Consider the following 70891-nt stretch of genomic DNA (forward strand, 5'->3'; position numbering starts at 1 on the left):
ATGTAGGAATAAGGGATGATTAGATTGTTGAAAAGGCTTGAAACTAAGTTTCTTAGACTTCTTCCTCTTGCCAAGACAGAGCATCTGCAGCTAGGTTAGTCTTGCCGAACCTATACACTACTTTGAAGTTATACCCTAATAACTTGGTGAGGTAAACTTGCTGATCAGGGATTAATACCACTTGGGTCATTAACTCACGCAAGCCTTGATGATCTGTCTTGATGCAAAAGCGGCGCCCAAGCAAGTGATGCCTCCATTTAGCTATTACTTATGTAATTGGATATAATTCACGGACATAGGCTGAAGCAACCTTTAATCTACTATTGAGCTTTTTGCTAAAATAAGCAATGGGATGTCCTTGCTGGGAGAGGACTGCACCAATGCCATGAGCCGATGCATCAGTTTCAACAACGAAGAGTTGCATAAAATCCAGTAATGTCAATACTAGAGTATGTGTGAGAGCCAATTTCAGTTTTTCAAACGCAACATCAACATGAGGGTCAAAATGAAAGTTATTGCATTTGAGCAATTCAGTTAGCGGGCCACAATGTGAACATATTTGGCCACAAATCTTCGATAGTACCTAGTAAGACTCAGAAAGCCATGCAATTGCTTTAGATTGGTGGGTTTAGGCCACTCAATAATGGAATTAATCTTGGAATTGTCAACATGGACCCTTGCTTTACTCACTACATGGTCAAGATATTCCACCTATTCTTGGCAATAGGTACAATTCGATAACTTAGCAACGAAATGTTGCTTTTGCAGCACGGCCAAAGCAGTTCTCAAGTGGGTAAGATGTTCCTCGCGGAACCAACTATAGATGAGGATATCATCGAAGAAGACGGCAATAAACTTCCGCAAATGAGGACCAAACACCTTATTCATCATGGCTTGGAAGGTAGATGGAGCATTAGTAAGGCTAAAGGGCATGACCATAAACTCATAATGCCCCAACTGAGTATGGAAAGATGTCTTGAAAATGTCAGCATCCCGCACCAAAATTCGATGGTAATCTGAGCGTAAGTCAATTTTTTAGAAATAGGCTGGACCATATAACTCATCTAAGATTTCATCAATGGTAGAAATGGGGAATTTATCTTTAACTATGATGGCATTCAAGGTGCAATAGTCGATGCAAAATCGCCAGCTGCCGTCTTTTTTCCGAACCAATAGTACCGGGCTTGAAAGGAGAGTGTGACTTTTCCTAATCACCCCTGAGTGCAGCATTTCGGCTACTAACTTTTCTATCTTCTCTTTTTGATAATGTGGATACCGGTAGGGTCTGACATTTATGGGCACAACCTTGGGATGTAATTGGATTTCATGCTCAATCTCTCGTGTGGGTGGTAAGTTCTCGAGCTCTTTAAACACTATCTCATACTCTTGGAGCAACAATTGTACTTTTTTGTCTTATTTTGGGTTTGCTGATTCAGGTGCTAATTTAATCATCCGCAAGTTTAGAAACGAGGCAACAACATCTGCTGATACTATCTTATTCAAGGCGGGGTTCTCAATAGCACTCGATTGGAACAAGTGTTCCCCCTGCAATTTCACTATAACGTCCTTACTTTAAACTCCATAGTTAGGTGCAAATAGTTCATGGTCACATCCCCTGGTTGCATTAACCATTGTGCCCCCAACACTATGTCTGCACCCATGATATCCAAGATAAAAGTTTCTAAATAGAACACATAACCCTACATGTGTAGAAGAACAACACTGCATTTGGAGGCACACCCAATATACTCTCTATTCCCAACATAGACATTCAATTGTTGCACCTGTGTAAAAGGCATATTCAGCTTCTTTACAGTGGTCTCCTTCATGAAATTGTGGGTAATGCTCCCATCCACCAACACGATGACTAGCTTCCCTTCGCATGTCCCTACAATACGGATAGTTTTGGATGGTAACCACCTACCATTACAATGAAGATAATCTCCACCACATCGCTACCAGCCACTAAGGTAGCAGTGTCGAAGAGTGCAACATTAGAATTGGAGAACTCATCTGGTCTTTTCCAGGACAGTTCCTCGAGCTCCTCACCCCCTACCAGCAACAAGTAAGTGGACTTACACTTGTGACCCGTGGAATATCTCTCATCAAATAATAGCATAATCCCTTGTCTCTCCTCAATTTAATTTTTGCCACAGATAAACGCATATGCGTCGAGCTCACTGCGGTGGTGGAAGTGCTCTTCTCAATGGTAGGAATCCCTCCGGGTGCTGGTGACATTACTGTCGGCATTTGCAAGAGTGGTGTCTTTGTCATTGTAACCTGCGTCGGGGTTGCAAGAGCTCGATTTCCATGAGGTTGCAAGTTCAATGATCCGCTTGGTTCTTCTATTCCTAGAGCTTGGCTAAGGAAACTGCCTTTACGTACGATTGTAGTTTTTCCAGAATTAACTCGTATTTTAGAGTATTGGTCAACATAGCAACGGACAAAGAAATCACCCATTCCTTGCTCAACATGGTGACTTGATTGGAGAGCTCCTCGAATTGGTGTTGATAAGCGGCCACGGTTGTGAGTTGTTTGAGTTCCTTCAATGCGGCTTTTGGATCGTGAAAGATATTACAGCCGAAGCGAAAGCAGAAGGCCTCTAAGAAATTTTTTCAAGTGTGATTGATGGCGTCATTCACATGCCATCGGTATCATGCATAAGATGACCCTGTCAAATGGAAGGAGAGCATGCACACTCGCCAGGCCTCCGGAACGGCATAAAGCTCGAAGTATTCGCGCGCTCCGAACATCCATTCCTCTACTCCTTCCCCATCGAACATGGTAACTCTGTCTTCACACCTTTAGGCCAACAAAATTATTGCGACTTGCTCACGTTTTTGGAAAAGACGCTGGGTGTTCCATGTTTAGGGATCCCTTGCTTCATCTTCAAGGTTTCGTGAAGCATTCTCTCGATGTTCTTCATAGAGGATTCTACAGAACCGATCCTCTCTTGAGTACTTGTGATCTATGACATCGTCTCAATTTGACTACGTTACACCAGAGCAATTTTTGAGCGATTCTGGGTGCATACCTCTTCTAGCTGAGACATTCGAATTCCTGAATTCATGGTTGAATTTCTCTCAACAAGAGTATCAAAATGTTACTTGAACAGAAAAATAGAAGAAGAAATTGAGAAGTAGTAATTGAATTAAGGTAAATGAAGAAATGGATAAAGTATGGTTTTATTGAATTTGAAATAACAAAAAACTTCTAACCATTTTTCTTCCTTCGAATCCAGGGAGTGAACTCAACTCATAACAACCAAAATGATTCTTATCCCCTCTCTTTCCCTTCCTTTTTCATATATCCTTTATAGATCTTAACTAACTCTCTTCTTCTTTATTATTGTGCACCCACACTTACTTAGTCATCAGGTAGTCCTTAGTCCAATATGGGACTTAGGAGTGTGCATGGCCCGGCCGGCCCGACCCGAAAATCTGGCCTGGTCCCGAATACTTTAGAGGCTAATTTGGCGTGATTTCACCGGGTCTAGGGCTGGGTAAGGGTCTCAAAAATAGATCCTGTCATTATTTCTGGTTGGGTGCGGGTCAAGTCGAACCTGGCTTCACCCGATCCGTGTGCACCCTAAGGGAACTAAAAAAAATATATGTTTTAAATTTATTTCAATATTATGTTATATTAATTATAAGCTTATTGTTTTATTTTTAATTACACTTGTTGAATTAGAAAATAGATCAAAGAAGCATCAAATTAGAATTTTTGGACAAATTCAAGTTCAAATATGGATATCAACCTTTCGATAACAAGTTTCTTATTTATAAATAAGTGCATCATAAATAAGTTTCTTTATAAATAAATTTTTTTATAAATTATTATTAAAGTTTTAAAGATCCGCTTTTCACCCGGTTTGGACCTGGTATAGTTGTGGCCCGAAAATATTTAGATTTCATCAGGTCTAGGATTGAGTTAGAGTCTAAAAAATAAACCCGATATATATTTAGAGTCGAGTCTGGATCAAGACAAATCCGATTTTACCTGGCTCATGCCCACCACTAATGGAACTCTTCTTTCTCTCTTTTCTCTAGTCATTGGGCCTATCTCCCCATTTGTTTTTCTTCCAATTCAGCTGTGCTTTCTTGAGTTGGGCCTAGGATCATAGTGACTGCATCAGAAATCAGAGGTGATGACTGATGAATGCCTTGTCCGTGCAGAAAGAGAAATCCATCAATAGATTATAGTGGTTTATGACAACATTCCCTTCGCTTATCTTAAATATAATTTTTGGTCCGTAATTTAGTTATTTATTTCGGTGAGTATATAGTAAAATTTCTCATCTAAGAAAGTTAATATAAATATCTAAAATTTCTTATATTTATATTCATATAATTCTGTATATGTGTCTAAAACATATGTTCAACATTTCTCTTAAAACAAAAAAATTGATATTTTTCCCTCTTATGGCTGCAAATGCACTAGTTTCAAACCAGAACGATCCGGTTCATAAATCATTTATTTATTTCAACTATTTTGGTTAGTAAACAATTAAGATTTTCCTGAGTATATTTTTACTGTCTGCATTCAGTTACTCGGCTGAAACACAAGAAGCCGAATGCCAAAGAATATCCAATATCAAGAAGATTACATTATATTACAATTTACAACAGAGACATCATATCTGAAGCTCGTTTCCGAGTCCATAACATCATATATGACATCATATCTGGATATCATCCAGTGAGAGTTCATGTGTGGTCATCATCTTCAGTTTCTGCAGAAACCAAAGTATCAAACATATAGTAAGCAAGGGTCATAGAAAAAAATTGCATTGCAAAGGATCAAAACTTTAATACCGTAATAAATTGGGCAGGATCATCAAGACTTGATGAACCTAGAATAATTTCCCTCTTCAGCTTTCCAGTAAGTTTATGACAAGCCCTAAGCTGAGGATTAAAAACATCAAATCAGACCAGAAAATCTTTTAATAGAATAAATATTATAACCTTATTTTATTAAAAATTAATATTGAAAATTTAAAAAAAAAAAAAAAAAAAAAACACCTCCGATCTGGTAGCTCCACCAACAATGAATACAAAAATTCGTCGCCCCATCTTCTTGAAATCACTAGATGCATGTCTTAGCACCGAATCACTACAAGCCAGCAGGAAAGCATAAAAATTGCATGTTAACTTTCGGCATAGAGGGAAGATTACCGAGTATACTACTTTATTCTCTAGTCACGCTGGAAGAAAGAATACGAAACCTTGAATATCCATCATCGGAGCCACGTGGTCGAGCCCAAGTTGGTGTTCGTCTTGATCTCATTGACTGAGGTGGAGGAACTGGGTTTGCAGCCCCAGCAAATGGTGAACCATGGAATGTTGGACTTGGATCATTCAGACATGGATAATCTTCCTTTGACAAATCATTCTTCGCAAGTTTTTCAATAAGTTCCTAAAGAATCATCCACTTATCAGATACGAGGATAAGAACTTACGTTGAAGCTAAATCATAAAAATGCATTTGATTGGATCAGCGTAATGAATATTATTCCCCCATATGAAACTCTCTCTTTATTCTCATTATATTACGATGATATCAAAAGGTAGATATCACAATTCAGAAACAAGATGAAACTAAACTATCATGCGAAGTCCATAGGCTCAACAATAGCCTACCTATGGTGTTCTTTTAGGATGTGCGAACAAGTAGGTTAAGAGGAAGGAAATAAGAATCTTTTACAAACTCTCAAAAATCTTCTTATAGTTTTAAGAGCAAATAGAAGTTTTAAAAAATATGATTAATTACTCTCTTAATTCCTATAATTTCAAAAAATTTTCAACTATGTCCCTATATTTTTTTTTTTCAATTGGGTCATTACACTACTTTTAATTTTGTAATTAGGCCTTTTGCATATAAAAAAAGTTAAAATTAATAGAATATTTCTCCCAAAATACATGCGGTCAAAGATCTAGTTAGGTTTTTAATTATGAATATCTTCAATTTGCAAAGAAATATTCAATTAACTCTAACATTTTTTACACTAAGAATGACTTAATTATAAAATTAAAAACAGTGTAAGAACCCAATTGAAAGGGAAAAAAAATATAGGAACATAATTGAAAATTTGATAAAATTATAGGAACCAACAGAATTAAACCTTAAAATATTATGATAAAAGTAAAACACATTTAGTTATTTTAATAGACAACAAAATTATAATGGGATAGTAAATCCCGATCCTTCAATTTCGTCACCCTTATTTATTTTAAACTCTTAAACAAAGTTAAGTTTAAACCTTCTCCCAATCTTCTTATACCCTTTTGCCACCCCTTTGCTTTCCTTCATGCCTTGCCTCCCAACCGAGCACACAATTCTCAGTTGAATTTTCATAAATAAATGCATATTTTTATGTTGGAAAATCAAATTAGTAATGTACTTTTTACCTCTATTATGGGATAAAAGCGAGATAGTTGCCATGTCTCGTCTTCACCAGCACGGTCTTTCCTTGCAGCACGCTTCTTCTGAACTTAAAATAACAATTTTCAGATGGAATACAATTTTATAATATTCGAAAATCATGGATTTAAACTCGAAGCTAGAAACAACCTTATGGATATCAAATTTAAGACCACCGAAAGCAGCAGTCAAACTTTTCTTGGTATCTGGCTGTCCCCCAAGCATTCTCAAATTATTCACAGCGGTTATATCGTCATCTGTCAACCGTGCTACCTGAAAGGAATTTCAAAGGATAAAATTGGATAACAGTAACACCATGGCAGGAGCTAGGACATGTATGATGTATCATTTAAGATTAAGAATATACTAATTCTTTGTAATATAAAATGAACAGCAAGTGAAAATTAAAATGACAACCATTAAAAAAGCATCCTTACCCTCATCAAATTTCTACCCTTTTCTCCCTCGAATTTCTCGGGATAAACAGCTGCAAGAATCATTATCAAGCGCAATTTATTTTCACGAGTAGCGTCCTGCATAAAACAATATCTCTATCCAATTTAACAGACGAGCAGCAGTGAAAAAGTGTCTATACTGCATTAAAATTTTCTCATGTGCATTGTTGACTAATATAAGGGATATCAAATTCCTTTTACGAATTTCTTACTTCTTTAGTAGTAAAAAATTTGATGACATCTTTCATTCCTGCATCTCCGAAAACAATATCTTGCTCCAGCTGCCCAAGTTCCCGCAGTCCTGTCTCCCTAATGATGCTATTAATTTTTCCTGCAATCTGGACAAAGAAGCACCTCATTTACAAAGCTGAGAAAATCATAGTTGGATACACTATCATTATTAAATGTTTTGATCAATAGGCTGCTGTTATTGTTTAAAAATCATAAATGAGCTCCAATAGGTTGCACCTAAATAATATATACCATAAATTACTGATAAATTGCCAAAAGGTGGTACAAGATTGCAAAAGAACCAACCTCTACATGGAGAGAGAGTTTGTCAATTTGTTCACTGTATTGTGGTAGTGCTTGGACCATCTTTTGCAAGTCCCTTGTTGACATTTCTTTACTATCTCTAAACATAAATTGCAATTTTATTATTTAGTAAAATATATCAAGTCAGGAAGTAGATGAATAAATAGTCATTTCTAGCAAGCTCCACATATAGAATTAGCCAAATTGAGAAGCTAACTTTCCAGAACAACAAATACATATCTTTGCCTTTGATTTATTCTCCAAGCAAGAATTTTACCATTTTACACAACAGCACATGTTTAGATAATTAGATTCAATACAAAAACAGGGAGGTTTAAACTTTAAACATTACATGACATCCTCGCATAATTAAAATTAGAGTAGATTACACTAACCACCCTTGGGGTTAAGTTATATTATACACAACACCCCTTTTGATTTAATAAGTTAACAATTTAGTACTTAGTTAAGCATCAAAATCTTCTCATATAACAATTCAACACACAAGAAATCCCCAATGATCACCTTGATCCATGTTGGATTTGTGCTGCTTTGTTTCTTGAAATGAAGTTGGTCATTTTCTCGTGTAACCTTTCACTTGCCTGTCAAGGCTACCAATATCAGAGGGTTTTAAAGTGTAAAACAGTAGAAGCATAAATGTGACAGACATACATCTGCAATATGTGCATGGCGAAGCTCAAGCCATACAGGATCATGATCCTCCAAAAGAACCTCTTTTCTCTCAGGTGGTACCCCATCTTTGCCAGGAACCTTAAAAATAAAGTAGAACCATGTTTATAACAAGAGAGTTGACATGAGAGAGAGAGAGAGAGAGAGAGAGAGAGAGAGAGAGAGAGAGAGATTTCAGAATTTACTTCATGAACATATTTATTTCCTTCCATATTCAGCAAATCATGACACATGGCATCATATGTCCATTCATGTATCACAGGGGCAATCTACAAATTCAGAATAATATCCTCATTGTAAATACACAACAGTGTCAAAAGAATACAAAGTCAATGACTAACAAACAGAAGTTAGAAACCTGATCAAGAGATCTGTCAAGAATGAGCAACTCGCAAGTCTCTGTCTGAGGAAAATTGGGTATAGTTTTTTTATATTTCATAAGGCAGTCCCACACTCCAGCAGCAACTTTTGTGGGAATAAGATCACGGAAAGTAGTCATTGTCATTGGATCTAGTGTCTTGGCAGCACGGAAGCGAACAAAAGGAAATTCCTAGAGAAAAGGAGAAAAAGAAAAATCTTCACATACTTCAGGAGATTTCTCAACCAAGTCTTTGAACAATTATGTAGTATTGACTGCATACTCTTAACGAAGCAAACACTGTAGCAAGCCGCAGAGCCATCACATTCAAACATGCAACACCTTTGCGATTATTCTCTTCATCCCCAAATAGCTCCTCCAGAGCTCTCTCATTGTTCGTCATGAATCCCTGCATTATCATGGGCAAATGATCATTTAAAATAATAAACAGGATTGTTAAGGATCACAAAAAAAAATAACTCAAGGGAAGGTCGTCAATAAACAGGTTTCACAAATTCTGAATGACTAATGAGATATTATAATAGATACACATGAATGTTAAAAATTGCCAATTTGGACAGGTGGACTGATCCACTTACGTCACAGTGGATTTCACTTCTAAATGATAAGCATTGAAATTACTAACAAACAAAAGCCAAAAGCATTGAAATTACTAACAAACAAAAGGGAAGAAAAAATGTCTAAATCTATTAAACAGAGGTGGCATAGATGACAGACAGAAATGGAATAAATACAAGTACAATGGTAACCACATACCTGGCTGTCTATGGGAAAATACTCCAAATTCATCTGCATGGTGTCACCCAAATGATGGGAAGAACACAATAAGCAATTAAATTGTTTGAGCAATAGTATGAATTTAAGCACAATCTTGTTTCTAGATAGAAAATCTTCACCTCTTTCAGTGCACCTAATCGGGGCAACACCCTTGTATCTTTCTTAATCTCCATAACTAATTCTCGAGGAATGGTTGAGCTGAAGAAAACAAATGCCCTGAAAAAGAAGAGGGGGGCAGAAAACAAGATGTGAGGATGAAATACCATTCATTAGAGAGATATTATAAAGATCATCACATACTTCCTGTATAAGGGTGTCTTTCCAGACATGTCTGACAAAAACATAATTACACTGCAAACAGAAGTGGGGAGAAAGTCATTAGTTAAGGAACTAGTTTCATGAAATTGATAGAATTCAAAAGATGAGTGCATATGTTACTTCTCTTTTGTTGGCTGGATGAAATATATAGCATCCATTGTGGGCAAGGGCTGCCTTCTCTTGTATATGTCTTCAACCACTACAAAAAAGAGTAGAAAGTCTCATAGCATCGAAGAAATATAATCAAGAAAAGGGAAGGACCAATGAGAGGCCATATACACAACTACAACCTCTTTGCAAGAAATAATACTATTTGTGGAAAACCAACAATATAAGTCCCCTAAATAATTTTCTCCTATTGTCCTATTCACGAGATCCACTCAAAGATGGTGGAAGAAAATTTAGAGAAAAATTATGGTGGAAAAATATTGACTAGGCATTGGTAGAAATGAAAATGACTGCTCAAAATATACTCTTGTGATTCTTACATGAGACGCCTTCATCGGTAATATCGGCCATCTTGCATGAGTGAGACATTATCTTTACAGTAAGTTTGTCCATTATAAGTACCTGCAGGCAAGCAGCCCATGAACCAATATAATTACCAAAACTAGCTGCACATCTCCTTGTCCATAATGCATAATAGTATAGTTATCAAGGCAAGAAATTAAAAACCCATGATGATGCTATTTGGAACTAAGCTTGTAGACAGACATATCACAGCTACAATGAGCAAAGCCAGTTTTCAATTCTAGGCATATGAATTTTCTGATTAACCATTCTCATAAGGTGAAGGTGAAAAATTGAAGAAGGCTCATAAAACATGTTCTTTTCCAATCATCAACATTTTAAGAAGAAACTATGTTAAATGGTTCAAAGAAATGAACCAAGAAATTTATATAAAGGTGACAAAGGGTAAGTCCTTCCGCATACAACATAAAGGTTAAACGAATGTATGCATAATTCATCAAACTGGTGGCATCAGATACCTTCCAAGTCGATTTCGAATCACCTGTTTTTGCTGACCTTAGCATTTCATGTAATAATCCTGAGGCAGTTCCAGTTCAAAAAAGTTAAATGTGACTGTGTGAGCAATTAAGCAATAAGTAATTCACTATTCAATGAAGGGGAAAAAACTAAAAGGACACAATCCTTGCAAAAGACTGAAATGACATTAGTAGAAAGTGTTATTGCCATTGTGAATGCATAGCACTAGCTTCGTGACAGTAAAGTACTTGTTTACGAGCTCATGCGCTAAAGCTAAATCTCGTCACTCAGATAACATATAACCGAAGAAAAATGATGAAACGGCATAAATATGACAGCATGAGCATTGGGCAAACAAAATACAGTTGAAGAACAAAATAGTAACTAGAGAAAACGACGTAAATAACAAACAGAGAAGTTTTGCAGTAGATGAAAACAGTTGAGAAAGAACAAACAAGGGAAGAGGAGTTACGTTCGCGGGTAATTTGCTTGAAACTTTTGTGGTCGGCGGCATAAGAAGAAGAAGAAGAGGAATCAGAATCGGACATAGACATGCTTGATGATCTGTACTGTAGAGCTTCCTCCGTGTGATTGTCTGATTGATTATATGCTGACGGCCTTAGAAATGGATGAAGGAAGAAGCGCGTGAAGACGAAGCGAGGAAGAAAGGGATTTAAGTTAACTTAAAAGAGAGGGTTTATATATTTGATTCAGAAAAGTAAACAAGATTGTTGGAATGATCAAACTGTAAGAGATGAGTGGATGACGTGTGGGCTGTTGAATAGTCCTCCACAGTGATCCAAATGGATCGAAACGGGTCGGGTCAGTGCGAGCGGGTGGCGCATAGCAGCTTCGTTTTTTTCCAGAAGCGGAGTGGAGTGGACCGTTGCTGAACTACCGTGGACCCCACCGTTAACTCCCACGCATTCCGAAGCGTAAAAATAACTCTACATCGATTTTTGTGTCATAAATAATAAATAAAAATTTAAAATATTTTTTTATTAAAAGAAATTAATTTTAATTTTTAGTATAATTTTATTTAATTAATTAATTAAAATTAATATAATTATTATTTTTTATAATAATATTTTTTAAATTTATAATTCAAAAAAATCACTGTTAAAAAATATTAATATTAAAAAAATTATATATAAAAATAATACACAACATATAATTCGAGATTATATTAATTTGTAAAATTATTTAATATAAAAAAATATAGTTAAACTTTATAGCTAAAGATATGTATTGTAAAATTTTCATATATATTTAATCAAATCCTCTTTTAACTGTTTATGCGGTTGTTTATTTTAAAGTTGGACATTTCTTTGAAAAAATTAATGGTATGGTGCAAAATCTTTCTCTCCCAACTGAGGTTGTAATAAGCCTTTTTCGACATCGTCATACTCTAAGTCTTGAGCAAAATTTTCTGCATAAGTGTCTTTTTCATCCTCAACAATCATATTATACAATATAATACAAGTTCTCATTATGTTTGCAAGTTTCTTCCTTTCCCAAAAGCGCGTTGGACCACGTATAATTGCAAAGCGTACTTGTAACACTCCGAATGCTCATTCTATATCTTTTCTTTGCCCTTCTTGGTATTGTGCAAATAACTTGCATTTCTCCCCTGTAGTTTTGAAATTGATTTGACAAATGTGACCCATTCAAGATAAATACCAACTGTTAAATAGTATCACATAGTATAGTTATTACTATTAATAGTATAGTTTAGGGTTAAGTACTGTTTTCGTCTCTAAAGTCTGGAGTGAAAATCAAATTCGTCCCCGACCTTTTTTGTTATTAAAATCGTTCCCAACGTTATAAAACATTATAAAATCGCCCTTTTGTCCATAAATAAAATTTTCTAAACAATTTTGCCCTTAAACAAAAATAAAAAATTCTCCCCCATTGTCACCACTATCCCCTGCATCATCAGTCATCACTACTATCACCACCAAGCTCGTGCTTCTTAATCAACCCTTCAGAGCCAAGCACCTCACAACTCTCCTCCATTGCGCACAACTTCTACACTCCAAACAAGCCAAGTTCATTGAGCTCCACCCCAGAAAGAACATAACCCTTTTTTTCCCCAAAGTGCGCAACAACTAATGAATTCAATTACAAACACCAACCTAAGATCCTTACAGATTTATGCAATTCCTTAATCAACCTTTTGAGCCAAAGTAACTCACAAGGAATCTCCACTACAAGGCACAGTTTTTTCACTCAATAAGAAGTCCATGTTCATTCAATTATAACCCAAAATTAATCCAGAAAGAACATAACCCGTACAAGAATTGAAATGTTATTCCCACTAATTCAACAACAACACCACCACAGTCAAATTCAAGACAAAAAATTTCAAAAATTCAATCTTTCAAACTCAAAAAGAGAGAACGTAGATTTCAGGAACAAATCAAGGTCAACCATGGCGAGTGGTGACCCATGCGCTGCCGCCTTCTTGAACGACTCCATACCTTTTCTACATTCTGCTTCATCCGTGGGTTTCCGTGTTTGAACTTCTTCCCCATCGGAGCAACATCATCGCCTCCTCAGCGGCCGTAACACCTACCACCACGATCGGCACACCACCGACGCCACCTTCAGCAAGATTAACAAAAAGTTCATATCAAACAACATAAATAGAGATCTGGAAAGAGAGAAAGAGAGGAAGAGCTAGCTACATAAATAGATCTGGAAAGAGATGAGCTCCAGAAAGTAGAACAAAGAAACAGAGAAGCAGAACAGGAAGCAGAAGGAGTCGGCGCCGAAGGAGAGAACGGGATTGAGTCGGCACCGAAGGAGAACGTCAGCAACAATGCCCTTTCTCACCGGCGGTGCCTTCTTCCTCTTCTCTTCTTTTTCCTCTTCGTTCTCCACCCTTCCCTCTCTTCTTTTCTTCGTGGCTTGCACTCCTCTCTGCGCTATTGAAGGAAAAAGAACAGATGAGGGTAAATGATGGATGAAGGGCATTTTTGTCCAAAAATTAGAGAAAGGACAATTTTTTAACGTTTTATAACGTTGGGGATAATTTTAATAACAAAAAAAGGTCAAGGACGAATTTGATTTTCACCCTAGATCTTAGGGATGAAAACAGTACTTAACCCTATAGTTTACCTCTGAAGCACGGTCATTAAAAATAACATTGAACATCGGTGAACAATTTAACACGTTGATATCATTATTTGAACTAGAAATTCCAAAGAACGCATGCCATATCCAAAGGTCTGAAGATGTTACAACCTCAAGTACTATGGTTACAACTCCACGATAACCACTCATGTACATACCTTTCCATGCCTTCGAACAATTTTTTCATTGCCAATGTATGTAGTCAATGCTACCCAACATGCCAGAAAAGCCACGACCTTCCGCCATTTGTAGCAGGAGTCGTACATCATTTGAATTTGGTTTTTGCAAGTATTCATCATCAAACACCGAAAGACACCTTCAACAATTTTTTCCAATATTCAATTGTAGTGCCCTCGCCTTTGCCCACATAATCATCAACAGCTACGCCATATGTTAACATCCGTATCGCAGCAGTGCATTTTTTGAGTGGTAACAAGCCTCTTCTCCCAGTTGCATCAACCCTCTGTTAGAAATACGGATAGGCATTTGAGAGAGCATCTACTATCCGAAGGAACACATGTTTTTACTCAAAATCTTCGTCGAAAAATGTCAGCATTATACACCGACTCATCCACAAAGTAATCTTGGAAAAGGCAATCATGTCCTGCTTCTCAATCTCTGTTGATCCATCTACGAGGAGTTGGGATAGAGCTTCTATCAATATCTTCTTCTTCTTCTTCTGAATATCGAATAAACACTCATCAATCTAATTATCTATGAGTGCGTTATCTCGTCGTCTTCTTTTACCATACAAAGCCTCATTAAATATATCATCAAAATTTTTAGCCATAGCTTGAGGTATTTTTTGGTATTTTTTTTAGGTGAGAAACTAGATTTGGAATGGAGTTGCTGAATCATTGATAGTTGATATTTATAAGTGTGTTCGCAACAAGTAACTACTTCTAAATGACTAATTTTGCAACGTCTATTTAACGACTAATTTTTTCTTGTCTAAGTTTAAAAGGCTAGTTTTGCAACGGTCACTTTTATAAACAATAACAGCACAATAATATTGACTAATTTAAAAAGTTACATTAGAAATGAATAAAATAGACTACATCATATACTAGTAATATGCAATAAAAATAAAAACATACTACTTAACTCTACGAATACAAGAAACTATTAAGTAAACCACTTATTGAGAAAAGTTTTGTAAGTAATTGAAAAAAGAGTTGAGTTGGTCAATTTTTTCGAACAAAAATAATATCAGTAGAATTTGATTTCGTAAACTTTGAAAGAAGATAAAAAAAAAGTAGAAAAAAGTGTGGTAATAAAAGTGTATGTAAGTAGTATATATAGAATAAAAAAATATTAATTTATTAATAATAACGGTAACATAGTAATAGTTAGTTTTCAACGGCTAGTTTATAATGTGGTTAGCATTTCAAATTTCATAAATAAAAATAAACAACTCACTAAAAAAATTATTTTGTAATTTGTAAAAAATTAAATTTACTTTTTATTTAAACAAATTTAATTAATTATAATTTAATATAATTATTTATATTAATTATGATTTAAATAATTAATACAAATTATTAATTAAATAAAAATATGATTATTTATTATAATTAATTATGATCTAATTATTTAAATAATATTAATTATAATTTAATATAATTATTTAATTAATTATTATTTAAAGATAACTTGCCACATGGTAAGTTATTATTGGTGGGATAGAATCCCTGTGAGGAGAAACTCCTCTTTTTTTAGGCTTGTGCAAGGACCTATCTATTCTTATCTCCAATGGTTATAATCCCAATGTGTCAGAAAAAAGTGAGAGAGGGACTTACCGTTGGATGTGCTCTGAGAAAAGGGAGAAACTCCACCCCAAAAGACTTCACTGTATCACCTAAATCTAATTTTCTCACAAACTGGAGTTCCGATCAACGATCTGTTTGCGGTTACACGTCGTTCTCAACTCCCTTTACATTTCTATACCCTTTTGCGGTGAATAATCACAAAAACTCTACCCTATTTTTTTTATTTTTCTCTTTTTGCGTTTTGGGTATATAGATGTTAAAGTTTGTGATTTTGATAGTATAATTCTAAAAAATAGATCCTTTCATTAACTTAGGGTGGAGTTAACTGATCATTACTCACCAAAATCTTTGTTAAAATCCCAATTATATGAATGATCCAAGAAAGTATTGGTTCTAAGTATATATGAAATTTTGTGCAGATCTAATTGCCTTGACATATGCAAAATGCAAGCTCATGTATATCATTACATTCTTTTCACATTAAGTTCTGTGCAATGAAGTAATAATCATAATAAGCTCACTCATCCTTAAAATCAAAACTAAAATTTTTAGCCGACAAAAAAAGTCACATGCCAAATAATAATATTATTTCTCATCCTTCTTATAGCATCTTTAGATTCTTTGGGAAATCCTTTCAACAGAACTAAATGAAAGACCTTCAATTAGACGAATGTGGTGAACAATCAGTAGCGTGTATAGTGTACACTGATAATACCTACACATGCCAAGTCTCAAAGTTATCTTCACCATCAACGCTAGTAACTTCATCAATCCCAACAATGTCTGAGGTTCTATTCACTTTCTGTAATGAATCATCATAGAAACTTTTCATCTTTTGGAGTCTACTCATTTTTATTGCCTTAACCAATGCTCCTCAAAATTGGTCAGGATGTCAAAAGCTACTGAACCATCAATTCTCGAGTGCAAATCATGCCATGGTTCTCTTGGACACCAGTAACAAGCCCTTTCTTAGTATATAGTACACAAATAAAAAGATGGATGATGCTAATGAATATTATATATCGTTGATTAGAATTGAAAGCTAACAAGGCTAAAGGGATGATAAGATATACCTTAAAGTTAGGATTATGAAAGTCATATTTGTGAGTTGTTTGCAAAGTTCTAAAGAGAGAATGTTCTGGTATATCATATCTTCCAACACATAAATTGTTATGGATACCTAACTTAATTAGTTAGCAATTAATTAGTCATTTTTGTAAGGGTTGTGAAACAAGCATAAACCCTGGATATCTTGTGGGTTGTGAAACACATATTGAGGTAGACTGCCATTTTGTTCGAGAAAAAGTTGTGGCAGGATTTATCAAACTGATCCACGTTCGAACTTAGCATCAGCTTGCCGATGCCTTCACGAAGCCGGTAACTCCAAGTTTGGCATGATCAACATATACATGCCAACTTGAAGGGAGATGCTATGGATACCTAATTTAATTAGTTAGCAATTAATTAGTCATTCTTCCTACTGTATATCAGTTAGTTAGGTTCTCAACTCACTTATATATATATATATATATACCTTACTTGTAATTACTTACTTACTCAATGAAATCATCTTTTTTCTCCATTCCCTTTCACATTCCAATATAAATCAAGTCCTCCCATGAAAGCTACAATCTTTTTATGTGCCCTGCATCAGCATCCACAATGACAATCTGTTGGTGATAGGTATAGATAGTCCCAACTTTCTAAAATATTAGTATGTAGTTGGATATATATGAACTGATGAACATATGAAATTTTTGGCTCACCTGTGTTTTGAGCAAACTAGGTCCTTTTCCACCAGCTCTTGGGCAAAGAAGCACTCGAATGGAAGAGGGCCTGAAGAAATGGCGAGTGTCCTCATCGTGAGCGTCCCTTGGTCCAACCTACATATTAGAATAATTTGAAGATAGTGTTAAGAAACTAGTTACAGTACAAGGTATCATCTGATACATAAGGTAATCAATTACATTATTCACATCAAAACATAAATTAATTTATTTTATTAAATCCTACAAATTTATCAAACATGTTTGCAACTAATATAGAAGCTCTCAAATCATGTATTTCAATGTGGGAGTGATGAAACTCAAGATAGCACAAAAACCAAAATGGCATTTGCTCCTATGATACTATTAATATATGTATAAAACTATAAATTGAATAACTATCCAAAATCAGCTAGACATGATAAAAAGCTTAATTAAAATAACAACAACATAAGCCGTGGCAGCAAATAGAATCACCAATACAAAGCTTAATTGAAGTTTGGTTTGTTGTCGTTTTCTGACCAAGGAAGCCATTGGAAAATAGGATCATCCCATACAAGGAGCAAAACTCTCACACCTTCGTGTGATTTGACTTTGAGAAGTTTACCTATAGTGCAATCCTTTTCATCATCTCTAGTACCTCGAATCAAAGTAACATCAATGGCAGGACAAATATCTTCCAAAATACAGTGAAGAATAAATTAATTAAAAATTAAGTAAATAACAATGTAACACCTCTTATTTTCAAAAAATTTAATTATGAATAAGTTATGTTTTATTTTATTAAATTAAGCTTTTCATTATAAAAATTATTTTATTGGAGATATTTAAATTAATCTTTATGATAATGAGTTTAGATTTATTAAGAATCTTATTCTATTTAATTAGATATTTTGTTTAATTGAAAATAAGATTTGGGTAATTAAAATTAGTGAAAATTTCATCATTTAATTCAAATAATTTGAATTTTTAGTTTAATTTTATGAATTAAGAAAATTAATCAGATTATCTCTAATTTTTAAATTAGAGTAGCTATTTGAAACTAATTGATGAGTTTATAAATAAATAGTACTCTAAAAAATAATTATATTAAATTATATTTGATTTTCACTTACAATCCTGACTCTATCATAACACATACACTCTCTCACTTAGTTGCCGCCACCCTAACCCTAACACACTCTCACCCGCCACCCCCTCACTCACGCAACATACACGCACGCAGACAGGGAAAGATGGAAGAAAGAAGAAGAGGAAGAAAGAAGGAGGAAAAGCGAGAAAATCCAAATTTTAGGGAAGGTTTTGCCAAAAATTTTATAAGAATTTGAGTGAAATTGAATAAATGATTATGGTTAGGAAAATAAAATGATTTTCAAGTCTTTTTGGGAGAAGTTTTAAACTTAAGATGAAGTTGAAGTTAATTTGGGAACTTGGATTTGGCTTAGTTGGCATTCAATGGATGCTAATTTGGTGAAAATGAGTTTTGGAGGATTTTTTAATGGTGTAGAAAAATCAGCACTACGGCAGATTTTTAACCCAGTTTTGGAGGGTCATAATTTGATGCCCAAAATTTGAAAATTTATGAAACTTATTTTGAAATAAAATTGGGGATGTCTATTATATTGTCTTTGAAGAGCGGAAGCAAAATGAATTTTGTACTAAAAGTTATGATCTTTTGAATTTTGGTGGTTGAAGTTGAATTTTGTAGATTATGCAACAATGCCTAGTTTCGTGTGTATGCATGATGGCAAAATTGCGCGTACGCACAAAGCCTGCGTAAGCACCAATGTACATATTTTTCAAAAGTGCTGTTTTTTTAAACTATTAAACTTTTTCGGCGAGTTTGTAACCCTTTATAACCTCCGTATAGAGTCTAGTAAATATTGTAAAGGCTTTGAATATGTTAGGGTGGATATAATGAGTTTTATTGAATGACAAAAATTTGTTAAATGAGATATAAATATTGTGAGGACAGTGGCTTTGTTCTGCTCACGGATTAATGATGATAATTGTTTTAATAACAGATGAGATTATGATGAATTATAACTTATGAAATTGGTTAAGATTGTGATTATAATAATTGATTGGTAAGGACGTGAATTTTATCCTGCTTACACAATGTTGCTTTGAGACACCTACACCTGACAAGGATTATGATTTTATCCCACTTGTTCAATGCTGCAGTGTAGACGTAGGGACATTGATTTTGTCCCGTTCACGGTGAGGACAGTGGTTTTATCCCGCTCACAGTTTGAGTATGATTGTGGTTATGTTTGATTGTGATTATGATTATGATTGTGTTATGTTAGATGTGAGAAAGGTGAAAGAGCACTCTCCCTACGAGTTTTGATTATATATGCATGAGATTTTATTCATCTCCATTCTCTCTCTAGTTGCAAGGTGACAGGGCACTCTTCCTACGAGACTTGTTTCTACATGTATGAGATATTTTTCCTCCTGAGAATGCTCATCAAAGAACTAAGGTCCAGATTAGCTACTGGATGTGTCGAGTCTGGAATATAACCGACACGTGAGCTCACGCCCAGTAGGCCAAGCATGCATCATGTGCATTTGCTTGTAATTGTTTGGGCGTGCATAATTGTTTGGTTTGCCTAATTGATAATTTGTTTAACTTCTAATTGTGCTATTTGTCATAATTGTTTTCTATGTGTGATTATTTGTTTGACTGTTTGATTACTTGTGATTGTAATTATTGGTTCGGATTTATTGTGAAGTATTGTGACTTGTAAGAGATTGAGTATATGATTAATTGAATAGTAAATCTTGAAAGAAATAGGAAGTAAATAATATGCCCAATGATCAAAGTTTAAAAAAAGTAAACAACAATAGAATTAAATTAGTTAATTTTGAGAAAATGATAGTTCAGAAAAAAGATTCATTAGAAGAGCAATGACGACTGCCGTAAAACAAACTTTTTTTATATATCTTTCTATGAGAATTTTAAAATTCCTCTACTGAGACCTTCGAGTTAGGTTCTCATTCCCTACCGTCCTATATTTTTCAAAAAACAGAAGAGAAAGCCTGTGAATAATTTACTGAGCTTTTGAATGTGCATTAGTTAATTTGTAGATTTGAATTTGTTTGATTATCTTATATGTTCTCCCTCGCCTTTGTTATTGTTATTTACATTTTGTAAAGAGTGATAGAAGTGGTGATTTTATAATATATGTTTGTATATTATTTGTATATATTATTCTTGTAAATGTAAAAGTATACCGATGATTTGTATGTATATATGTATAAAAGAAAAATATTATCGGTTTTTCAAAGAAAAAATAATAAAATTTGTAGGTAAAGGCTCCTACTTATTATAGTTATATATAGTTGAGTGGTTGTAATATACTTATGATAGCTATATTATAGCTATCAAAATGGTGCAACTGGAAGCATTTCATTTTGGTAGTAAGGGTGTTACAAACATCAGATATATTTAAAAGAAGAATACTAGAGGACCATCAAAATCAAAATTTATTGTTTTTGGCCATCACTAGAATAACAATATTTGGACTTATATTTACAGGTATTTGCACACAAGAAATATTTTTTCGATAGGCTAAAAACTAATTCACTGTAGTATTGAGCTCTATTTAAAGATTTATCGCTGGTCAATAGGTTGCTGCATGCACAAGGCGATATTCGAACTCCCGACACTTGCTTAAGCGGACTAATGAACTAACCACTAGACTAATCTAATTTGATTTACACACAAAAAATATATAATTTGCACTTCTAAATCAATATAGTTTATACTCACATTTTTCAGAATTTACACATATAAATATTTATAATGGCTAAATAATAGCCAAATTTATAAAAACTTAATAGTCACATAAATAAAAATTTTCTATTAAAAATTCAGTCTCTTGCCCGTCCCAGTTGATTGGTAATAATTAATACAGTGGACTAGATGATTTAATAACGATGAGGAAAATAACAACAAAAATGTTATAATATAATAGTATACTTGATTGAGATTAATAGTGCGATATCTAAATACATGGAGAAAATTCAACACAACTAAGGTGTTAAGGTTGGTGGAGTGATTGGTTCAATAATTTAGTGGTTTAATTATGGTTCAATTAAAATTCAACTGATTAAAAATTAAATATAAAACAAAATTATAAAAATTTTAATATATAATTTTTAATATTTAAATGTAATATATATTCAACTAAACAAACACCGAAATCACAAACATACAGTATAAATTACATATAGCAAAACAAAATTTTAGCCAAAAAATATATATTTTTAAATTCTTTAGAAGTTCATATGAAGTAGATTATCCAAAAAAAAAACTTGTTATTAGCGTCAATGTGTAATTTAGTTTTTGAAAATCATTAAAATTATTTTAAAAAATTTAACAAAGTACCATCAACCATCAATAAAATTATTACAGAAGTAATAAAACAAAAGAATGACAAAAAAAGCAGTAACTAAATTTTCTTCTGTTAATCAACTGAGTTAAATAGTTAATCAAACTGAAAATATCATTGTTTTTGACAATTACAACAACCAAAATTTATTTTATCCAACAATTAGAATCCAAAATTAAAAACAGCAATTCATAATCATTATAATTAAAAAATAAAAAAATTTGAACTACCAAAGAACTTAAGAAAGAGGAAGAGTAACATAATCAAACTGTGTAATTTTCTACAACGGCAGAAAGAGACGGCCAAGAGTCCACGGCTATAGAGAGAGGGATCAAACTTCAAAGACAGAGACGGGCGAAGACGATGAGGACAGAGACGATTACAGGGCGGCCGACGACGACAGATCAAGTGGCTTTGACGACATGACGAGGATAGAGACGGCAACCTTCAAGCAGAACTGGCGATGCGAGGAGAAGGGATATTGAAGAAGAGGGGGCGGCCGACGACGACGAGGACAATGGGGCCTGACGACACCACAAGGACAGAGAAGGCGTTTTAGTGCACCAGGTTCATTGGCCTTCCCTTTGTGCTTTCGTTCTCACTTGTGGATAGGGGTGGCAAGCGGGGAAGCCCGCCCCACCCCACCCCGGCCCGTCAGAAGCCCGCCCTTTGGCAGGCTGGCCCGCTCGCCTAGTGAGGTGGTTCTAAAATTTCAGCCCGCCAAATTTTCTCTCTTTTTTTTTTTACTTTTAACTATTAAATCATATATATAAGGTATAAAAAAATCTCTTTTGTTTTTTTACTTTTAACGATTATAATTTCTAAAAATATAAACAAATTATAATTTTTATATTCACAAACATTAAAGTCTTTGTAATTATAAATATCTAATAAACATAATTATAAACCAAGTTTTCATCCAAAACATAATTATAAATATTGTCTCTAAAACAAAATAAACATAATCCAAAACACTCAATTTTCATCTTCATTCTCTTGTAAGTTGGATTGGGGGAGTTGGATTTTGGCAAAAAAATTGTAAAAATACCCCTTGCCAAAAAAATGCTAAGTCCGGCGGGAAAGTCCGCCCTGCCCCGCCAAAGCCCGTGGTTTAAGCGGTGCGGGTTAGACGGGCTTTTGTTATTTGGCGGTCTCAATTTTCCAGCCCAACCTGCCTCTTTTGACGGGTTACGCGGGCCGGGCCGGCGGATTTAGGCCCGTTTGTCACCCCTACTTGTGGAGTCACCGCTTCTTTTTTATACTTTTATCATCTGTATGATCCTTCAGCAACTTCTCCAAGGTTAGTTCCTTTGTTTTCTTTTTGTTTTTCTATCATTTGCATTCCGTCTTCCGTTTGATCCTTCTACAACTTCTCCAAGGTTGGTTCCTTTGTTTTCTTTTTGTTTTACTATCATTTGCATCAGAGGTTTGCGTTTCTTCTTGCTTGCTTTCTGAAATGATTCGTTTCTTGCATGTCTTATTGGTTTGTATTTTTTCTTGTTGATAGCTTATAGGGATAGTGCTTTTTCCTATTTTGTTAGTTGAATGTATCTTGTTTTTTTTTTTCTTGAAAGATTATTTCTTGTATATAATTTTTTTTCATGGTATCCCCCAACGCGACAGGTCAATAACTAATCCGTCACGGATCTAAGCTCCATTTGAGGATCTGCCGTTGGCCAATGGATTGCTGCATGCACAAGACGTTATTCGAACATCCGACACTTGTTTAAACGGACGAGTGAGCTGACTACTCGACCAACCCAAGTTGATTATTTCTTGCATATAGTTGTTTTGATGACTTATAGCTTCTAGGGCATTTTTGAGGGAATGGCTGCGGCTTTCAAGCGATTGATGCAATTGAGAACAAGTTGAGGGATTGCTATAATACAATTTTCGGGCTTTGGGTCCTCAAAATCGTTTTCTTTCAACTCAAGTTTTAGGTCATTTTCATAGTTGACGGAATCAGATCAATAGCGTTATTCATTATTGTTGATACATTCCCCATTGTAATGTACGTTTTTTTTTTCAACTCAAAATCATTTTCTTTCAATCCGACCCGTGAACACTCTTAGGTGTGATCTCATCATCCACGTGTCTTTTTCGCTAATTTTAACATGCAATTACAAGTTTACAACATACTATGAGAGATAAACACCACAAAATCCTATATAATTTGGTTCCCTGCCGTTATCTTTTTCTACTTAGTGATTGAGTCTTTGTTTTCTATTTTGGTAATTTGGTTCCTAAACATATGGTTAATGTTGCTAGCGTGCATTGCAATTTACGATCAAATAGTAGAATCTGTTTGAGTGTCGTTAAATTATTAAAAAATATCTTTTTTATTTTTTAGTATATGCTTATTTAGGTATTATAAAGTTGATAAAAATATATATTTTTATTTTTTAACGTATTTAGTAAATTTTAATAATAAAAGTAAAAATATTATAAAAAATCTTTTTTTAAAGCTATAATTTATATATTTAAAAAAAACAATTTTAAAAAATATTTTTTACATAATAAATAAACAAAAAAATATTTTTATATTATTATAATTGATAAATAAAAAAAATTTTGTATAAGACATTCAAACATAAAATTATTTTTATTTTTCTATAAATTTTTTTTAAAAAGAACTCAAAATTTTTTTTTTAAAACTTACTCAAACAAGCTCTATATTTAACAAATTTTTAATAATAAAAATAAAAATACTACAAAAATTAAAAAGCTTTTTAAAAGATATAATTTATATATATTTTTAAATATTTTTAACATAATAAATAAATAAAAAATATTTTTATACTGTTGTATTTAAATATGATTGATAAATAAAAAAATATGTTGATAAATAAAAATATATATTTTTACATAAAATATTTAAATAGCAAGCTACTTTTATTATCTTAAAAAATAAAATAAAAAATCACATAAATTTAAAAAAAAAAAAAAACTCACGTGTATATATATATATTCTTTTGAGTCCGCTATACATGATTCTCTTCTCTTGAATAAGATAAAATTGAGAAATTCGGGTTAAAGCCCTTAAGGTAAATTGTCACTCTACACCATCTCCCCTGTTTGATAAGCTATGTTTCGGTTCACTGAAATTTTGCCTGAAAATGCCTTGTACTTATCGATGCTACTTTTTGTGTATTTATTATTTAGGAGCGAAAGACAATAATTGATGTTACTTGCATCTTAGTGCGTATGTCCCACCACCTCCTCTGGAATACCAAGAAATTGAGTTTTTAATTTTTCTAATTTTGCTACGGTTGATTATAGTAATTGCATTTTCTTTTGTTTTTCTAAGGTCCTGTTGACAGAGCATGCAGATGACACTTGTTATCAATCACTTATGGCTGCTATCCTAACCCTGCTAGTGTGCTTTTAGCCATTTACAGAAAGCACTCAGAAGAAGTTAAAATAGTTGGACTAGTTATGGTTTTTATTGTTTTTTAGTCGTCAAACTAGTTATGTGACTTAGTATTAAGTTATGGAGGATATACTCAAATAACTTGAAAAAATTTTGCATGGGACATGTTTATCTCTGAACAGTTGAGATTTTTAAATTTTATAAAAATAAAATATATAAATTTTTGCATTACATTTTTTAGAATTTATTTATTTAAATAAAAATATATAATAAAAATTTATATATTTTATTTTTATAAAGTTTAAAAATTTTAATATAATAAAATTTTTTAAAACAAAAATATTCGCTAAAAAATTTGTCAGAACCTATTTGAGTATATACTACAAGTTATTTTAAAAAGCAAAAATTATGTAACATCATTAGTTCTAAAATCTAAACCATAGTGGTTTCTGAGTGTAGCAGCCACAGAAGCTCAAATACTCTGATCCATATTAGATGAATGGTTGAAAAAACAACCTGGAATTGGAGAAGCATAACCTAACATCTCAACAGCACTAGGGAACTTGCTTCAAAGTTCAAACTTGAAGATATGCTACTGCAGAATCAGAATTGGGAAATCAACTAAAAAAAGAGTAGGCATCATAAGATAGCACAAATAAGAGAAATAAACAAATAAATAAATAATAGATCGACTTACATGGAAGCGGAGGTTAAGTTATTAATTAATAAGAGTTAGCCAGCAAAATCAATTGACCTTACCCCGAATATTGTAGGTAGGTCCTGCTGTTTCTCCTCTTATAACATCTACTTCATACTTCTAACTTCTCAGTACTAAACTACACGCGTGCTGCTATTTACAAAAATGAAAGAAAAAAAATAATAAAAAAGGGTTTAGCAGTGATTAACTGATAACTAATTAATTCAAGTTCGAATGTAGTGGACGTCCCCTGAGCGTTGATCAACATGCTTAATCCATCTCTTACCATTATTACCCCTGACTGATGATTGTGAATTGACCGAAGTACCCCCGGTGGTGGCGGAGGAGGAGACATGCGCCATGTCAAGCCCCTTCCCCACCGGAAGAAACACCGAACGAACAACACCACGGCTTGAACCATGTCCTCCCAGAAGGTTCCTCCATTTGACGGAAGAGAGAGAAAAACCCGTGTTCTTGCACAAGAGCACAGCACCATTGTTGCTCAGTTTCGCCAGCCTCAGAACTCTCGGGAAATCCTTTCGCCGTGAATCCACGACCAAAAAATCTATCCCGGTCAACTCAGCCATCACCTCCTCCGGTTCACCCACCATGATCTCCGGTAACATCCCCGCCTCTCCCATGCTGGCGGCGTACTCTGATCTGGACCTCTCGTCGGGGACTATGCAGACGTGTCTTCCTCCGGTGTGGCGCCTAGCTATGGCTAAACCAACGCTAGTAGCGATGAGGCCTCCCTGCGACCATGTCTCCACGATGACCTGCGCGTTCCACCCTGCAGCCATGGCGGAAACCATTTCCGCCACTCCTGATTGACGGTAAAGCTTGCACTGCTCATAACGAAATTAGAACAAAGTTAGGACGCCAGAATGCGTAAATTGGAGAGATCAATGAAGCCAAAAAAAAAAAAAAGGTAGTTGTGGTTATACTTACTGATTTAACAGTGTCGATGTATGCGTTAGATGCTCTCTCTGGGGACCAAACTAGTTTCATTTTCTGTGATCTGTGGTGTGTGTTGAATGTTGAATGTGTCTGTGAATCGAAAAGAAAGGAGGTTGTGGATGGGAATATAAAGACAAGTGACCGTTGACCTTTTTTAATCCTCGCCAAATCTAACGTACGTCTTGTATTACGACAGCATTAGCATTTAGCATTTACCATTTCTTTTACTTTCATTTATTTTATTATTGTCTTTAAGGAGAGTTGTAAATGCAATTACGATGTCTAGTGTTGTGTCACTTTTCTTTGTTAACCGAAGGTGGAAATTATATTAATTAATGAATTGGTAAATAGTGAGGCTGGCCCGTTCTTCATGGCATCATTGACAATTGAGAAAAAAGGCAGAGCACTCTGCATCAATCTTTTTCATTCAATTTAAAAAAATATTAAGTATATATTAAAATAAAAATATTAAATATATATTAAAAATTAATTATTAAATTAATAATTATATATTTGTATAAATAGTTAAATACATATTATTTAATTTACTTTTAATAAATATTTTAATATATAATTTATACCAGTGATTAATTTAGTCACTAGTTTTTAATGCAAAGGTAATACCGTTGTTGTTTTGTATATCTAATGTTGATGGTTTTGGGTAATGGTGGTGGTAGTTACCTTTTTCGTTCTACTTACAAATGCTTGCGGGCCAAGGCCACTACTCTCTCCTGGTTGGATAGCGCATAAAATATCCAAGTGCCCCCAAAATATCAATGTTTCCCGTGTCTATATTTAATAATTTATGTCTATTGAGTTTGAATATCATCGCTCTTTCTTAATTTGTTCTTCATAATTAACACTCAAATTATGCATACATTTTCCTACATATCTAATTTACATTTTAGAAAAAGTCATATTTTAAAATTAAAATTAACTCTAATGATTTGACGAGTTGTCTAGTGAAGAAATTTAAATTAAAAACATGATATTTTATGATTGGAAGAGATTTACATAATTTATCAAGGAGTGATGATGACTTGGGCGAGAGGTTAAAGACCTGAACGCTGAAATGGAAAAGTCCACAAGGAATGAAAATGGTTTAAAGTAGGAGCAATTTTAAGTCATTATTTCGAAAGAAAAGAAGTACTAGTCAGAGGATTTTTGTGAGGTCACTGCATCCGTAACTGTAATTAGAGTATCAAATAGGCAATAGAATGATAGATGAAGGATGATAATGATCCTAGTCCGACACAAAAGTGGCATGAAAATATAATATTTTTTTCCGGTATCTGATGAAATATAATTTATTTATAGCTAAATTATAGAGTTTGAATAACGTGATTTTATTGAATTGATTTTAAGTAAAATTGAGTTTGGGTTAATATAATTTATATTTGACAATTTTATACTAAAATTAATTTTGGGACAAATGACCAAAAAGTGAAATGAAAATTAAATTTATATAGATTTTCTAAAACAAAAAACGGTATGTGTATGTTCTCATACACTAATTTATGTAAATCGAATTAGATTAATTCAATTTAGTCATTTTAATAATAAATTAAATGAATTTGTGTTGATTTAATAAGATTTGAAGTACAACCATGATGGATAAATTAAATATGTAGACTTTGAATTATATCCATGATTTTTGTTCATAGTAATTCGAATTGAGTAGATTCGAATTGGGCATTAGTAAATCAAAATAAGCTGTTTCGATTTACTTGTAACGATGATATTGATAAATCGAAGTAGAGTGCTTCGATTTATTAGGTATCTACCTACATAAAGAGTTCAAAGTTAAATGCTTCAAATTATATTTCACCTCATTTCAGAGAAATTTTCACCCAAAAACACCTTGAGATTTAGACTATGGAAATAGAAGATGATATGAATTATAGGTTAGACAGTGTCGTTCATATTGCTCGCTCTATTCATGAAGAGGTTAGTTTCCAAAATTGAATATCTTTAAAAAATAAATAGTAATTTGTGATGTTAAGTCGTTTAGAATTTTATTATATGGGCTATTGAGATTTGTAATTTTGCAAGTGATTTAGTGTTTCTTAAAATTTTAAAAGTATAATGCAAGGTAGAATAGTATTAAACAATGCTTAGTTATAGTAGTAATTAATTAGATTAGAGATTTTTTGGAAATTTAGGATTTACTAATGTAAATTTCAAATGTTATATTAAATGGATAGTAGAAATTTGGCAATGATTTAAATTAGTTTAATTTTTTAATATTAATTTAATTCCTAAATATTAGGTTAACGGACGGTAATTTAATTTATTTTTATTTTAGTTAAAATTAATTTAGTTTGGGTTAAAAAAATTTTTGGCGAGTTTAATTTAATACTTAAATGTTAGTTTTTAAACTAAAATAATTTAATTTAGTTTGTTTTTATAGTTTGCGTATTGAATATTAGATTAATTATGTACTGTTAGAATTTAATTTAATTTGGTTTAATAGAACTTAATTAAATTATTTATCATTAGATTATTTATGTATAAGGATGTATCATAATTTATATTAATGTTTATTTATAGTAGAGTTGTCTGCTTTAGGGTATTATGGATTAAAGTTGGATATCATTTTGTTGAAAAGGGTCTGAATTCTGTGATGGTCTTTTGGTGAATTAGTTTGTTATTTGTGATGGTTCTAAAAGAATCTTTTTTTATCGTTGTGTAGCTACATCGATGTATCACTAGCATGAGGAGGCAGCATGGTATTCCTCTAGATGACAGGATCATATCGTACCTGCAGATGGTCGGATTAGCCCATCTTGCGAGGCTCACCAACCATTGTTTTAGGTTGGATGAGCTGCTGGTCAATGCATTTGTCAAGTAGTGGCGGTCCGAGACTCATACATTCCACATGCCGTTCGGGGAGTGCACGATTATGCTTCAGGATGTTGCATATCATTTAGGGCTCCCCGTCGATGGACAGTACATCAGCAGTTGCCTGACGGACTTCGAGCGATTCATTGATGGCGAGCAAACAGCAAGAGTTGATTCCAAGAATTGTTAGGTATGTTGCCTCCGGCGGACTGCATCGACAAGTTCACTGTGAATTGCACTTAGATGCAGGAGACATTCAGTCACCTTTCTCACGGCATATACGAGGAGACAATCAGGAGGTACGCGAGGACTTACATCATGATTTTATTATCCACCGAGCTCTTTGGTGACAAGTCCAATACATGCATACATATCTGGTGGCTACCGTACGTAGCGAGATTAGAGGACATGGGTGGATACAACTGGGAATTTGCCGCTCTATCGTGGTTATACCAGTGCTTGTGTCGTGCGGCCAATAGGAATGTAGTTAAGTTGGCCGGTCCTCTGCAGCTCCTCCAGTCATGGATCTTTTGGCTCTTCTCGAGTTTCAGGTCCAATGATTTTGTGGCCTTTCATTGGCCGTTGGCAACGAGGTACTCACCGTTTATGGTTGTCATGTTTAGTAATATATATTACAGATTATTGTCGTTGTTAATAACAAGTTTTCGGTGTCAGGTAGTCCGGTTGTCAGCACACATCGAGCGAGAAGGAACCTAGAGTCGCACATTGAAGGCTCAGGATAGATTTACTCCAGTTGAGAGACGTGAGTGTTTTAGCTTTCAAGCATTCATTGTTGGTGTTTCTTTAAACTACTTACTGGATGTAAATTGACTTTCAATGCTCTTCATTCTTTACCAATTCACGTAGATGCCATATAGCGCACTGGATATGGTTCATGTAGTTTATCCCGAGATCCTGGAGCCTTGACATATGGCACTATAGAGGGCTGTCACGACATTGATTTACTTTGCTGTGATAGAGTGACATCAAATGGATAGGATGCTACCACAACTTGGTGGAGTACAGCATCGCCCACAACCTGCACTCGACATTGATTTTTTGATGTCGAATGATGGTAGAGGTGGAGACCGGTGGTTTCTGACCACCCTACAGAGTTGGCATATACATTAGTCCAAGCGGACCGATCATGTGTTACGATTTGATGTGGTGGAAGATCCAGGACCATCAGAGGCTTACTTGGAGTAGTGACATGAGCATGGGAGGAGATTCCTATCTCCAGAGTTCTTTCTCAAAGACCCCAAAGCAGATCCAATCCCAATCGAGGCGACGCAGAGAGGTCCCGGTGGGATTTCTGGGATGGATAAGGTGCCAGACATTCCTGACAGATGTCGTGGAGCAGAGACGTCATGTCGGTATACGAGCAAGTGATCATGAGTGGAGATAGCTTGATAATGTGATTGACGTCGTCGATGAGGCGAAGGGCGCGGTCGAGGTAGAAGGCGACATATTAGGATAGGCGACGATGACAGTGGTGATGGTAGGGATGACGGTGGAGGTGATGGCGGGGGTGATCAGGATGAGAGTAGAGTTGGAGATGCTAGTGTATGATGGCAATGGTAGTGGATATGATGTCGGTGGAGGTGATGGGGGTTGTGGAGGTGGTGGTGGGGGTGATGGAGAGGGTAGAGGTGGAAGTGGAGGTAGGGGTGAGGGTGGCTTTCAGTGTGGTAGTGGGTATTCAGCGATTATTTTGTTGATGTCCTTAGCAGTGATATAGCACTGCATGAGAGTCAAACATTTACGAGCCCAGGTGAGCTCCTTTCGAATTTGCTAGGTAGCGACGGGCTTGTTAGTGAGTTCGGAGGATCTCGCTTCTTGGAAAAGATTAGCGTTATTATCTAGGAGGATGGGGCAACCTTCCATAGAGTCCAGGTACCCAAACACCAGAGTCCCCTTGATGTGGACCTGAACGAGCCTCCGTCAAATCCATTGGATGAGACATTTTCCTTGGGTGGCACTTCTCCCTCGGAAGTTGCAGCTAGAGGTGTGCATGGCCTGGTTCCGAACATTTTAGGGACTAATTTAGTGTGATTTTAACGGGTCTAAGGTCGGGTAAGGGTCTCAAAAATAGACCCGGTCATTATTTCGGATCGGGTTTGGACCATAGTTCGGGTCATCCAAACTCGACCTGGTGGCCTGATCGTCATACACAATTAATATTCTGTGTTATTAGTGATGGATGATGGCTATTCTTATGTGGAATTTAAGTATTGTAAACCTTAATATTTTGTGTTATTATTCATTATAAGACGATAAGTTAATGTTTTATGTTTAAAATGAATAAGACTTTAGACTAATGCAATAATATTGTGTTATTTGTATTGATTTAAATATTTGGTATTATTAAATAATATTAATATTGATTGTGGTTATGCTTTAATTTTAGAGAAGGGTTGGTTCTTGTTATATTTTTCTAAGTGAATTTTACCATGTCAAATAATCTTTGGAGTCTTGGAAATTTGGATATTTTCACATGCTAGCTTACAAGAATGAGGATGAGGTACCTCTCGCTCAGAGAGCACAGAGGATCAGGCGTCCATGCCGCTACTTCACAAGATCGCATCTATTCTGACTATTCGGATGATTGTTTAGTTATATGTTGTTACGTTGTGTATCTCTTGTCATTGTGTTGAGTTCAAGATTATGTTATGCCAATATGTTATCATGTGTTTAGGTTACGATGCTATGTTTTTATGTTATCTTGCTATGTTGTTATATTATTAGGTTATCATACTATGTTATTATGTTATTATCCTATTGTGCTATTTCATTACATACTTCTTGGATGAGATTGAAAAATATAAGCAATAGAAGTTCTTCGTTGATAGCTGTTGAAATTTCACAGGAAAAAATAGTACATGTAACAATATATTGAAAAAAAATACGTTAACATTAGCAAACACAAGACATCTACAAGACATTAATAAAGAACCACACATACACATGAAATGAAACACAAAACAAACATTGCTAGGCAATAATAAACCCAAATACAGTGGACAACCAAACAAGCAACATAATAAAGAAAACACCAAACTCCACTAGGTGCTTCAGATCCCCCGGTGCCTCCTCCCTGTGGACAGCCCTGCCTAGTATGACCAGGCTGTCTGCATAGCCCACACTGCTTTGGTCGATTTGGATTGACCTCATCCATACTAGTGCGAATTATAGTGCTCCTCAGAGGACCTTCAGATGCACGTCTCTTACTAGCATCCAGGATGATGGTAGGACCATCATAAGGTGGCCAAAAATTTTCTAGGATGGGAGGATTAAATCCCATCTGGTAGACATTAAACACCGTACTGAGGTGATATACCTTGTGGACATAAGTTGCCCAACTTAGGCGGGAATATACACAGCAAGCAACTGTATGGCGACATAGGTAGTAAAGTGCCTGAAAGTATCCACAATCGCAAGTCCGATATCTCAACGAGACCCTGTAAGTACCAAGTGAGAAATTATCTGTTGGAGTTGTCTCAGCCACATTAAACTCTGAATTATCCTTATCATACAGTGTCACGGTAAAACATCTCGATGCCTTCGGGTTTGTCTCCATTACCTTCATAAGTGACTGACTAAATTGCTGACATGTACCCAACTGTGCCTCAACCTTTCTTCCCTTGCAAACAAAGAGCTCTGCCAATCTTCCATAAGTGGACTTCACCAAAGAACAATCTGAAAGGTTCCTGACACCCTTTATCATTGAGTTAACACATTCAAAAATATTTGTAGTCATATGGTCGAATCTACAACCCTCCCGATGCTAAGTCCACTTGTCATACTCTATCCTATTTGCCCAGTCACACATTATCGGGTCTTCAGTCCAAAGGATGTCAAACCAATAATGAAACTCAACCTTAGTCTTCGGCTCTGCGCATAAGCAGTATTGACTAGAAACCTCCTGCCATCTTATCCCTTGAAACTCAACTCAAAATTCACTGCAACGTACATAATACATAATGCACGATAAGCAGCAGGCGGATTCCATCCACCAACATGTGCCTCCAACGCCGTCTTGATCCCCTTGTGCCTATCGGAGATCACGAGAATGCCTAGATGAGGAGTCATTTGCTGTAGTAAGTGAGACAAGAAAAAAGATCCTGACTCTACATTCTCACCCTCCACTAGGGCAAAGGTAATAGGAACGATATTAGAATTTTCATCTTGAGCTATCGCAACTAGCAATGTTTCCCCATATTTGCTGTATAAGTGGGTCCCGACAATGCTAACCAACGACTTACAATACTTGAATTCCTCAATGCACAGTGAGAATGACAAAAAAATTCGGTGAAAAAAAGATGACTCACCATCATCCTGGCCTCCAACTCGCACAAGACTTGTTCTCAAAACTGCAATACCATCTGGCATTGTTATCTTCACATCGAGCACCCATCTTGGCAGCTTATTATAGGCCTCCTCCCAATCACCATATATATGAGCGACGACCTTTTGTTTGGCCAACCACATCCTCTGGTACGTAGGTCTAAATCCAAAATGTGCCTCTGTCGCATTCTGTAGTACCTTGATGGACACAGCCGTATCAGCTCTGATCATAGGAAAGATAAAAATAGATATCACATGATAATCAAGCTTCTTATGATAATTGGAAATGGAGGTAGCCAAACATATATAAGGTCCATTATACTTTCTGACCTCCCAGATACTTCTTTGACGCTGTAGCATGATCCGAATCAACGATCAGCAACTATTTCCAAACTTCTTACACTTGCCTTAGTACTTGTCATGGTCCAACTCCATCCCTTTGTACTCAATCTCCCACCGGATAGTATAAGTCTTCACATATAAGACGACTTCCTCTTTATTATGAAACTGCTGTCCGACTTGAAACTCCCCTAGACCCACGTTTTTCTGTGAATCTCTCACGCCAAAACCGGATTCTACATTCGGTAACCTCCCGATCACATCGCATCCAAGTCCAGAGTCGAAAAGTACGCAGGTACTGCTGAGTTTCCAAGCTCGATGCTCTACTAGCCCCAATGGGAATACTTCTTCCTAAATCATCATCGCTGTCATCAGCAATCGTGGCAGGCTCTACATCATCCTTATCCCCTAGGACATCTTCCACCGCATCCAGTTCTCCAACTCCCCCAGGAATCAGAATCACAACAGGAGTATTCATGTTAGCACCTAGTTTCGCGATCTCATCGTGGTGTAAATCAGCTGCGAAAGACAGAAATGCCACTAAATCTGCCCCAAATGCAATTACAGACACAGATGAAGATGGAATAACAGGGGTTGAATTGGAGGCTGCTGCCGTTGGTAATGATTGATGATTCCGGCTCGATTCTCCTGAGCTAGAGACCGCATCCACAAGCTTGGCCAATAATTCAGGGATTCTCACATCCGGAAACTGACGACGACAGTGAAATAAAACTTGTAAATCCTCGTCACTATCACAAACGAGTTGTACTTCACCCTATCGCGGACAATAGAAATTGGAATTCGATAATATAACTTCTCAATTTGTTTCATCCCATGCATTCCTAATTTCTGTGGTATAGTGTTCTGAAAATCAACAAGGCTCATGAAAGGTCTGGTAAAGACGCTCAACATATCCTTATTAGTGAACTTTATTTCCGATCGCGTTTTTCTCTTAATTGTACTTTTATTGTGCACAAGAGCTAGAAAACTATCTTCACTAGCCATTGTCAATTTACCCTCAATTCAACACTCTATGTTATTACCCCATTTATATAGAACACACATCCTAAGTAAATCGAATTAGCTTGTTTCGATTTATATTAACTGAAAGTAAATTGAAATAAGTTGCTTCGATTTACATAAAATTATAGCACCTACGTAACGTTTTCCAATCTAGGAGATCCATGTAATTTTCTATTTCAATTTATTTCTTTATATGATTTGTCCTTAATTTTAATAAAATAAATATTATTTAAATAATATTAATTAAAATTATTTTTAGATAAATAATTATTAAAAAAGATATGATATTAAATTATAATATTATCTTTTTAAACATGTTTAATTTTTTGATTACTTTTTGTAAGTATATTTTTTATATAGTATTAATACTTTACAATTTTTTGCTATTATTATTATTATTATTATTATTATTATTATTATTATTATTAATATTTTGTTTAATTTGTTTTATTTAATAAACTCAATAAATTATATTATAAAAAATAAAAAAAATAAATATAATATACAACAATTTCAGTTATAAAAATATATAATGACAAATAAAAAAAATTAACAAAAAAAAAGAATTAAAATAAAAGAATTAACAAAAAAAAATCAATAATAAAAAAAGTATTTTTATTAATCTTGTTTTTTAAAAGACACACTATCTTTTTACTGATATGAATATCAATTTAAAATAATATTTAATGTAAATTTAAGATGATACGATATCTCTTTATTAATATTAGTATTATTTTAAAATTTGTATCTAATACATGTTTTAATTTTAAATCAATTCAATTATTTACTGTAAAAAAATTAAAACTAATATCAAAAAATAAAAATTACACTATTCTTACTTAAAATCTTGAATTCTCTGATTCACAAATTCCAAGTAGGAAGCCCAAAATTACTCAATCCTACGAATACTAAATTAAAAAATTAAAAAATTTAAAATAACAAAAGAAAGAACGAGGTCAAAATTTACATGCCACACTAGGTAACTGTCATTTCTAAAAAACAAGTAAAATGAGCCACATTAGAGAATACAGATCCAGGTGTAAGTGTGTTATGTTATATAAACGTCAGCACTTACCTTATCATAATATAAATTAATTGGCTCGCCACCTCTGTATCCTATTGGATGTGAACCATTTCTGTTCCATAATTCATAAACTCTTCTGAAAGCCAAAGAAACTGATGTGCTTGACTTTTCATTTGTAGCTGTCACTATAATTTAAGTTTCAATGAAAATACATATAATATAATTTTTGTAATTATATTTTTTTTCTAAGGTTAAGTTGGAATATCTTTTCTTCTCTCAAAGCAGTGGAATTTTATGTATGTGTGTTGATTGTTTGAATTAAAAGTTTATATTAAATTGATTTTATAAATTTAATTTTGATAAAGAATGAGTTTGTATTAAAATAATTTATGTTTGATAAATAGTCACAAAAAAAAAATTTATGTTTGATAAATTTGTATTAAAATAAATTATAATAAAATAAATATTATTTGAATTAGATTAAAATTACTAAAAAAGATATGAATTTTTTTAAAAACTCTTTGGCTATAAATATTTATTTGAAAAGAATTTAAATTTCTATATTAAAATTTAGTACTCTTTTTTATCATAATTTTCAGTACTCATCTTTAGTACTATTTTCTTGTATTTAATTTGATCTTTCTAATAGAATTAATAATTTAAATTATAAAAAATAATAATAATAAATAAAATACATACTGATTTAAGAATATATAGTGAAAATTATACAAAATCAAACGAAAAACAACAAAATTAACAAACAACAATAAAATAAAACAAACAACAACAAAATAAAAGTATTTTTTTATAAATCATAACGATAAAAAATCAAAATAAAAAATTCTAATAATTATTTTTAGTATTTTTGTTATAAAGATTAAATAAAAAGATTAACAATGACTTTTTTTTAATCTAATAATTTAATACAAAAGCTACAGTATATTTACTGTGAAGCAAAATTATTAAGAAAAGAAAAAGTAAACAAAAAAATTTTTATCGTTAAACAAGAAATTGAATGTACTTGCAATATTTTCAATCCTAAACCAAAAGCAGCCATAAGGATTGATTGCTGAGCATACAATTAAAGCGTAAATTAGTTAAATGAGATAATTATTTAACGGAATATTGGGTGGGGGTACACAGATTGACAAAGAAGAAAATGCCTGTGTTGTGTCATTAGACAATATATGACGGTTGGTCTATCCAGTACGTATAAAGGTTAGTATTCTTTTAAGCAAGGAACAAAGGAGTGATAATTACAACATCGGCAAAAACAAAACAGACTTTTTGATCCAAACAAATTAAACATGGTAGTATATAGATTTAATTTCCAACTGTGAGCATTATCAACACAAAATACAAATAGTCAAATAGTGTTTTGTTATTCTCCTTCTAATACAAATAAATTATGATGCACGGACATCGACACGGAACACGATACAACACGGATATGCTGAGATGCGAATTTTAAAATCTTACGTGATACGGAGACAAACATCTATTAATATATAATGGTTAACTAGCCAAACAGTAAATTCACACACTGTTTTGCACTGTGACCGATTTCTCATAGAACGACACATGGAGCCAGACTTTTTGAATAACAAAACCTTATTTCCCTTCCGGCAACTTGCTTTCAAGGCGTTTCAATGGTTTGCCCAGCGAGTAATACATAATTCTACAATTAGCATCTCCCAAACTGCATCCCCTAGTTCATTTTTTCCTCCTTGATGAAAAATTCTCACCTGTAAAGGGAGGAGGGAGAGGTTTGTCCAGTGGGTTGAAGGGAGGCAATGTTGCAACAATCCCAAAACAACGATTTAGAGAAAGAAATCAGAAATGCTAGCTTCTGATTGGTGGATTAAGGTTAACAATGGATTGCCAACCACGTTCTTTCCTGGTAAATAAGGGTTTAGTTTTGGCGCCGTAATTTGATTTTCAAATTCATGGTTGTACTGTCTGTGTTTCAGTTGTGTTGAACCCATCCAAGAGAAGCTCTATTTTCTTCGATTCTCACATTTTAATTTTAGTAATCCTAAATTTGAGAGGGAATTTTTCTGCCTAAATTTGACTCTAGAAATCAAATTTCAGTACTTATTCATCTCTCTCCCCTGAGTCTCTCTTCCTCTTCCTTTTACTCTCATGACCACCTCCTTCTATCTGAACCATTCCCATATTCTCTTCTCATGATCACCCTCTGGAAGCCATGCAGCAAGAGCTGCGCACAACGTAAGAAGAGAGATGGCGAGAAGATTTACTGGAAGAGAAAAGGCAAAGGAGCACGGATCAGCTTCGAAGTCGACATATATCGAGGTTAGTGACTTAATAACTACTTAACAAACATTCTGCTGAAATTCTCAATCAGAAACACTACTTGATGCTTTTAACTACTGATTTTTGCTTCGTCTAACTCACGAGAAACGGCTGGTCACTGCTGTAGTTACGAGAGCGTTTGGCAAAGAACAAAGAAGACACGGCATGGGCTCCGAATCTGTTTCCGACGAGTAGCCGAGATGAAAAACAATAAGTTAGAGGTGACGGTGGCTATTGATACAGCTTCAGGTAGAAAGAACAGTGGCAGGGTTTAGGGTGTTGCTGCCATCAACTAAGAAGGAGCAGTTGACAACAATTTCAGGACACCGATCAAGAGAATGGAGAGCTCTGAGATCCATATACCATCCATATTTTTTGTAGAGGTCATTTTTCTTTTTTAAAAGTAGAAATTTTTTTCCTTTTTTTCTTTTTAATAAAATTACAGAAAATGTCGTTAGGGTTCGAGATGCAAGCAAAGGAACCGCCAGAGGAAGGAGTGATGGTTTCGGCAAGCGTTCCGGCACCGGAACACCAGAAACCGAGGCTCGATCCGTTCACGGGTACTCCACAGGGATGATCGTCCTGGTTTATGGCCGTCGCGGATATGCCAACGAAGCTACTAGACTCCCCCAGCACCAACAACACCTTTGAGAAGCTCGCTAAGGTTTAATTTCTTTAAACAACCACTATATTTTTGCATCCATATTGAATTCTTACATTAGTGTCAAGTTGATTGCCCTCCCATAGATGTTACATGTATAGATAGCATGTCTTACAACATGGGATTTGTTGATTTTATAGTTTGTTTTGATTAATTTGTCTACATAAAGTTTCTATTGTTTTATTCGGTTGCATCTTCACAGGCATTCATTTTTGTTCTTTATTTCAAGGTATTATAAAAATATAGGTTCTTTTGATAACTATTATACTATCCTGTCAAAGCTGCCAGGGGAAGGCATGAATTTTGAGCCTGACAACAGCTCTGAATTTCTTCCAAATGCTACAATTGAGGTTTGTACCAATTAGCTATAGCATATGCTTAATTAATTTTATATAGTATATACAAATTTCAACATTCAAACAACCTAGGTTGCAGGCTTAATACGGAAGAAGGCATGGTGTGTTATTATGTTTTTGCTCATGTTCATTAGAAATCATTCAAACTCATTATGTGATGCCATAATAGTTGAATAGACCTTTTCTTGATCTGCATTTGAAAGTGCATCTATTTACATGGGCCCATTGAATTATTAGATTGCATAGATAATAGAGAACTTATCTAATATATTGTTTTCTTTCGTTACTTAATGTTAAGTTTTAGTTTCTTATGAGTGCAGTTTTAATAAATCTTTTGATTGTTGATCAGGGTGGTGGTTATCTTTTCAAAACTATTACTAATTAATTATCCTTTATTTTGTATGTTTTTTGTCTTTTACACACATATTTTGAGGACTCAATTATATGAAAAACCAAGAAGAATAAGAAAATAGAAATATCCATAGTACTCTTTCATCTATGTAGATAATTTCATGTGTTGGCTGTTGATGACAACCTCATATATGGGAAGCTTATTGAAAGAGTACTGTGAACCTCTTTTTGCCAAGATACAACAAACTATGATAAGGTAATTGTTTTAAGTTGAATTATGCAATTCCATTTTTTGTTAAACAAGTTTTTGGCTATTGTATAATGCATGATATTTTTCATTTTTAATTTCTGTAAACTATAGAATTTGAAACTTCTTGATTTTGAAATTTGATCTTAGCAAGCTTAAAATCCAGGCTATTATGATTGCATCTGCTCCATTAGCGTCAAAAGTCTTTAGTACCTTCAAACAAAATGGTGGTGTTGTCCAAGAGGTAAATACATTATCGATTCTGTTAACATGAGAATAATCCTCTATTGTTTATTTAGAAAGGAATCATCTCAATTATTATAGAGGAAAGTCTTCATTTTTTATTAATGAAAATAAATGCATTATTTATGTTGTTTTTGTGCTTTCCAAATTCTAAAGATATCCCTCATTAGATTATATTATTTACGTTGTTTTTGTGCTTTCCATATTCCAATGTTATCCCTCATTTTTTACTACAAATTGAGGAGAAATAGATTTTGTGAAATGCAGCTTTTAGAATTCTAATTGCTTTTGCTTGACCCAGTAAGTTTGAAAATAAAACATGGTGTTTCAAATATACTGTATATCCTTTCCTTCTACCCAATAAGTTGAAAATTTTTCATTTCAAATTTTACTGTTTTTTGTGGGATTAAGTTTTTGTTGCAAACTTATTTATTTTGATGTAAATATGTTTTTGTGATTTTTGGATTGAGGTGATCTGTCAGTATGATCCTGTTATCCTTCACTATTGTTGACCTTTGCCCAATGCTTGATTTGGATTTGTTTTTAGATTGTGATCTATATTTATTGCTTATTTGTTTATTTATTTTCTTTTTAATCTCAAAATCTTTGTAAGATAAGAAGGCAAATTAAGATGTGAAGAAAATATACATTTCTTATAAAAATATACATGATTTCTTTTCACTCATCAATTTAACATTTTTGCTCTAGAATATATTTGCTACTAAAGTCATAATTTTTTATATGATTGTAGGCATCATTTTTCTTACATAATTTCTTACCGTCAAAGAAAATATACAAAAATAGTAATCAATAATGAATTGCTTTATATTATGGCAGTTTCAAAGACATCGTAGCCAGGCACAATTTGCAGAAGCATTGTATGGTGATCTGACATGGTATAAGATTTTAATCATTACATGGATTAATGCTGATTTTAGAGGTTTATTTGATACAGTACATACAAACTCTCTTTGTATTTCATTTTTCAAAGTTGTCCATCATTTTAAATTGCAGTCACGGTGGTGATAGAAAAGTTGGTTTAATTTGTCTCAAGATATATACATAGATGATGTCAAAATGTGATATTAACTGTCCATTTTGTAGTGTTCAAGTTGGTACTTTGTTGTAGTTATGTATGAAAATGGCGACTGCAAACAAAATAGAAGCTTTGTAGCTAACAAGTTAATGGCTAAATACATGTTTGAGGTTAAATAAAAGCAGCTTGATTTATTCCATTTTTGCATAGTTATCATTGTAAGTAAAGCATTTTAATAGGCAACAATATTGGTATTTCTTAAGGTCTTTTATTGATTTGTTTTAATAAACATTTTTAAATGAGTATATTATAAGTAAAGCGTTTTATGCTGTTCTGATAAATGATACTGCTGCAATATAGTTTAATTAAGTTCTATGCTTAGTTCTATCTCTGCATGTGTGTAATTCTAAAATTAAAATTGATAAAGTTTGATAAAAAAAACACATTGTTGTTGCTCAATCTGAAACATGATCTAATAGCTTTCTTTTCTCATATTTATAAATGCATTAGTTTTCTTTTGTGAAGCCATCTTTATCACTGTGATGCAAAATTTTATTAAAAATATAATACTTTTTCTTTTGGACAGTGGTCTGTTCACAAACTCCAATTGGTTTGCATTCCAAGAGAATAGAATTGACCAGATTAGAACAAACAATATAGTTATCATGAACATATTTTTGTCTAAATCCTAAATTGAATTTTAGGCAGGGAGGAAAACTTATCTGCCTGTAAGGATCTTGGAGCTGATGTTGCCATCAATAATAAGACAGAGATTCTGTTGCACGAGTGAAGGAAGAAACAGGAAAGAAAGGTATACCATTCTCTAACTTTTGTAATTGATTTGTGCAATAACTGAAGCTTCTATATCAGTTGCCAGTATTGCTATAGTTTTGATGTCATATGGATCAAATTGTGAGATTGTACCTTCAGCGAAACCTCGACAGCTTAAACTTTGATGGAAGGCTTTTCTTCATTAGCATAATGGGTGGAGCTATAGGAGAAGTAAATATGAACAGTATGCTCAATAGGCACCTCACAACTCAAGGTTTGGCAAATATTTTCATTGATCTATTGACATTATATTAGGGAAGAGAATTTTTTAGTGTTACCTTTTAAATGTTTGGTTAGTTTAAAATCAGATTCGTCTTTGTAAACTTTAGTGAATCTTATAATGTATTTCATCTGTGTTGCCTATGCATAAGATTTTGAGTTTCTACTGTATTTGATAGTTGTTTTGTTTCAATTAAGAAAATGGTTGCTTAAGACTTGCTTTTTTGTTTCAACATCTAGACTAAGCTAAAAATTATTTGCAAATTCTTATTTCGAATTTTGAAGTCATTGCTGAAATTTTCCTTCTCTTTTCAATTACAAAAGCAGAAAAATGATTTAGCCTTTTTTTATTTGAAAATAACTATTGCATGACTATAATTCAAGTGATAAATTACTAATTAATATTAGAACAGCAAAAAAATAAAATTTGCTCCAAACGTTAGAAATAAAAATAATATTTTATTTTTATTATTTTATTTGTTCTGTCTTCAAACCGAATACAAGCACAAGGTCAGTGAATTAAAAAAATTAATACAATATCGCTTATTACTAGATGGAATTTTGAAAAAAAAAGAGTGGAAGTGAACTTTTTCTATAGTCCATTATTATCATCACCAATTTCAAGTAGATAATATTTAGTATGCCATTTCTTTAGTAGTTATGTATTATTTTGATTTAGAAAATCGTTTTTCGAACAAAGACATATATTGTGTTAGTAGATTTTTCATTTAAGAAAATCATTATATTTCTTATTGAAAATTAATATGCGAAATAATTGATTTAATAGAATGGTATCCTATTAGAGAACAGCAAAATAAAAATTATATTATATAGTCAAATATATTTAAATTTCAACTTATATCTTTTTAAAAGTACTTAAAGTAATTTCAATTTTACACATATATCTTTCACTTTAAATCTTTATAATAGTTACAATTTTTTATAATCAATAAATGTACTTAGTTTTTAATAATTGTTTAGATAGACAATAATTTTTTTATTTTTTTCATATTGTGCAGTAGTAATGAACATAGTATCGGATTAGTAGTTCTTTTATTTCACAATCAAATCTAAATTTTATATCTTGAAATATACTTTTTACGAAGATTTTATTTTTTATTTTTGTAAAAATAAATCAAATAAATTTCATTTAAGAAGTATGTTAAGATAATGTTTGATATACTAATCTTTTAACATATGATGTGGGTGGGAATTAAGTACTAAAAGAGGGATTATAATATAAAAATGATTGTATGCTGCTAAGTACTAAGAAATTTTACTTTTAACATGAAAGGATCATCCAAGAAATAATTTATTTAAGTTGTATAGAGTATTGAATTGTAGGAGATGATTTATTTTTTGAGTATGATGTAATAGTTTAAATACGAATTTAAATTTTATTATTCTTCTATTGCTAACCTTCAATTTGGATTTATGAACTTTTATTGTTTGTTTTAATTAGAAATAAAAGTATAGCAAAAGAGGAATTTAATTACTTTTATATTTTCAAATATATTATTCTTTATGTAGATATATTAGTGATTATAAAATTTTTTATTTAGTATTTATTTATGATACGAATCATATTCAAAAATTGAAATTAATTTTTTTTTATTTTGTAGGTGTAGTAGTATATTGGAGTGGTAAAATTAAAAATTAAGAGGGTCTTTATTATTATTTTCTAAGAGTGAACGCGTATCGAATTGGATCGGATATGACCAAAATCTCAATTCGATCTGCACTAAAATCATCGGATCGGATCGGATCCAATATCTGCAGTTTTTTAGCTTGGATCTGACCAATTTGCACATTTGCAGATCGGATATATTCACAAAACATAAAAATACTTTTTAAAATCTTATTTTATTTTAAAAAATTAATAAAATCTCTTTTTTTACTCTTTTAAACATGTTTACTTTTAAAATAATATTAAACATATTTTTTTTAAATAATAAAAATAAAATAATGTGACATATATGATAATTATTAGTTGAAATAAAACATAAAAATAATATTTACTTATTTATTTATTTATTTTTGCAGATAAGCAGATATGCGGATGAAATCTGCAATCCGATCTTATTAGTATGCGGATCTGATCCGATAGCCTTACGGATCGGATCCATATCCGTAATTTTCTTATCAAATTCGGATAAATGCCGCAGATATGCGGATCGGATCCGATCCATGAACACCCCTACAGTATTTTTTATGAAAATAAAAAACAATATAAAAGCACAATCAAATATAAATATATTTCATCAGATTTTTAGACCATTATACTATACATTCTATTATTTTAATTTTAGGATTTTATTTATCAATGTTTTTACAATTTAAATTTTGGAGTATTTATTTGTGATCTTAGACTCTTAGTCATGATCACTTTTTGCAAATAATATCTATTTTAATAGTTTACTTACTTTGTAAAGTATAATATTACCCTTAAAGCTAAATTGAAGAGAATGTTAATTATTTAAAAAGTTTAGTTGATACATTTAAAGATCTAAAATTTTATATTGATGATAGTTATATTATTGTATTGTCTCTAAAATTTATACAAAACTAATGCTTATATATTCAATAATTACTATATTAAAAAAATTTATAGATGCTACAAATTTTAAAAAGTTATCTTTCAAAAGTATCTCTAACTTTTAAAAGTCATAAGTACAAGCACATGACCTTTTGATTTATCAAACGTTAAAACGAGGTGATTATACTTTTGAAAAGCAGCATCTCTTCGAAAAGTTTTACCAAACTAAGCCTAAGTCTGTTCAAAATGATATCTTCAAAAATTTCACAAATACAAAATCAAATTATTAAAATAAGTATTACGTTACATTATCATATGTTCAAATTCTTTCCGTGATAACAAATGAATCTAAACAAGAGATTATTAATGCATCAATTGATTTCTTTTATCTATGGTATGAATATAAGTTATTAACTTTAATTCAGAATATGATATTAAGGTATTCAAAAGAAGATGAAAGAGTAATAGAACAAAAAAATGTATATAATGGATTCTTGACTCAGAAGATAAAAAGTTTGCACATTTAAAAAATGAATATAATGTAGTACCTATATTACCTGAACTCTTAATTACAAATTTTGATGACTCAATTTATACAATTGTTGAATTAAGCATGTTTAATCAATACACGATTTAGAATTATTAATTATATCATTGTGATCATATTTCTAAACTCAATAAATATTTTTAAACTCAATAAATATATACAAAAAATATATCATTATTCAATTTCTATGTATTCTTTTTATATTTTTATTATTAATTTTACAAACTCAATCACCCACCCGCGCACCCACCCGCGCGTATGCGCGGGCCTCTTGCTAGTACATATAAAAGATAAAATATTTTTTGAATAAATTGTAATGATATTTTGATATTTTATTAATATTAAAATACAAATTAAAAATTTTAATTGTTTTAATATCTTATTTTAATTATATCAAGTATTTAAAATATTTTTTATTTTAATAAATAATAATATATACTATATCTAAATTTATTTTAAGAATATATATTAAGAATAAAACTGAACACACGATGGTATTTAGATGTGTTCGGAAAAGAATTTTTTATTTTTTATTAAGATAGAACACAGCAGACATGCATGTCGGACAAGTATCGATAAGTATCGTGTCCGAAATGTGTCCAGCACGTGGATACAACAATCCAGCCAAGTATCCCTACTTTATAGTAAGCAAACAACAATGAAATTGATTGCATGGTCTAGCACCAATCTTAATTAGTTAGGTTGCCATGTATAGCTTTAATTTTAATTAATCCCCCATGCCTCATGCCTTTTCCAGGAGAAGATAGTTTTCAAAGAATGGCTTTGTCTGCAGCAGAGGCCAGCACAGATGGTTTATCTATCTGTCTCATACAATACTGCATTTGGGTTCTAATTTCAGCTGTGGCTAGTTGTTGGTTTAAGAACTCATGATACTTATAGTAGTGTGTATGTGAAACATGAGTCTAATACTTAGAATTGGAGCTGTCCAATCTACTTGACCAAAAAAAAAATGACTTTGTCTTTGGTGAGAAAAATATTTTTCAGACCTTGATAGACCAAATAGAAAGATGCTAATTCAATGGTTAAGATTGTATCCGCACAACAAATATTAAAAATTCTATGTTTGACCCAAAGTTTAATGAATTTAAAGACTGATTTAGTATGATTTAATTAGACCAACTATTTAAAAACCGGTTTTTCTTTGAAAAATTTGAATTTTTTTTACCAACTATCACAACTTCATCTTTCATATTGACGTAATTTTTTTTTTCTGGAAAAACTTGAAGAAAATAAAAAAAATTTATAATAAATCCCAAGTGATTTAATTTATCATTTCTAATAAGAACAATAATACATATTATAAAAAATTAGAACAATAAACAATACACAAAAATTACAATAATAAATTTTATAATATCAAACAAAAAATATTTTATAATTATTTTAATATTTTTAATATTTTTTATTTAGTATTATTTTAGACAAATATTTTATTACTTATGATTCTATTGTTATGTATGATTAATTTTTTTTATTTATTTTGTCATTTTTAATAAAATTAATAATTTATATTATAACAAAATTATAATAAATGGTTTAATTAAAAAAATAAAAAATCACAATAAAAAAGAAAGTATTAAAAATAATAAAAAAATTATGAAAAAAATTATTAAAACCAATAATGACCAACAACAAACCTAAACACACGTTAAGTACGCAAAAGCTACAATTTCTATTTCTTACTTCAAGTGAATGTGCTTTTAAGTTCAAGTGAATGTGCTTTTAAGATACAACTTGAGAAATGAACTTATTACAACTGAACAATAGTCTTTTTTAAGTAATTTTCCATCCATCTTATAAATATTCCACAACCTCATCCCTTCTTCTTTCTTCCCTATTGTTGCATATTGAGTCACCCGGTAAGGAAAGGCCTCTTTCCAGATTGTAGCTTTTTCCAACCTTTATCATTTCTTACCTCAAAACGATTCCAAAAGTATAAGATAAGATGTTGAATAAAAGCTGCTGTAGTAGATAGAGCCAAATATGAAAAACCTGGAATTTTTTTTAAAGAAAATTATTTCCAGATAATATTAATTAAATTGCACCGAAAAAAATAAAACACTACAAACATTACCATATGAATAAGAGAAGAAATATATGTGAAAGACCAGAAAATACAATAAAAAGAAATGAGGGAAGAACTTCATTGAAATTGGCGTTCGGACACTGCATGAAAGATAGCAAAACCATATCAGAAATCAGCCAAACACTTGCTTAATCACACGTATGTTTAAGAAAAGTGCAATAGGCAGGACTATTTGTCATTTCAACATAAAGATTCAATTAATTAATGAAGCTTCATATGAACACCAGTCAAAAGAATTAAGAATCTATAATTATGGCCAATATATTTATTAAACAAAAGTAGTGTTACTTAAACGGTAGCTCCTTATTACAATTCCCTATTTGGCCAAGAACATTCAGACTAGGCCTCAAAAGGAAACAGTTATCCAATATAGTCAAAAGCAAAAATCAAAACAGTGAATGTCTAAACCCAAGACCATACAAGTTCGAGAGAAAGAGAGAGAGAGAGATACCTAATGAGAGTAAAGAGTTCGCACAACCAGACAAGAATCAAGACCATGAAGGCAAGCAGCTGGTCATCATAAAACTAAGAGAAAGAACAGAACACCAATCATAATCTGAAGAAATAACCCAAGAAAAACAAAAGAAAACTATCAGCATGGCTAAGACTAAAATGAAATTGCACAACTGAGCATTCAGACAAATATTGTTTATCAGTTAAAATGAGTGCTTACAGGAACAAAAACCAGTGATTCAATTACATGTACAAAGATCAACTGAAATGTTGGAAGGCGATGCCAAGCATGGTGTTGAAGCTGCACAGCAAAGAGCCAAAGACTAGAAGATGTCAAAAGGGAGTCTCTTCCAATGTGCACAACACCATGAACTACTAATGACATATTAGATAGTGCCAAAGCTCAAATGAAGCTGTTCTTATGGTTAGCACACTTAATCCAGAAAACATAGTTGACAAAAAACCTTCTGAATAAACATCCCAATTGCAAGGTGATAGCAGTCTTGTACAATCGATTGCCTCACATTTTAGATGAATTTAGAAAAGCAAGTATCAATGGGGGAAATGGCTGATAAATCATTGTCACCCTTTTTCACAATTACCAAGTTCAAATCAGAGAGGTTATTGAATATGGAAGAATCAAAACACAGCACACAAGACTTGAATGAATGCTCTAATCTGAATAAATCAGGTTGGGGACAAGGTTTACTGATTTCATTTTCACTAGCAATTCTCAATCTGAGTAAACATGTGAGATGTCCAAAGCATGTCTAATTCAGTATCTTTAGTACAACTATGAGCCTCCAGCTCAATGAACCTCCTCTGTGGCCTGTGAAAAAGCTGCTCACAGTAAAATTTGTGTCACTTGTTGAAATCATCCTTCATTGACAATCATTTGAACGAAGCTAGATACATAATTAAATAATTTATCAAAAGCCTAGAAACCAACAAAGAGATCAAACTAAAATTTTGAGCTACTTGAATGTTTAAGAAATTAGATTCTAAACTTTAAAATAAGCACAAAAAAACAAAGAAACATGAGTGATAGAAAATTAGGAATTTAAAAACCATAAATTGAGGAAAAATGTGAAAAGATGTAAAAAAAACCTAATATGCACTGATGGATGAACTTGGCCATGCCGGACTTTGAAGCCACCATGGTACCACTTTGGACCTATCCTTTTGAGCTTAACGTCTTTGAAGCCAGCATTTTTAAACCATTCAATGTAGTCTTCCTCCTTTGGGACCAATAATGCATGCTGGCAAGATTGAAAATTATCACGTCTGACCAATTGCTGGCAAGATTTTCATCAACAAAATTTCAAAAACAGCAACAAATAATCAACAAAAACCCAATCAAAAACCATAACTGAAATCAAGGGAACACTGCACTAGCAGCAGCTCTCAAAGGATAAACAATCAAAAACACCATTACCAACAACACAACAGACTGAACAGAGCTAGGAATCAAGAACAATCAGCAACAAAATTAAAAAACAACAACAAATAATCACCCTAAACCTGAAATCAATAAATCTATCCAAAAAAAAAAAAAAATTCAAACACAGCATACTCAGAAATTAAAAAAAGCAGCAGCAGAGTAACAAATCCATTTTAACCAATAATTTCAACAACACAAAATCAATGATTATATTTCCATTCACATTCAAAAATCAGTCTCACTAAACGGAGCATGAAAGGAAGAGCTGAAAAACCCTATAAGCAGTGACACTAACCTTTGATGGACAGCAGGACGACGAAGAGACGAGGGCGAGTGGCGAAACGAACCACATGACGGCGAGCAGCTTGAATCCTCAAACAGAGAAGCCACGGGAGATGGGGATTGGGGACGACGTGCCGATCTAGAAGAGGATGAGTTCGGTACAGGGGGAAGGAGGAAGGAGTGGAGGCGCCGACAACCACGGACAGCGGCGGCAGAACCGTTGAAGAAGCTAGGGTTTTGATTTGGGTAATTTTTGAACGTGCGATTCTGAGTGAGTGAGGTGAATCACGAAGGAGGTCGTAATGGAAGTTCTCAACAGTGAGAGAGAGAGAGGATGTAATCGAGCTTGTTCTGCGTCTCGTCGAGGACGTAGTAATGGAACATCCTCAGAGGCTTGGGCGTTGCGACCAGATCTGGAGAGGCGATGAACTGCGGTGGCGACGGCAACGACGACGGCGAGGCGAGCTCTCTCTCCTCTCTGAATCTCTGTTTTGCTCTTCTCTCAGATCTCCTCAGCCAGCGGCACTGAGTCCACGCCCAACTTGCCGGGGAAGACGATGCAGCGAAGACACCGAACGGATCTCCTCCACCGTGATGCGACGTTGGTGCTTTCTTGTAATAAAAAATTCTGAATTTTTTTTAAATTCCTCTCAACCGTTATTCTGCTTTATTTGTGAACCAATCCATGCATTTTTTATTATTTGAATTTATAACCTGATCCTTTTAAGGTCCAGATTATTCTTTTCCCACCAAAGAAAGCTCCTTCAAAGAAAAAGAAATTGTGGCGGTGGGTTGGATAAGTCATAAGTGCTGCCTAACATGTATTGTGGCAAATAGCATCAGAATATATCAGCGTATTTCCTACACACTCACACGCCACTTTCATCGAACACCTTCTAGCCCAACGTGTCTACCCACAATCTATCCACGCGCCCATGCCAAATCCAAATTAAACCTCTTCCCTCAGTCTCTCTCACACCTCTTCTTCTTCTTCAACTTCAACATCACTGTTTCCAGTTCCCACGATTCCGAAACACTGCGACAAAACAGTAGTATCTATGAATCGCGTTGCATTCACCAAATCAATTTATGGGCGCTTCAGAAGCATCCACCACACCGCCTTTAAACAATTCTCCGACCACCGCGAAACCCAGCAGCTATTGGATGCTGGTCCCGTGGCGTCTCTCTTGAAATCGCGGGGTGTTATCCGGTTCCGAGGTCCTGACACACTCAAGTTCCTTCAGGGTTTGTTGAGCAACGATGTACGCAGCTTCGGTGAACCCCTGGGTGAGAAAACCGCGAATGTGCCAACGCCCAATGTTCCTGTGGCCACTGTGCCTCCTCTATACGCCGCACTTTTGACCCCTCAGGGAAGATTCCTTTATGACTTTTTCCTCTATAAGCCCCCCAAGCCTGATACCAAGCTTGATGATACCGGCACTGCCCCTGGCTCCGACCCTCATGATCCCTTTGATTTGTTCGCCGATGTTGATGCTTCTGCTTTGGCTGAATTGCTTCACACCTTAAAGAAGTGAGCTCATTTACCCTCTCATCCTGTTTTTACTGCTTACTATTACAAAGTCCGCTAAATAATTTTCTCCTATTGTCATAGTAACTGCATCCACTCAATGATGGTGGAAAAGTATTTATTAGCTGTTGATAGAAATGACAATGAATGCTCAACATGTAATCCTGTGATTCTTACGTGAGTGAGACATTATCTGTACGGTTAGTTTGTCCATTATTAGTACCTGCGTGCAAGCAACCCATGCACCAATCTAGTTGCCAGCAGTTGCTGCATATCTACTTGTCCATAATGCAAAATTAGTGCTTGTCTATGAGCTCATACTTTAGAGCTAAAGCTAAACCCCGAACAGAGAATCGAACAAAAATGAGAAAACATCATAAATAGGACAACATGAGCATTGAGCAATCAAAATGAAGTTGAACAACAAAATTGTAACTAAACATAACAGCGTAAATAACAAACAGAGTATTTTTGGAGTATATAATAATAGTTGAGAAAGAATAAACAATGGAAGAGGAGCTAAGGTTGCAGGTAATTTGCTTGAAATTTTCGTGGTCGGCAGCACAAGAATTAGAATTGGACATAGGCATGGTTGCTGCTCTGCTCCCCCTTTCTCATAGAATTGAAATTGAGATCGTCAATGAATGTATTGAGGAAGCAAGAAGTGCGTGAAGACAAGGAGAAGAGGAAAGGAAAAAAGGGATTTAACTTTTAAGAGACAGAAAAAGTGAACATTATTACTAGTATGGTTGGTTTTGATTGACGTTTTTGTTATGGTGATTAATTTCAGAATGCTTTCATTCAGGGTTGCAATTTGTTTCTATTAGTCTTTGTCAGTTCCAAAGAGATCATTGCCATAACACTGTTAATACAACAGTACTAAGATAGATTTCATCGACATGATGTTGCTGATATGAGAATAGTTGCATCATGAATTCAACTGAGCTTGCACAAACAAGATCATAGGGCTTGCCTAAGTTTATTGTTTTTCTGGCGTTCATAGCAAGTTTATGCTTTGCAGTTATTATTCTTCCTATTTTGTTGGTATTATTTGGGTTCTTATGCAAAGACCCTTAACATGTTAGTGCTGCAGATACCGGTTGAGGTCAAAGGTTGAGATTGATGATGTCACAGAGCAATTCTCGTGCTGGCAGCGTTACGGTGCTGGTGTTCCTGTTAAGTCCTCCAACAAAGAAGAACCAGAAGCTGCCTCTCTTGGCTGGGGTGCTGGTGTGGACAATGCTGGAGTGTCATCTTCACGTGCAAATAATGTTGGATGGCAGTGGTTTAAGGATCCTAGATTGGTCTGTCTGGGTTTCAGAGGGATCTTCCCATCGAATACAATTCGTTAGTCATCCGCTCCTTTATTGCTGATAAGATTTTTGTAGCTTTTGTTGGGCTACATTCTTAATATGATTGTTATTGTGACATTTCCATAGCTACTTACTTTAAAATAAAATCCCCTCTCTTGTCTGCGCATTTCAGCACCTCTTGTTGAGGTTGGTAAAGAAACAGATGAACAGAATTACCTTTTGTGGAGAATAGAGCAAGGGGTAGCAGAAGGATCGAGCGAGATCCCGAAAGGTGTGTATATGGTTTTTCCTTGTATAAATAAAGAATTATTCTGACGCATTCCGTCTCACAAAGCCTTGATTGATTGATCATGTCCAGGTGAGGCAGTACCACTAGAGTACAATCTTGCAGGCCTTAATGCTATTAGCTTTGACAAAGGTTGCTATGTCGGCCAGGAACTCATAGCTCGAACACACCACAGAGGGGTGATAAGGAAGCGTGTAGTTCCTCTAAAGTTTATCGATGATGATGGGAAAGGTATTGCTTCAAGGAGTATTTGGTGTTTTTTTCGCATATAAACAATCAAAATATGTGGGCTGAGCCATTCCTTTTGCATGATTTCAGAAGTAGAAAACAAGGTGATTCCTGGGTCAGAAGTGATGAACATTGCATCTGGCAAAAGGGCTGGTACAGTAACTACCGCCATGGGATGTCGCGGGTTGGGGCTCTTGCGGCTAGATGATGCCTTTAAAGGGTCCAATACATTATCCATACAAGGACAAGAGGATGTGAAGGTTGTCGCTAGTAAACCCGATTGGTGGCCTTCTGAATGGCTTCAAGATCAGCAACAAACTGCTTATGCGTAAAATTCTAATCTTGTTCAAGGGGCAAGCATGTCAAATAAAAATTGTGGGTGAATAGAAGAGCTGGTAAACAGGGAGTTAATGTAATTTTAAATAAATACTAATCCTTCCACTGGCTTGGGAGAACAATGCAGACGACTTTTGTGAATTTTCTTGCATAATGAGTTTCGTTATGGTAATGGTAGTTTGGCATTGTCTCCTCCTAAAGAACTTGAACGCAGAACAATTGTGTTGGGAAGGCCATCATCTTGCTTGTTTCCACTTTCAACTTTAAACCATACATATATTGTTAATAGGTCATTTGATTTTAGGTGGCTTGGTTTATAATTTTTAACAAACAATGCAGCAGAAAAAACGATATAACATTTAAAAAAAGTCAACAAAGATCGTAGAATTCATCAAAGAACAAAATATTTTTTCGAGAAAATTCAACAATAAATCACGATGTACTGTGCTGATATTAATTATTACCTTCGGAGCCATTCGTTTTACATTCGAAGAATAACATTCAACAATCTCAAATGGTTTGAAATAGCAGGAGACGAATCAACTCAAATTTACAGATATTTGGTCATTGTTATTTCAGTTGCTAACTAACAAAAAAATACTGCAAATGTTCATGAAAATAGTAGCCATGAACGGAACCAGAAATTGTGAAACGCCTCAACTTTTCCTGATGCCCTTTGGGGTAGAAATGTAGTAGATTATCATGAATTAGCAGGAAACACATTCAGCTCTTGAATCACATCCACCATGGTTGGCCTTTGGTCAGGAAGCTCATGGGTGCAGAGAGTTGCTAGCCTTGAAAGCATTGTTGCCTCATGTTTGGAGTATCTTCCCCTCAGATTTCTGTCAACAAAATCATCAAATCTTAGAGACTCAACTGCCAACCGTATCGAACCACCTACAGTTTTCTTCCCAGACAGAACTTGAAGAACAATGACACCAAATGCATAGATGTCACTCTTCTCAGTGAAGCGTCCTGTAGTAACGTATTCAGGGGCCAGGTACCCCATGGCGGCACTTACTTTCAGAGCTGAGAAAACAACGTCATCTGCAAGAAGCTTGGGGAGCCCAGCATCCATGATCAACGGATTGAACTGCTGGTCAAGGAGAACATTTTCAACTGAAATATTCTGATGTACTAGTGAAGGCTTGCTTGCTTCATCACCGTGCAAATATCCAATACCTGCTCATAAAAGCATAGCCATTGAAAATCATTCCTTATTTCTTTTATTTTCCTCTTTCTTTTCTGAATCAAGTATTATAACATAATCTTGAATATTTCTTTTTTGCTTAGAGAAAAATAATGGAAGTTAGGAAGAACTGACCCTTTGCAATTCCCTTGATGATGGAGACCCTCTTGGACCATTCAAGCACATGTCCATTTCCATCTTCCATATCAAGATATTGAGACAGGTTTCCCTTGGTGGCAAAGTCATAGATCAGGAAACATTCACCTCTACTTCTTGAACAGCAGAAACCTCTGAGGCTAACAAGATTTTCATGTCTCAGTGAGGTTACTAGGGTCAGCCCCTTCACAAACTCAGCTTCCTCAGTTTTGCAGCATGTCGAGTTAATGCTTCTAATGGCCACAAGAGAACCATCTCTGAGTACTCCCTTATAAACTGCTGAGAATTTGCTCTTACTCAATAAATTGGCTTCCGAAAAGTACAGCGTTGCCGACTCTACCTCATCCACATTAAATCTAACCTGGTTTAGATTTTGGTTAGACAATGGATCCCACCCATTGTGGTACTCAAGGTTAACAAGTGGAGATGGACTTTTCCTGATGAAGTCTTTAGGCTGGCAAGGACTAAGTTTCCCTTCAGATGAGTCTGATGTATTCCTAATCCTCTGCTTTTGCCGTCGGTATTTGACAAAAGTAAGAAATCCAACGCTGAAGAATGTGAGTGTGATTGTCACAAGACCTGCTGTGATCACAGCCTGAGGAAACCTCCTTGATTTTGAGCAATGAGTCTGGTTACAATTCAATTTCACATTTGCAGGCTCTGGAAGAGCGTTTTCAGTATCATCATTTTTGGGTAGATCTTGGTCTGAGTCATCAATATGGTTAACTTTCATGTCTTGATCTTTGTTGCAAGCTCTCAGAGTAGAAAACCCAACTCCACATAGACCTCGGTTGTTTGCACCTTGGAATCCATCCCCCAGTCTCTTCAATCCTTCATTTTCGTGTTCAAAACGCAAGTCACTTTAAATGCACTAAAAAGTTGTACAAAGAGAAATATCTAGAAGGTAGAGCCGTAGAGGCATACCTGAAGGAACAAACCCTGATAGAGAATTGTTTTGAATGTCTAGAACCTTGAGTTGTTCAAGATGAGCTAATGTTGCAGGAATCATACCAGTGAAGTTGTTAAAGCTCAAATTCAGCCTGCTTAGCTTTTCCAAGTTTCCCAAGCTTAGTGGAATTTCGCCACTTAATTTGTTATATTGCAATGCAAGAGTACTAAGCTGCTTCAAGGAGCCCATCTGTTTAGGTATACTTCCCACTAATTGGTTGTCTCCTAACTGCACCACTGCATAGTATAATGAGCAAGTGAGTGATTAATTTATAGATCTTAACTCAATGTTGGATCATTGATATCCAATTATCCATAGACCAAGAAGATCAAAATATGAATGTTATAATATATATACTTACCTTGGAGACTAGCCATGTTGCCGATCTCAGTAGGTATGGTTCCGGAGAGACTATTCACGTCGAGATAGAGATCAACAAGTTCAGTAAGATTTGAAATCTGTGGGGGTATCTCACCAGAAAGGTTGTTGTAATGAAGGTATAAACCTGACAAGCATTTAAGTTCAGCCACAGAAGGAGATAACCACCCTGAAAGTCCCTTTCCCTGCAAGGAAATGTTGGCCACTTTGCGGTGCTCATTGCACGCAACACCTTGGAACAAGCCACTGCATGGATCACCATCACTGCTCCAAGAGCTAAGGATCTTTCCCTCCGGGTCTAGTGAGGATTTCAAGTCCATAAGAGCTCTCAGTTCTGCATTTCCATGAACCAGCTGCACAATGGAAAATGCAACCAGAACAAGCAATAAAAGAAGGAAACCAAGGGAATTCATAGTTGATTTTGGTGTAAAAATTTGTCAAACATATGCTAAAAGAGAAACACCTGTATGAGGCAGTATCCTAAAGAATCTAACTTTAGTATTTGGTTCCTACTGTAACATGATTTTGAAACTCGACACCTTGCTTGATATTTCTTTATTATGTATGAAGTTGCTATTACTATTACTAGTCTACGATTTTGTAATTAGTTAATAGATGCTACTATAGTGGAGAAAATGAGAAGACTAGCTATGCTAATGAGAAACATTTTCAAAGAGGTTGCATAATTAATTGATATAACTTTTTTGAGTTGCTGACAGGCTAAAGTAAGTTGGTGCACATTTGCATTTCTCTAATCTCAGTCTTGACTCAAAGTTAGCTTATATATATATTCTTTTTGAGGGGGGAAATAATTAAATGGATTTTATCAGTGCTGATAGTCGGCGGGGAGGGTTGCCACTTGCCAGGGAAAACAACTTCTAGTGCTAAATTAAAGCATGAATTAATATGTGGGTGCCATGGACCTACCCCCTTTGACTAATTCATTTTCAATCAAAATTTTCTATAAGTTTTAGTCTTTGCTATTTTTGTCCTCTTATATTTAATTCAAAAGTTTGTTACAGAGTTCTATAGTAAAATACCAATTACCAAGTAATTTATATCAATGAATTTAACATAATCAGAACTTTGACAGGAAGGGTTTGGATATTGCACATTTTTAAAATATATTTTTAGGACATTTGTTAGCTGAAATAATACGCAAGGCAAAAAAAATGTCACCTTCTTCCGAAATTTTTATGGCTACTTTAAATTTCAATTGAATGGAAGAGGATGTCAAGGAGGGAAACCTAACCTTAAACCTAACTTTGGCAGCAATAAACTGATAACTTTACAGCTAAACATTAATGGATTACAAATGGAAACTATAAACCAAATTGTGTAATTATAAGTTGAAGTAGCCAATTATACTACTGATGTGGTTTTCAACTTTTAACCACGTTCCAACCTTCCTCAACTTTGACAAATTTCTGCATATTGACAAAAATGGTAACTGTTTCTTGGACTTGGATTCTCTTAAATGGGACCAATAATTTAAACGTATTAACATCACACCACTTAGGATGTGTTTGGCAACTATGTTGAAAGAGGAAAAGTACGTTACAGCTTCTTGAACGCTTCCATTTTTGGTTTGGCTAATTTTTCTATTTATAAACGCAGAAGTGATTTTAGTTACAAAACCACGTTTACAAGAAGCAAGAATTTTTAACTTGCGTTGCACTAACTGGCTTTTAGCCATTGACATTTAACTTTTATTTTTCTTTTACCAACTTTATCCTTTATACATATTATTGTATTACTTATAGAATTCTTATTATTTCTCTTTATATGAGCTCTTTTTTCTATTATTTATTATTTATATTTTTTACTAATTTTTTATTTGACATTATATATTTTTATAATGATAATTTTTGTGCATTATATTTATTATTATCTTTTTATAATATAATTTATTGATCCATTAGGTAAAATAAATTAAAAAAAAATTAACCATAAATAATAATAATAAAAATTATAACATACTAAAAGAGTACTAAAAATACTATATAAAACCATATTATTATCTTTTTATAATATAAGTGAGTTTGCCAAATGTCCAATCTTTTGATTCTCGAGTGTGATAAGGATACCTCAAATATTAATATTTACATTTAACTACTCCTACGAAATCATAGTCAGACAAAATGCAAGTGGTCCTCCCTATGACCCTATCCCAACGAAAAAGGGAAAGTGGACAATAATTACTATTTATGTGAGGGCGAGACTGTTTTTGGGTGATAGAAGCACTTTGTGGACAAAATTAATGCAGAGTGGTGATGACTGCATGTTCATGAATGAATACTGAATAGGTACATTTCAGAAGATTATGATGTTGTCCAACAACATCGACAACATCATGACCTGCGTGAACGAAGCCCACCGAGATGCCACAGGCGAGCCTGTCATCCCAGCCCACTATACTGATCTAGTAATGTTAATTAGGAACGAGCTTAAATTCTGGTAGTATTGGATTAATCACTTAATAAGGGGCCCAAAGTTGAGCTCACTTCAAAAAAAAAAAATGCCAGTAAAGGATGATGAACACTTTTGCCTCATTATTACTAACATGTTTTTTTTTCCGGTCAAATAAAATGGACATCGTTATAAATTTCACTACTCTTTAATAGATAGCTTATTAGTTTATTCAAATAAATATTGAGGTTTAAATTTTCTTGTAAATGTTATAATTTATTAGTTAATAACAAACTTTTAAATAAATATAACGTGAAAATAATCCTTGACTTGTAGGATTAAAAAATACTATAAAAAATAAATAAATAAAGAAGATTCAGTACTCTTAAAATAAAATGAAATAAAAATGGGTGGTGGTCGAAATTCGAATAGTTGATAGTGTTAGAAGCAAGGGAGATGCGAGTGATAAGGGGTGCAGAATATTATTCCAATTTTCAACTCCGAATAGTCCAGAGTCTAGACGTAATTGATGGTCAGCATGCACAGATGCTCCACATTTCCTAGTCTTGATGGGCTTTCCGGCCCAAAAAGAAAAAGCCCTTATTCCTATTCGCTGTCACACGACGTGTCGTAGGCCCTCCACCTTCAACAATGCAAAACATGATTCCAACGACGTCGTCAAACCACGGGCTTCACGAATTTGTAAAAAAAAAAAAAGAAAAACCAAGAGGAAATAGAAAAAGCAAGATGCATAATAGTCATTCAGCAAATAAAATCAAATCGCGAGTGTGAGAGAGAAAGGAGGGGACGATTAGCATTTTCAATTTCACCTTTGCAGTTTGCAGCCGCGAGAGAGAGAATAGAAAGCGAAGCGTAAAAAGAAAAAACCGAAAGAAGAAGAAAGAAAAATGGGTAAGGATCTGAGCGACGAGCAGGTAGCTTCGATGAAGGAAGCTTTCACTCTCTTCGATACGAGCGGCAGCGGGCGGATCGCTCCGTCGGAGCTTGGGATCCTTATGAGGTCACTGGGCGGCAACCCCACCCAGGCACAACTCAAAGCCATCATCGCCGAAGAGAACCTCACCGCACCCTTCGATTTTCCTCGATTTCTAGATCTGATGGCCAAGCACATGAAGGCTGAGCCCTTTGATCGCCAGCTCCGCGACGCCTTCAAGGTCCTCGACAAGGACAACACCGGCTACGTCTCCGTCTCTGAGCTCCGCCACATCCTCACCAGTATTGGCGAGAAGCTCGAGCCCTCTGAGTTTGACGAGTGGATCAGGGAGGTTGATGTTGGCCCCGATGGTAAGATCCGTTACGAGGATTTCATCGCCAGAATGGTTGCTAAGTAAACTCCTCACATATCAGATCCTTGCAAAATCCATTCGCTCTGCTTCTGGATTTTCCTAAATGTGTTCTTTCTTTTTTCTCAGCTATTTCCGTATTGCTGTTTCTTCTTCTTCTTTTTATTTATTTATTTTTGGTCATGTTTGGTTTTTGTTTTGTGACGTTTCCTTTAGTGGACGAACGGGTAAACCATGTTATGCCCATTTTGGTTTTTTGCCATATTAATGTCATCATGTAGCTAACAACGGGTCGTTTTAGGGATTCAAAAGTTGCTTGGATTGAATATATGTGAATGGTGAGATCTGAAGCGGTCTTTATCTGCTTCTGCTGTAATTGTTTATTGGCTAAATAGACTAAGGCCATGGTTGCGCAAATGTGTGTGTATCAAACTTGTGTTCTAATTTCGAGTGAAGTGGAATGAAGTATAAAGAACGAAGAAAGGTGGTCCAATCTTACTAAGTAATAAAACCTGTATCTAAAGTCTAAATTACTCAGTTTGGTGTAGGAAGGCGCAAATCATTCTGTCCTGTGACAAGCTTTATGGAGATGGTCTATAACTATAAGTAGCTTACACAATTCTTGTGATGGAAAGAGTCAAAGATCGTCTTTGGACGCTGATAGGTTTATGAGAAATTAATGTGAAATTTTGAGCTTGTTTCATATGTCTGTGAGCCTATGAGAGTTATTATTATTATTCCATCAAATGGTTGGGTCAGAGTTAGACTGGAGTATTAAAATAGGATTTTTATGTGGAATTGTTAATGTGTAATCTCAGTATTAGATTGTCTGTTACTTTCAAGGGAATGAAATATTAGGAGCTGCTAAAGGGAGATTTCCTTTTAGCCAGGTGAATGAGGGGTAAAAACCCTGCAACTATGCTGAAATGGGAGTTACGTCTCTCACGAAATGATGTTGGGTCAGTGCTGCTTCGTCATTATTAATCAGGTTAATGATCAATTTTATGTCATGCTTTGTGAATTATGGACGTTGCAAATCTATAAGTTTTGTAGTTAAAATTTCATTAAGTGCCTATGCACAGCCGAATTTTCTAAGTACTCGTATTACTGTCTTTGTCGTGATAAATTTCTATATCATTCGTTCGAGGCTTTAGTATTCATTTGTTCTACTGTAGGGCCCCTCTGGTGTTGTGTTAACTCAAAGTTATTGGAACTTTTATATCCTGTTATAAGATTACCTGTTGAAAATTTTAAATCTTTTATATTGGTGTATATAGAGGTTGTTTAAAAGTAGGGATATATTAGATTTTCTTTGTCTTCTGTTTAAAATTTGGTTGAATTCATCTCTATTCGAATTATTTTCTATGTTTATTTAGCTTTGGACGTTTAGAAGTCGTAAAATCCTGGTAAAGATCGTACTAATATGTCATACAGGAAAAGGTGCCCATCTCCGAAAGATGCTAGGATGTCTGTTTTGAATTATGGGTTCATATTATAGGATACGTTTCAAGTACTCCAGTGTACTTTACTGGAGTACTGATATACCATGTACGAACCGAGCACTTGAAAAATTTATCTGTATTCAAGTTGGCAATGACAATTGTATCTTTGAAATAAAAATAAAAAGACTGTAATAGGCGGCTGAAAGAAGGGAGAATATAAAGATAATAGAGTTGTTGAGCTATTTTTACAGGAGTATATGCAAGTCGGCTTTAGTGCGTTTCTGGGTAATGTGGATTGGGAGAGACGTTATTTGGATTAAACGGAGAGGGATAAAGTATAATGATCAGGCCGCAAGGAGGGGTTGGTAAAGAGGTGGACGCGTAGTGTGATTATGTGCGGCAGGTCGACGGAGCATTGGACCAATAGTAGCGCCAACTTTCACATAGAGGCTTGACCGGCGGCGGCGGGAGGGGGACATTTTGCGAGCTAAGGCTAATCGGACTGCTGAGCCTGGGGGATTCCCAACCTTCTTCCAAGCTTGGCAGTGTAAGCAGACTGGCGCCATTGAAGATGATCCTGAGCTGCTGAGGGAGATGACGCTTCATTAAAGATGCTCCGGTCTGAATCTCTGGCGATGTTAGGTGTCTCGTTTACAGAGGAGCAAGGAGCAAGGAGCAAGGAGCAAGGATCACACGGTCGGATTTAGATGAAGCCAGCGCCCAGCGGCGAAACTTTAGGAAGACCATAGTGCTTTGTCATCAGCCATCGAGTAGCGCTGTTAATCCTTTAGGGCAGATGGGAGAATCGGGTCACTGAAGATCACTATGGACTATTTCCGGTTCGAGTCTTTTAACTTGGTCCATGACCAAAAAAATAAAGCTCAGTATCCCACTTCAATTCCTTCAACAATGTACAACCAAAAAAAAATAAATTCCTTCAACAATATTCACTAATTCACTGTTTGCTAGCCGTGGAATTAGCAACGAAAACTTTTTATTGTTTAATATTTAAATTATTTATTCTATTATTTTAATGTTATGGCAGCTTTTATTATAATAATATTTATTTATTTATTTAAATCTCATCTAGTGTTCTACACTTCTACTATTGTATAATTTTAAATATTCAAAGATTATATATTTTATTTTGGAATTGACTTTTTGAATATTAAATATAATATTCTTTTTAATTCATAATAGTATAAATATATTTTAATATATTTACTTATATTCATTTAATATATAGTGCTTTTTTTGTCTTGATTTAATATAGTACCTTTTTTTGTCTTGATTTGATATATACTGGGCCCAATCTCATAAACACTCAAACTTTCACAATAGGTCCATCATTATTTTTGCTCGGCTCACCATTTCATTCTAAGCCAGCTACATGACACCATCACAATTCGCAGAAGCCAATCCACATCATCACACTGTATTGGGCATTATGGACATTTTAGGCACCTCCTCGCTCCACAACGGATAAATAAGTAACCAGACTACCATACACCCACTTTGATTCAGCATCACATCATTCCTCTTTCTCTTTATCTCATCCTTTCATATATTTTATATTAAATCTCAATGGTTTAGAAGCATGGCGTACTGAACTTCTAGCACAGTAACCTTCCTCACCTGAAATGCGTCCCATATTATATATGGTGTTTGATTTGAACAAACTGTTTGATTTAGCTTTTGAAAGATCTCAAACCATCGCTTGCGTATTCACAAAGCTAGTTCGTTGTGTCTTAATTGAGTTGAGTAGTTTGATTATAAAAGGGCTTTACGTTGGTTATTCTAAAAGACCCTGCCTAAATCTTTCAATCGCAATCCAAGTTTGTCTCCTTTGGGTTGGGCATTAGCAATAACTATTGTTCTTAATCTTCTGATATTCTGATGGGTTATCATGGAAAATTATTCAATTTATCACCAAAGGATAATAGCGACCATGCTGTGGGCCGTATTAGAATTTGTGACTAATCCTTGATCCTTGTTAACCAAATATTATGTTAGACTGGCTAGATGGGCCGTTTGACAGCCCTACATACCCTGTCCTGGATATGCTTAATTTTATACTTTTATTGACGAGGCCATTGTAGATAGCGGTTGGGTGAACAGAATATCCCTACATCTTACATAAATAATATCCATAAATCTTAAGGAAGCATTGGGATTTTCTTTCTTCTGATCCGCAAACCTCCTCCAATATCTCACCGCACCGCGAATGACATCACGTCAGGAAGGATGGTATACGAAATTACGAACAAATGGTCAAATTTTTCCGAAAAAAATTATTCATTTTTTAAATTAATTTTTAATTTTTTTTAATTAAAATGATTTTTTTAAAAATTTTAAATTAATTATTTTAATGTTTCTGTTACTTTCATTATTAATAAGTTAAAATTTATTAATATAATATATTAAATAACATCACACTAACCACAAATCTACAACATACACTAACAATCTTAACTAGTAGTTAATATAATAAATTTATATAGTTAAATTAAATTAATTTTAAATTAAAAAAGTTAAAATTTCTTAATTTAAAATTAATTTAATTTAATTTTATAAATTTATCATATTAACTATCAATTAAAATTATTAGATATATATTATAATATCACTTAACATATAAATTAACTTTGATATCATAAATAATAAAAATGACAAAAAAATATATATAATTAACTTAAAATATTTAAAAAATAAAACCAATTTAAAAAACAAAAAATATTCAAAAACTAATAAAATTTATTATTTTTAATCAATACTTTTAATCATCAATTCAATTTTTTTAATTTAATAACATCAAATCTTTAGTTCATAATTTTAAATATTAATAACTACCATATAGTCAAAACAATAAATTGTCATTCTTGAAAAACGCACGAATTTCATGATTTACTCGACCATGTTCCAATTTTCCATCCTCAATTTCGACAATGTAATGTTATCCATAACATTATTAATCAAATTTAGCCGTTCTTCAGCCAGCGGTTCCCAAAAGATTACTTGTTAAATTGGTCCCGTCTATTCTGTCAATAACAATTTTAACACATATTTTATAAAAAATTAAGTAAATAATAAAAAAAAAATAAAAATTGAACTTACAATTTTTCTCATGTAATAATTTACAATAAGTAAAAAATTACTAAATTAGTTAATTAATTTAGTAATTTAGAACATTAGTCTTTTTATTTTTATATTATTAATATGTATAAGAATAAAGTATCATTTTTATCCTCAACGTTTCGGGTAAATTCTATTTGTATTCCTAACGTTTAAATCATCCTATTTGTATCCTTAACGTTTGCAAAAGTGATTCAATGTTATCCTGTCGTCAATTACACATCATGAGCGCTTTAGTTGAGTTTTAAAAATCTCTTCTTGAGGTTAGAATACAAATGTTTGAGATAGAATCGATGATCTACTCCGAAAAATAGCTCATCAATTGTTGAAACTAATTCCTACAACATTTACATAATTCACTTTTGAGTAAAGTATCGTTTTTGTCCCCAACGTTTGGGGTAAGTCCTATTTGTGTCCCTAACATTTAAATCGTCCTATTTGTATCTCTAACGTTTATAAAAGTGATTCAATGTTATCCTACTATCAATTATACTAACAAATCAGATTATATTTTTTAATTATTCTCACTTGGATGTATTCATTCTCAATTAGGTCTCACTTGGATGTGTTCGATTTTAATATTATACCCACTATTTGTGTTTAGGTTCAATTATGTCCCTAGAAAAGTGAATTATATAAATGTGGTAAGAATTAGTTTCAATTTTTGATGAGCTATTTTTCGAAGTGGATTATCAATTCTATCCCAGACATTTGTATTCTAACTTCAAGAAGAGATTTTTAAAACTCAAACTAAAGCGTTCATGATGTGTAATTGACGGCAGGATAACATTGAATTACTTTTCAAAACGTTAGGGATACAAATAGAACGATTTAAACGTTAGGGACACAAATAGGATTTACCCCAAACGTTGGGAACAAAAACGATACTTTACTCATTCACTTTTTAGGAACATAATTGAATCTAAACATAAATAGTGGGTATAATATTAAAATCGAACACATCCAAATGAGACCTAATTGAGAATGAATACATCCAAGTGAGAATAATTGAAAAATATAATCTGATTTGTCAGTATAATTGATAGTATGATAACATTGAATCACTTTTATAAACATTAAAGATACAAATAGGACAATTTAAATGTTAGGGACACAAATAGGACTTACCCCAAACGTTGGGGACAAAAATGATATTTTACTTTATGTATAAAATTTGGAATGATTGAATTTTACATTTACTTTGAAAAAATTTGATATTTCTATGAGTAGAGTGGGGTTTAGAACTTTAGGGTGCGGATAGGGTTAGGGTTGAGAGATTCTCAACCCGCACATAAGATAGGATAGAGTTTTAATGAAATTTCAACCCACGGATAGGGTCCAACCCCTACTCTACCCTACCCATTGCCAGCCCTACACCCTCGCCTTCCAACCCAGCTGAAGAGATGTGTGCCATCTCCATTTTCCTCCTCTCTGAAACTCCAGGATCGTGTCGCACCGCACGAACCACTGCTCTCCCCTCTCTGGTTTTAACGTTGACGAACTCATCTCTACAAGCCTGTCTCTGCTTCTTTTAGCCTTCACCGTCATCACCACTTCACTTTCCTTCGTCGAAGAGATATTTTTTGGACTGAGTTATCGCCGCCTGAACTCAAACTCGACGAGGAAAGATTGACCGGAGATACTCTTCAAATTGGTTCCCTCCACACGAATGGCGCACAATCAAACACCTTCATCCATCTACCTCTATAGAACAAAAAATAATCCACACTAAAACAAATCTCCCCAATTCAAAATTCAAATTAATTTCTCTCATGAAGATAATGAAACTGAAAATCACAGGAGAACAAAAGTAAAACTACCAACTTCAAATTAAAAGCTAACATAGGTTTGCATGTGAGAAAAACCACAATAAATTTTACAAATAAAAACAAAAAGATTAAGAATTTGAGAAAAATTCACAGATTCTATGAATTTAAGAGTGAATGATGATTCACCATAAAAAATTTCAATTGACCAAAAATCCTCGTTATCCTTTTGACAACCCACGGTGGAAAGATCCACATAAACAACCAGTGAGAAAGCGAGCCATCCATAAAGAGTCGCAATCTATCCGAAGAAAAACCCAAAGAAAAAAATAAAACCCGAAGAGAAAATACGGCTATAGTAGCTCATGTCACAATAACCATCACTGCCACCATTATTAGAATCTAGGCCACCGTCACTACTTCTGTTTACTTGACCCGTACCCATCTTGCAAAAGAATCGCTAAAAGCGAAAAGCGCTCCAAATTAAGAATTTTGCACGTAGCAAGATCTCACAGCACCACCTCAGACAAAAGCATTTTACGTCAAAAAAAAAAGAGAAAAAAAAAAGAGATTTTGGAGCAAAACAGAAGAGTAGTTATTATAAGAGGTGGTGATGGGAAAAAACACAGTTGAATATTCCATTCTGGATATCAAACAACGTCGTTTCAATTTTTGGAGGCAAAAAAAACAAAAATACATCGTTTTAGAGTACGTTAATGTCAACTAACATTTCACGTCAGCAAATATTAGCCACATCATCAACTGCACTTATTTTTTAGAGACTAATTTGACTAATTAACTAAAATGAAGATTGAATGATCTTTCGTGAAGATTTTGACTATTAGCTCGTCTTACAAATTTTATCTTTGTTGGAAGATTCTTTCTCAATATTGATTTTTTGCTAGCCAAAATCTAAAAAAGTGCTGAGGCCTAACAGTGCTGTAATTTAATTACTCATTCATCAATTAATTTGCTTTGGATAAATGGCATTAACATCGGGACGAGTGATAAAATGTGAATGCCATTTAGAGTTAGTATCAAGTTACTATCACCACAAAAGAAACTAGTTCAAATGCAGAGAAAAACAAGTCAAATTGGAAGCTGCCATGTTCGATTAATTAATCATTTGTGGATAAACAGATATATCAATCAATCAAGGCAAAAAAGATTCAACTTGATTTCTCAGTAGTAGTGAACCAAAAACTGTACAGTGGCTAAGACATTATAAATCCAAAAGATTACGGTAATAGTAATTATTTGCTGATACAAATGGATACATCACCAAGAAGAAGAAGAAGAAGAAGCAGGGTTCTTCGTAGAGGGAGAGTAAAAATCAAGATACCATTTCACAAAGTTGCTGAGACCTGTCTCCAAATCTGTGGTGGGCATGTAACCAAGCTCCCTATGCGCTCTGCTAATATTGGCATGCGTGAACTGAACGTCCCCATTCCTCGGCATAACCATCACCTTCTTCTTCGCCTTCACCTTCAGAAGCTTCTCCAATATCCTCACAAGCTCGCTCACCGCCACCGGCGAAGTGTTCCCCAGGTTATATATCCTGAACTGCGCAGGCCCCTTCTTCTTCCCCCCGCTGCCAGTGCTCCTCTTCGCCGTGTCCAAAGCCCCTAAACACCCCTTCACGATGTCATCGATGTATGTAAAATCCCTCGCAACTGTTCCACCATCTGCCGCCTCAAACACAGTGATCTGCTTCCCCTTCAGAATATCCTTCGTGAAGAAGAAATACGCCATGTCAGGCCTACCCCAAGGACCATAAACAGTGAAGAAACGCAACCCAGTGATGGAAAGCCCATAGATGTGGTTATAGCTATGCGCAATGGCTTCACCTGCTTTCTTCGTAGCGGCGTAAAGACTCGCTGGTTGATCAGTTCTGTCCTTCTCCGAAAACGGTACCTTAGAATTGAGTCCGTACACGGAACTCGATGAGGCCCACACGATCGCTGGTTGCGGGTTCGCATCTTTCGAAGCTTCTAGAAGGTTCACAAACCCCGCGACGTTGCTGTGGACGTAGGAATGCGGGTTCTGCATGGCGTAGCGGACGCCCGCCTGGGCGGCCAGGTGCATGACGTGGGTGAAGTGGACGACGTCGAAGAGTTTGCGAATGAGCGCAGCGTCGTTGATGTCGCCCTCCACCACGAAGACGTCGGCGCGTGAGAGCACCTTCTGGCGGGAGCGTTTCAGGTTCTGATCGTAGTAGCGGTTGAAGTTGTCGAGGCCGAGGACTCCGTCGCCGCGCCGCTTGAGGGAAAGAGACACGTGGCAGCCGATGAAGCCGGCAGCGCCGGTGACGAGGACGGTGAATCCGGAGTCGGAGTTCCTGCAGGCTGACTTGGTGACGCGCTTCTCCCAGTGGTGGCCTCCCCATGATTCACGGCGGTTGGCGGCGGGGGAAGGAGATGGAGGGGAGAGGATGAAGAAGAAGAGGATGAAGGCGAGGAAGATGGAGGACCAAAGGGTGAGTTTTGATAGCCTGAGACGGTGGATCATGTAGTGGTTGTAGGGTTGGTACTTTTCTGGTTTCAACTTGCCCGGTGTTGATGGCAGCATGTTATTGTCGACGTTGTTGTGTGACGCCGCCACCGTCTTCAGCAGCGACATTTTTGGGGTTTCTTGGAAGGATTAGGAGAAGATGGTTTTGATTTGATTCTCTTGTTCTCAGAAATGGGATCGGATAGATTCCAAAGACATAGTTTAGGTTGCAAGGGAGATGAATCAGATGGGAACTGGCATTCCCGTAATTTAATTTCAGTGTTTTGACTTTTTACTCTTCTTGACTGACTCAGTCGTTCTTCCTAACTCTTTTCACTCTACTCTTCTTGCGCCACGCTATCTGCTACATGGACTGATTCCATTTCATATTTCATATTTGCTTCATAGAACGACACTTCAACAGACACCGTACATTATAGCCAATAAACATTAAACAATATATACTGAATTTAAGTATGAAAATGGGAATTTATTTTGTATTTAGCATGATGCATATCATCTTGCAAACCAATAACGTACCAAAAGGGCAACTAATCTTTTATTATTATCATCATTTTCACGATGGACTTTAACATAAGCAATAAGGTCAAAAAAAAAAAAAAGAAAAAAAAGAAAGCAATATGGTCAAGTTTGCTACCAAGACGCAAACCATCAACGGCATAACACAGATTTTCATGAACTTAATCCATTTAGTTTTAAGGAATACAGATAAAGGGAGATATCTAAAAAGATGGTCAGAGTACTCAAATATTTACTGCTTTACTTTTATTGTCATCTGATATTTTGTTTAACTATATCCAGAATCACAAGATTACCAAAGGGCTTTTGGCATTAACCAATAGTGCATAAATTATCACAATGTCCAAAGGATGTTTGAAAGTTAGAAGATTTTGAATATCATTAATCAAGTTGATAATGACTTTACCTATGCAATTTCGAATGAATTTTATGTACTATCTAAATGTTACACAATGCTAATGACTTGCTTTGCATTCAAATGGCAAATCGTCCAACCAAGAATCATCCAAAATAGAAACTGAAGATTCTATTTCACTAGGCCATTCACAACTGACATCTATTTCATGATATACAATGGATCTAGATTTTGTTTCCCAACATTGGAAACGGGCTTGTAACCGAAGATTACAATGCACAATCAGCTGAATTTTTCCACCTCCACTCTGCTGCGTTTCTTGTTATGGATACTAAGTGCTCCAGTTCCATGTGTACCAAAGGGAACTACAAGGTTGGCTAAGTATCCTTGCCGCAGCTCTTTGAAGTGTGGGGATAACTTGCCTACCAATCACCTACAGAACCAAAAGAATTAAATATGCAATTATTTAAAGCTAATCCACCACACACATTTGTTTTGTTGCATGCTTATAATATCCTTGATAATTAAAATTTAACAGTGTAAGGACTGCCATCATGCTTTTAACATGTCGATAAAATCATAAATGGACTGAGTCAATGCAATAGTTAATCGCAACTTTGGCCCTCTATTCCATGAGATATATAACTCATAGCAGGCATGTCCCCATCAACCATGCTCACAGCTTCATGTGCATTTCCAAAATCTATCTGAATGAGGGAACATCTGCTTCAAATTATCCTCTTGTATCACTAAGGACCTCAAGGAAAGGAAATTAGTGACAAATCTAGTAATTTTTGGTCTGATTAATTCTTTTCCACCAGTGAATTTTCTCATTATATTAAGAATCCATGCATGTCTATAAATATACTGTGTGATGGTCTTTGCCTCCTCCAGGACTGTATTTACCCAATTTTGTCTACCAATATCCTCTAACATCTTATCGATACAATATGCAGCACAAGGAGACCAAAACAAAGAACCATACCTCCCCATGAGAAGCCTTCCAGCATAAACATAACTAGCACTGGTATCTGTTATGACCTGGACAACATTTTCTACACCAACCTCCAGCACAACTGACTCAAGAAACTCAAACAAGTAAGTACCATCATCATGACCTTAATCTTCCACTATCTTAACAAAGGCGGAGAAGCACTACCATTCTGCCTACTAGATCTATGGTTATTATGGAAGCCACCACTAGCAGAAGAGTTACTCTATTGACCATTTGCTAGAACAGCAGCT

At 34.4% G+C, this 70891-nt stretch overlaps 7 protein-coding genes, 1 long non-coding RNA gene and 1 pseudogene across 22 annotated transcripts; 3 read left to right on the top strand and 6 right to left on the bottom strand.

Annotated features, from left to right (window-relative positions):
- Positions 1-4399: 4399 nt before the first annotated feature.
- Positions 4400-11292, bottom strand: LOC130981921 (SNARE-interacting protein KEULE-like). 2 transcript variants are annotated; one of them, XM_057905683.1, is made up of 21 exons: positions 11033-11292; positions 10563-10621; positions 10062-10143; positions 9694-9772; positions 9556-9606; positions 9375-9471; positions 9235-9267; positions 8741-8866; positions 8458-8649; positions 8285-8368; positions 8082-8180; positions 7935-8011; positions 7413-7509; positions 7088-7213; positions 6858-6953; positions 6571-6693; positions 6408-6485; positions 5225-5415; positions 5022-5112; positions 4815-4904; positions 4401-4732 (listed from the first exon to the last, which is right to left on the bottom strand). In XM_057905683.1, the coding sequence occupies exons 1-21, from the start codon at positions 11112-11114 to the stop codon at positions 4679-4681; spliced, it is 2007 nt and encodes a 668-aa protein (XP_057761666.1). In that variant the 5' UTR covers positions 11115-11292; the 3' UTR covers positions 4401-4678. The 2 variants fall into 2 exon arrangements, with proteins under 2 accessions (XP_057761667.1, XP_057761666.1); XM_057905684.1 differs by lacking the exon at positions 10563-10621 and having other exon boundaries at positions 4400-4732; positions 11033-11287.
- A 2586-nt stretch (positions 11293-13878) lies between these two features.
- Positions 13879-17492, bottom strand: LOC130980478 (phospholipase D gamma 1-like; annotated as a pseudogene).
- Positions 17493-25344: 7852 nt separating this feature from the next.
- On the bottom strand, positions 25345-26761 carry LOC130982195 (uncharacterized). Of its 4 annotated transcripts, none has more exons than XR_009087103.1 (3): positions 26643-26749; positions 25757-26539; positions 25345-25592 (listed from the first exon to the last, which is right to left on the bottom strand). XR_009087103.1 is itself a non-coding variant. In XM_057906084.1 (2 exons), exons 1-2 carry the CDS (start codon positions 26700-26702, stop codon positions 25919-25921), a joined length of 681 nt encoding a protein of 226 aa, XP_057762067.1. In that variant the 5' UTR covers positions 26703-26761; the 3' UTR covers positions 25654-25918. The 4 variants fall into 4 exon arrangements, 1 of the variants encoding a protein (XP_057762067.1); XR_009087102.1 differs by having other exon boundaries at positions 25695-26539; XR_009087104.1 differs by lacking the exon at positions 25345-25592 and adding an exon at positions 25601-25618.
- A 13569-nt stretch (positions 26762-40330) lies between these two features.
- On the top strand, positions 40331-42226 carry LOC130979795 (uncharacterized). Its single transcript, XR_009086738.1, has 3 exons — positions 40331-40394; positions 41231-41289; positions 42134-42226. It is a non-coding gene; the product is annotated as an uncharacterized LOC130979795 (long non-coding RNA).
- A 4990-nt stretch (positions 42227-47216) lies between these two features.
- Positions 47217-50672, bottom strand: LOC130981686 (membralin-like protein At1g60995). Of its 11 annotated transcripts, none has more exons than XR_009086980.1 (7): positions 49859-50672; positions 49230-49417; positions 48832-48962; positions 48343-48423; positions 48121-48225; positions 47658-47749; positions 47218-47575 (listed from the first exon to the last, which is right to left on the bottom strand). XR_009086980.1 is itself a non-coding variant. In XM_057905327.1 (7 exons), exons 3-7 carry the CDS (start codon positions 48838-48840, stop codon positions 47436-47438), a joined length of 396 nt encoding a protein of 131 aa, XP_057761310.1. In that variant the 5' UTR covers positions 48841-48962; positions 49230-49417; positions 49859-50671; the 3' UTR covers positions 47220-47435. The 11 variants fall into 11 exon arrangements, 3 of the variants coding, with proteins under 3 accessions (XP_057761310.1, XP_057761309.1, XP_057761308.1); XM_057905327.1 differs by having other exon boundaries at positions 47220-47575; positions 48121-48194; positions 49859-50671; XR_009086978.1 differs by having other exon boundaries at positions 47217-47575; positions 48343-48962.
- A 128-nt stretch (positions 50673-50800) lies between these two features.
- Positions 50801-53822, top strand: LOC130981685 (putative transferase At4g12130, mitochondrial). The gene is made up of 5 exons (XM_057905324.1): positions 50801-51376; positions 52467-52720; positions 52859-52957; positions 53045-53203; positions 53291-53822. Exons 1-5 carry the CDS (start codon positions 50904-50906, stop codon positions 53530-53532), a joined length of 1227 nt encoding a protein of 408 aa, XP_057761307.1. The 5' UTR covers positions 50801-50903; the 3' UTR covers positions 53533-53822.
- A 151-nt stretch (positions 53823-53973) lies between these two features.
- Positions 53974-56873, bottom strand: LOC130979391 (leucine-rich repeat receptor-like serine/threonine-protein kinase At1g17230). Its single transcript, XM_057902825.1, has 4 exons — positions 56192-56873; positions 55806-56066; positions 54861-55712; positions 53974-54718 (listed from the first exon to the last, which is right to left on the bottom strand). Exons 1-4 carry the CDS (start codon positions 56619-56621, stop codon positions 54237-54239), a joined length of 2025 nt encoding a protein of 674 aa, XP_057758808.1. The 5' UTR covers positions 56622-56873; the 3' UTR covers positions 53974-54236.
- Positions 56874-59366: 2493 nt separating this feature from the next.
- LOC130982045 (probable calcium-binding protein CML13) lies at positions 59367-60338 on the top strand. The gene has a single exon (XM_057905888.1). The coding sequence runs from the start codon at positions 59526-59528 to the stop codon at positions 59967-59969; it is 444 nt and encodes a 147-aa protein (XP_057761871.1). The 5' UTR covers positions 59367-59525; the 3' UTR covers positions 59970-60338.
- Positions 60339-67244: 6906 nt separating this feature from the next.
- Positions 67245-69160, bottom strand: LOC130982312 (UDP-glucuronate 4-epimerase 5-like). The gene has a single exon (XM_057906276.1). It carries the CDS (start codon positions 68878-68880, stop codon positions 67540-67542), a length of 1341 nt encoding a protein of 446 aa, XP_057762259.1. The 5' UTR covers positions 68881-69160; the 3' UTR covers positions 67245-67539.
- Positions 69161-70891: the final 1731 nt, after the last annotated feature.

Source organism: Arachis stenosperma, chromosome 5 (assembly GCF_014773155.1).
Source record: "Arachis stenosperma cultivar V10309 chromosome 5, arast.V10309.gnm1.PFL2, whole genome shotgun sequence".
Classification (NCBI taxonomy): domain Eukaryota; kingdom Viridiplantae; phylum Streptophyta; class Magnoliopsida; order Fabales; family Fabaceae; genus Arachis; species Arachis stenosperma.

Excerpts from the sequence above, each read along its gene's own strand:
- LOC130981921 (XM_057905683.1), bottom strand. The coding sequence starts at position 11,114 with ATGTCTATGTCCGATTCTGATTCCTCTTCTTCTTCTTCTTATGCCGCC. Across the intron at positions 10,144-10,562 it reads ATTCGAAATCGACTTGGAAG|GTACTTATAATGGACAAACT; the intron begins GTATCTGATGCC and ends GCTTGCCTGCAG. Across the intron at positions 6,954-7,087 it reads AATTTTTTACTACTAAAGAA|GACGCTACTCGTGAAAATAA; the intron begins GTAAGAAATTCG and ends TGTTTTATGCAG.
- LOC130982195 (XM_057906084.1), bottom strand. The coding sequence starts at position 26,702 with ATGAAACTAGTTTGGTCCCCAGAGAGAGCATCTAACGCATACATCGAC. Across the intron at positions 26,540-26,642 it reads ACATCGACACTGTTAAATCA|TGCAAGCTTTACCGTCAATC; the intron begins GTAAGTATAACC and ends CGTTATGAGCAG.
- LOC130981686 (XM_057905326.1), bottom strand. The coding sequence starts at position 48,507 with ATGTCATTAGTAGTTCATGGTGTTGTGCACATTGGAAGAGACTCCCTT. Across the intron at positions 47,750-48,120 it reads GAACTCTTTACTCTCATTAG|TGTCCGAACGCCAATTTCAA; the intron begins GTATCTCTCTCT and ends TCTTTCATGCAG. Across the intron at positions 47,576-47,657 it reads TTTCTTCTCTTATTCATATG|GTTTTTCATATTTGGCTCTA; the intron begins GTAATGTTTGTA and ends AAAAAATTCCAG.
- LOC130981685 (XM_057905324.1), top strand. The coding sequence starts at position 50,904 with ATGAATCGCGTTGCATTCACCAAATCAATTTATGGGCGCTTCAGAAGC. Across the intron at positions 52,721-52,858 it reads CTTCCCATCGAATACAATTC|CACCTCTTGTTGAGGTTGGT; the intron begins GTTAGTCATCCG and ends TGCGCATTTCAG. Across the intron at positions 53,204-53,290 it reads TATCGATGATGATGGGAAAG|AAGTAGAAAACAAGGTGATT; the intron begins GTATTGCTTCAA and ends GCATGATTTCAG.
- LOC130979391 (XM_057902825.1), bottom strand. The coding sequence starts at position 56,621 with ATGAATTCCCTTGGTTTCCTTCTTTTATTGCTTGTTCTGGTTGCATTT. Across the intron at positions 56,067-56,191 it reads CAACATGGCTAGTCTCCAAG|TGGTGCAGTTAGGAGACAAC; the intron begins GTAAGTATATAT and ends TATACTATGCAG. Across the intron at positions 55,713-55,805 it reads ATCAGGGTTTGTTCCTTCAG|GATTGAAGAGACTGGGGGAT; the intron begins GTATGCCTCTAC and ends ACGAAAATGAAG.
- LOC130982045 (XM_057905888.1), top strand. The coding sequence starts at position 59,526 with ATGGGTAAGGATCTGAGCGACGAGCAGGTAGCTTCGATGAAGGAAGCT.
- LOC130982312 (XM_057906276.1), bottom strand. The coding sequence starts at position 68,880 with ATGTCGCTGCTGAAGACGGTGGCGGCGTCACACAACAACGTCGACAAT.